General features: G+C 44.3%; 1 protein-coding gene across 2 annotated transcripts; it reads right to left on the bottom strand.

Annotated features, from left to right (window-relative positions):
- Positions 1-13,989: 13,989 nt before the first annotated feature.
- On the bottom strand, positions 13,990-71,500 carry ism2a (isthmin 2a). 2 transcript variants are annotated; one of them, XM_059961693.1, is made up of 6 exons: positions 70,844-71,500; positions 56,521-56,772; positions 42,077-42,392; positions 29,577-29,717; positions 22,245-22,322; positions 13,990-20,292 (listed from the first exon to the last, which is right to left on the bottom strand). In XM_059961693.1, exons 1-6 carry the CDS (start codon positions 70,997-70,999, stop codon positions 19,775-19,777), a joined length of 1,461 nt encoding a protein of 486 aa, XP_059817676.1. In that variant the 5' UTR covers positions 71,000-71,500; the 3' UTR covers positions 13,990-19,774. The 2 variants fall into 2 exon arrangements, with proteins under 2 accessions (XP_059817676.1, XP_059817679.1); XM_059961696.1 differs by lacking the exon at positions 29,577-29,717.
- Positions 71,501-72,089: the final 589 nt, after the last annotated feature.

Below are 72,089 nucleotides of genomic sequence, written 5' to 3'. Positions count from 1 at the left end.
GTCACAGAGTTGTCCGGAATCAAGGAAGGCTGTCATATATTGTCATTAGTCTCCTGTCGTTATTGGAATTAGACAGGAGTTATTTTATACACTGAGCACTCACAACTTGCTGGTTTGCCACGGACTCCGTGCATCTTAATCTTCTGGATTCGCCCCCCATGAGGGGTTTTGTCAAACATCTTACTAAAATCCACGTAGACAACATTCACTGCCCTATTCTCATCAACCTCTCACGTCACCTTGTCAAAAATCTCAACCAAGTTGCTAAAGCACGATTTGCCCTGCACAAATCCATGCTGACTTTCCCTAATTAGGCCACGGGATTCCAAATGCTCATATATCCTATCCCTAAGGATTTTCTCCAGCAATTTCCCGACAACAAATTTGAGTCTCACTGGTCTATAGTTCCCAGAATTTCCTCTTGTTCCATCTTAAAACGTGGTACAACGTTAACCCCTCACTAGTCCTCTAGGACCTCACCTAGGGAGTGGCTAGGGAGTGGCTAGGGAGGACACAAAGATACCGGTCAAGAGCCCAGCAATCTCGTCTCTTGCCTCCTTCAATGACCTGGGGTAAATCCCATCAGGCCCTTATCTATTGCTTTTCATCAATTGTATTCTATTTCTATATTTCTCTGTAGATGCCTGCAAGAAAATGAATCTCAAGGGGGTATATGATAACATACAGTATAATGCATCTGATAATAAATTTGACTTTGATGGGAAGGAGTGGGAGAGTGTATGGATGGATTGGATGGTCTCAGTTATGGGGAGATTGGGTGGGCAGGGCGGAAGGTTCAAAAGGTTGTATTGATAGAATTTCATGTGATCATGGGAGGCACAGAGATGGTGAAAGTCTTTTTTTCCCTCAAGGCTTCGGTACATTAAAAAGCAAGAAGTTCACGGTGAGAGGAAAGAGGATTTCAGAGCCTGAGGTGGTGAGTCATAGATTAGAAACAGGCCCTTTGGCCCACACAGAGTGCCTGCTTGCTGATCCAATTTTCCTGCATTAATTCCACATGCCTCAATGTGTCACTCTTTCAAGTATTCCTGAGGATACTCGTTGCTGTCTTGATGTCGCTGCCTCATTTGGCAGCTCATTCCAGATGCCATCTACTCTTTGTGTGAAAGAAGTATCCCTCAGATTCTCTTCAAATCTCAGTCCCCTCATCTTAAACCCACGTCCTCTAGCTTAAGACATCATTACCATGGGAACCAGACTCTGTCCACCAACCTCTCTAAGCCTCCCCTAATTTTGTGTGGCTCTATCAGGCCACACCTCAGACTCCTTCAGTCCAGGAAAAAAAGACTTCTTCCATGAGACATAGGAGCAGAATTAGGTGGTTTGGCACATTGAGTCCACCATTCCATCGTGGCTGATTTATGATCCCTCTCAACCCCATTCTCCTGCCTTCTCTCCGTAACCTTTCACACCATTACAAATCAAGAACCTATCAGTCACCACTTCAAATATGCCCAATGACCTGGCGTTCACAGCCCTCTGTGGCGATGATGCCCCCTTGTTCTTCGATTCTCCAGTGAGTACAAGCCAGAGACATCAAACGGGGCTCAAACGTTAACCCTTTCACTCCCAGGATCATTCTTCTGAACCTCATTTAGACCCTTTCCAATGCCAGCACATCCTTTCTCAGATGATGTCCCCTACACTGCTCACAATGCTCCCTGTGTGGTCTGACCAACACCTTATAAAGCCTTGGCATGACATCCTGGATTTTATCTTCCAGTCCTCTCGAATGAATGCTAACATTGGGAGATCTTGTGCAGGATCCGGTCCAGGTGACTTTTCTACCTTCAGACCTTTCAGCTTCCCAAGCACCTTCTCCCTACACTCACTTCTGGCCCCTGACACTCTGAAATTTCTGGCCTACCGTTAATGATGCAACATAAAGGTTGTCTGTCATCTCCTTGTCCCACATAATGACCTCTCCAGTGTTATTTTCCAGCAGTCTAATACCTACTCTCACCTCTCTTTTACTCTCTATATGTCTGAAAAACTTATGGTATTGAACCCCGGCATCGGCGTCCATAATGTTCTGATGTGCTCTTACTGCATGTAAATAGGATTAGTGAGGGCAAAGGGTTAGTATGGACGTGGTGGGCTGAAGGGCCTGTAAAAGAAGCTGAATCCTTGAAGGATGGATTACCCATTGAGGAGATTGGGACTGCAGAAGGCCACTCGGCAGGGGGCCGATGGGTGCCCCAGGAACAGGCTGACTGCATTACCCTTCGCTCGTTCTTGACAACAATAAGCTTTCTTCAGTAATATCTCTGTGGGAGGATAAGTGTTCCCAGCCCAGGTCCACGGGTAAGGCGCTGGTCATTGTGTGCTGTTTGCGTAACTGCATTCACGTGAAGGCAGCAGTGCGCTGCAAAGCCTTCAAAGGAATCTCAGGCTCTTGACATGTGCCAGCAATCTTGCTCACTGTGATGGTCAAATTAATTTACTGCAGCCTTCTTTGTTCCCTCACAAGTCTTTAGTGGAACCAGATGTTTTAGCATCAGCGGAGCCATTAGATTAAATTAACCTGTTTCATGTACTCAACAAAACGCAGAGCAAATGGCAGCTCAGATGTTTGGGGATCACTCGGTCCTTTTACTCGCTCTTTGTGCTGCCTGGTGTTTGGCAGGAGGGGGGAAAGATTAGCTGAATGACATTGCCTGGGTTCTAACAGCCTGTATCTGGCGGTTTGAAAGGTTCAGCTTATTATGATAACCGATCAGATCCCTCTGCTGCCCTGACTGAAAGGGGGGTCGGAACAGGGCTTAGCCACCGAAGAGCAGACTGTGGAATAATAGAGCATGGAATCAGGCCATTTGGCCCAACCCATCCATACTGACCAAGGTGGCATCAGCTTGCATTTGGCCCACGTCCCACTAAGCCTCTGCTATCCATGTACCTGTCCAAGTAACTTTCAAATATTGCTATCAAATGTAATTGTCTCCTCCAAGAAGTTTCAAACATGAACAGTCTGTTGAAAACACACAATTTAGGGTACCAGTCTTTCATCTCAGGGGGCCCTTACAGACCTGCAGTTAGTAGAGCTGCTGCCTCTCAGTTCTTGATACGCGGGTTCACTCCCAATCTCCATTGCTGTCTGTGTGGAGTTTGCGTGCTCTTACCGTGACCATGTGGGCTTTTCTACGTGTCTTCCAGTTTAAAATTTAAAATTTAAAAAATATATATCATTCTTAAAATACAGCTTGATAGGTTAATTCGCTGCTGTAAATTTCACCTAATGTAGGTGGGTGGTGGAACCTGGAGGGGGAGTGTGTGAGGAAATCGATGGTTTTGTAGGAATGATGTGGAAGCTTTAGAGAGAGTGTAGAAGAGATTTACCAGGATGTTAATACGAGGAAATCTGCAGATGCTGGAAATTAAACAACAACACACACAAAATGCTGGTGGAACACAGCAGGCCAGGCAGCATCGATAGGGAGAAGCACTGTCGACATTTTGCGTTCCACCAGCATTTTGTGTGTGTTGTTGTTACCAGTGTACAATGTCCTGTGTATGTGACTCAAAATGGCTTCTTTGATTTGTTAAGAGTAGGAATGCTTCTTTGTCTGATACGTTTTTCTCTTGCAGTTGTTTAGCTTTAGACTTGCTGATATGGGGATTGTATTCATTTGTTAACCAGTGGGGAATGCTATTTTGTCTGGTGAGGCTGATAGCTTGGGGGGTTTTCGTGGGTTTTCAGGGGAGTCGGGAAGGAGATGCTGAGGATGGTGGACGTGCACTGCACTGCTTGGTTGACCACCAGAGGTGGTCCCAGGTGCGAAGACGTGGAGGTCGGAGGAAAGTGACGAGGGGTCGAATGGTTCGATGGCTGAGCTCCAACGATGTGCACTAAACTGACTGAACTTTGACAAGTTGGTGCCTTTTGCTTTTTCTTTTCTTTCATCTATATTGTATTGCCTAGTATTCTTTTAGTTTTAGTAAAATCTTTAAAGTGTATTTCATAACGGTATCTGGTGTGAATTTGATACTGTGTGCGTGCGCGAGGCATAAACTTGATTCCCACAGCACCTGCGCGTACGGGGGTTGGGGGTGGTGTGTGGCTGGATCTCATTTTCCCCTAGACATATACCAGCCTGTTGTGTGAGTGTTACACCAGGATGCTGCCTGAGAGAATGTCTTATGAGGAAAGTTTAACTGAACTCTTTGCAGGGAAGGGGGATAAGAGCTAACTTGATAGAGGTGTACAAGATAAGGGGCATAGATAGAGTGGACAAGCAGAGACTTTTCCCAGAGCAGAAATGGCTGATATTAGAGGGCATAATTTTAAGTTGATTGGAGGGAGGTATGGGGAGGTTGTCAGAGGGAGGGTTTTTTTACACAGATGCCTGGAATGCACTGGTGGGTATGGTGGTAGAGTTCAAAGTTCAAGGTAGATTTTATTATCAAAGTACACATATGTCACCATATACAGTCCTGAGATTCATTTTCCTTTTGGGCATACTCAGCAAATCTGTAGAGTACTAACTATAACAGGATCATTGAAAGATCAACCAGAGTGCAGAAGACCAAACTGTGCAAATGCAAATATAAATAAATTGCAGTAAGAAATGAGAACATGAGATAATGAAAAAATAAGTCCCTGAAGTGAGATAATTGGTTGTAGGAACATTCCAAAAATGGGGAAAATGACAAGCAATGGGGTAGGCGCAGATACATTAGGACGTTTAAGAGATGTTTAGATGGGCACATGGATGAAAGAAAAATGGAGGGCTGTGTGGGAAGGAAGGGTTAGATTGATCCTGGAATAGATTAATGAGTTGTCACAACATCATGGGCTGAAGGGCATTCACGGTGCTGTAACTTTCAATGTCCAGGGGGAATACGATTGCTCTGTGAGCCAGCGTGGACTTGATGCATGGAATGGCCTCCACTGTCATGAGAAAATATGTAGAAAATGCAGCGAGTTACTCTTAAGAAAATCTCAGCCACAAATATCTTGTTCTGACTGTTCAATCCAGGTCTGTTCTCTATTCTTTCTGACCATATATCTACTTCGTCTATTCTATAGTTCAGCTTTTTGTCCTCTCACACACAGGAGGCAGGTGTCAACCAGCAGGCCCAATATTGACCGGCCACCCCTAATTGTCTTTGAGAAGGTAACTGTGAACTGCATCTTAAGATCTGGTAAAGGTGTTTGAACCGTGCAGTAATTTATGAATGAAATTTAAAATCTGATGATTTTCAAAATTTATTTATCACATGTATACCAAAACATACATTCAGTGGCCACTTTATAGGCATGCCTGTACATACCTATGCCTGCTCATTAATGCAAATATCTAATGAGCCAGTTACTCAATGCATAAAGCATGCAGACAGGGTCACAAGATTCAGTTCAAACCACATACTGTATCAGAATGGGGAAGAAATGTGAATTTCACCATCGAATGGTGCCTGATAGAATGGTTTGAGTATCTTACACACACACATCAGTCTCTAGAGTTTACAGAGAATGGTCCAATGAACAAATAAAAATCCAGTGAGCTGCAGTTCTTTGGGTGAAAATGCCTTGTTGAGGAGAGAAGTCAGAGGAGAATGGTCAGACTGGTGCAAGCTGAAGGGAAGCTACAGCCCTTCCTCCTTCACTTTCTCCCATGATCCATTCTCCCCTCCTATTAAATTTCTTCTTCTCCAGCCCTTTGCCTTTTCCACCTATCACCTGCCAGCTTCTTACTCCCCCATCCGCCTGGCTTCACCTATCACCTGCCAGCTTCTTACTCCCCTATCCGCCTGGCTTCACCTATCACCTGCCAGCTTCTTACTCCCCCATCCGCCTGGCTTCACCTATCACCTGCCAGCTTCTTACTCCCCCATCCACCTGGCTTCACCTATCACCTGCCAGCTTCTTACTCCCCCATCCGCCTGGCTTCACCTATCACCTGCCAGCTTCTTACTCCCCTATCCGCCTGGCTTCACCTATCACCTGCCAGCTTCTTACTCCCCCATCCACCTGGCTTCACCTATCACCTGCCAGCTTCTTACTCCCCCATCCGCCTGGCTTCACCTATCACCTGCCAGCTTCTTACTCCCCCATCCGCCTGGCTTCACCTATCACCTGCCAGCTTCTTACTCCCCCACTCGCCTGGCTTCACCTATCACCTGCCAGCTTCTTACTCCCCCACCCGCCTGGCTTCACCTATCACCTGCCAGCTTCTTACTCCCCCACCCGCCTGGCTTCACCTATCACCTGCCAGCTTCTTACTCCCCCACCCGCCTGGCTTCACCTATTGCCTTCTAGCTTGTCCCCCCTCCCCTCTCCCCACATTTTCACTCTGGCATCTTTCCCCTTCCTTTCCAGGTCTGATAAAGAGTCTTGGCCCAAAACATCAACAGTTTACTCTTCTCCACTGAGTTCCTCCAGCATTTTGTGTGAGTAACTCAAACAGCCGTGTGATACAGCAATGTTGTGCAGAAGAGCATCTCTAAATGCATGGGATGTTGAACTTTGAAGTGGATGGGCTACAGCAGCTGCAGGCCACGCTGTGTTCCTCTCCTGTCCTAATAGAGTGGCCACTGAGTGTACAATGAAATGTGTCGTCTACACTAAACTTGAAACTGTTTGAACGATGCTGTAAGCTGGAGCTTGTGGAGAAGTTCTGAGCGGAGCTCCCCCCGAGGAATTAGGTGGCTGACTGAGTAAGTTACAGCCAGAGTGTGGAAAGGCTAAAGAGAAGCTCTTTCCCTTTATGGCCTCATTTTGTCCGCTATTTGCTGAAAAACTGGCAATTCTGGATTTACAATTCCCACATTACTGATTGGAGGAAATATCACTTGCTCTGTTCCCCCCCCCCCACTCACTATTAACGGGAGTGTCACACCGAAGGCCAAGCTGGAGCAGATTGTTGGAATTAGTTTGGCTTTCCTTTCTCCAGCTGGTGAATGACCCCAGCGGCAGGAAAGGGCATAGGGCTGGAATGCCATCCCACATCCAGCCCTCCTTTGTATACACACAGCCCACCATAGTGTACCTCCATTCTTGCTCAGAGTGCTTAGAACAACGACTCATCCAATACCTACTGTGTTATTTGCTCTTTGCCAAAATAAAGAGGGGCCCCCTGTTACATCTGGTGAGTACAATATGTGGCTCAACAATCAGGTCCTCCCCAAATGAACACTCGACTTACTCAGCCTATCTTCTGTATTCTCTCTTCTTCCCATTTCCAGCATATAGATGAGCATTTGGGAGATCAGTTGGGTGAATTTGCCAGCTGCCGTGTGGATGCAGGCACCTTCTGACCTGTGGAAACACGCACAAAATGCTGGAGGAAATCAGCAGTTCAGGCAGAATCTGTGGTGAGGAATAAACAACAGCATCATACAGCCCAGGTGAAGGGTTTTGTCCTGAAACATTGACTGTTTATACCCCTGCATAGATGCTGCCTTACCTGCTGAGTTCCTCCAGCATTCTGTGTGTATTGCTTTGAATGTTCAGTGTCTGCAGAATCTCTCACATTTATGATTTTCTGCCCTGTGGGCACTTGATTTGTGATGCACCATCAATAACTCTCTGAGACGTGAGGCGAGATATCGGCTTTTATTGGCTGGAAGAAAGAACAAGCAGCAATTGACCACCACACTACATCCTGGAGACTGAGGGCAGGGCTCAGGCCTCAATCGCCTTTATACAGGGGTCCGTGGGAGGAGCCACAGGAGCAGTCAGCGGGGGGCGTGTCCAGACAGGTATATGTAGTTCACCACAATTTGCTCCAACCGTATCAAAGCCATGGCTAAAGAAACATATCAGCATCTCTCTTACCCCACCATTTCCAGTCCTGATAAGGGTCTTGGCCAGAAACTTTGAGCGTTAACTCCCCTCCGTAGATGCTTCTTGGCTTGCTGAGCTTCATCCAACATTTTGTACGCGTTGCTAAGGAAATTTATCATGTCCCTTCCACCCTCACCGGTGCTGACAGATGCACTACAGAAAGGATTCAATCTGGATGCATATAGTTTTGGTATGGCAACTGCTCTGCCCGAGACTGCAAGGAACATCACAGGAACCAGGCTCCCCTCTGTGGACTCTGTCTACCCTTTCCGCTCAGTAAAGCAGCCAGCATAAGCAAAGACCCCACCCAGCCCAGACATTCTCTCCTCTTCCTCTTTCTGTACCTTGCAGAAGATACAAAACACAAAGTACGCTGCAGATGCTGGAGTCAGAGCAACACGACAACACGCCGGAGGAGCTCAGCAGGTCGGGCAGCATCCTTGGAAACGAGCAGTCAATGTTTCGGGCCGAGACCTTTTGTCAGGACTCAAAAGCAGACACAAAAGCCTGAAAGCACAGACACCACAAGGCTCATAAACGCTTTATGTTCCACCTTGCACTAAAATGGAATTTGTTTTTATTTGTTCTGATTGTGTTCTTTCTTGTAAAATTGTTTGTTTCTTTCTCAGCAGTCCTGCTTATTTGATGCTATGTGCCTGTGATGCCAGCGCAGATGTTTTTCATTACACTTGCACAAACTTGTGCTTATGAAAATAAACTTGATTTTGGATAGAGGAGGTATAGAGGCATGTGGACCAAAATGGGACAAGTGAGGCAACACTTTGCCTGCGAATCTGCTGGAGTCGTCCATTGTACCTGGTGCTCCCGATGCAGCTCCCTCTACACTGGTACGAGCCATCATAATTTGGGGGACTGCTTCGTCGAGCTCCTCTGCTCCATGCGCCAAAAACAGAACTTCCTGGTGGCCAAAGATTTCTATTGTGATTCCCATTACCGTTCCAACTTGTGCCACGAAGGGGCCACCCCTCAGGGTGGAGGAGCAACACCTTATATTCTGTCAGAGTAACGTTCAACCTGATGGCATAAATATCAATTTTTCCTTCTGGTAAAAAAAACCTTTCCTCCCCCTCTCCTCTTCTATTCCCTACTCTGGCCTCCTACCTTTTTTCACCTGCCTATCACCCTATCCCCCGGGTTCCCTCCTCTTTCCCTTTCTCCTATGGCCACTCTTCTCTCCTATCAAATTCCTTCCTCTCTGACCTATTTTATCCACCTATCTAGCTCTATCCTCCCCCAACCTTCTTATTCTGGCATCCTCCCCCTTCCTTTCCCGTCACGATGATTGGTTTCGTCCTGAAACGCCAACTGTTTATTTATTTCATAGATGCTGCCTGACCTGCTGAGATCCCCCAGCATTTGTTGCTCTGGATTTCCAGCATCTGTTTAGATGGTATCTTGGTTAGAATGGGCCAACTGGGCCAAAGGGCCTGTATCCATGCTGTATGACTATACCGTCCTGCTGTCATATCCTACAGCACTCAGGAATGCAGGTTTGTCTGTCTGTGTAACTCCTTGTCTGCGGTGCCTTTCCTTCAGTTTGGCTAATGCGTCTGTGAATAATGACTGGCCCGGTGGCTGAAAGCCAGAGGCCTGGAGTCCTGTCTAGGTGTAGGAAGACTGCCTGTGTGTGTGAGTGGAATCGAGGAAAGGGGCTTTTTTAGTTGTTGTTTTGTTGCTTCTCGCGATTTGCTTTGTTGTGTCCTGTGTTGTTCTGTCAAGCAGCGTGGGCCTACTGTGCTGGTGCTGGGATGTGGGTGCTTGGGTGTGCTGGTTGTTAACGCAAACAGCGCTTTTCACTTCGACGCACGCGTGATAGATACATCTGACTCTGAGAGGGTACTCTCCAGGCAGACCCAACCCTGAGCAATTGGCAGGTTAGGGATATGGCCATGGAAGACCAGCTGAAGTTGGGAAAGGAAGACTGCAGAGTCAGTGGGAGTAGGGACCTGAGGAAGGACTTTGGTCACCCATTCCCATTCTTATATGTCTGTCCCCAGCCTCCTCTATTGACTCTGTAAGGCCACACTCAGGTTGGAGGAGCAATACCTTGTATTCCGTCTGGGTACCCTCTGACCTGATGGCATGAACATTGATTTGTCATCACTCTTCCTTTTTTTCCATTCCCCTTTCTGGTTCCCCTTTCATCCCTTCTCATCTCCTCTTTCCCCCTATTGGGTAGAAGATACAAACTTAAAGGAATTCTCTAACCTGATTTCTCTAACCTGGTAATTTCTTCCCTCTCCTCCTTCTCTATCTTTTCATTCCCAATTCTGGTTCCTCTTTCACCCCTTCTCTTCTCTTCACCTGCCCATCACTTCCCTGTGGTTTCCCTCCTTCTTCCTTTTCTTCCATAGTCCTCTTCTATCAGATTCCTTCTTCTTCAACCCTTTACCTTTTTCACCTATCATCTGCCAGCTTCCTACTTCATCTCTCCCTCTCCCACCTACCAGCTTTCCCCTCACCTGGTCTCACCTATCACCTGCCAGCTTGTACACCATCCCCTCCACCCCCACCTTCTTATTCTGCCTTTTGCCTCTTCCTCTCCAGTCCTGAAGAAGGTTCTCTGCTGGAAACTTTGACTATTTATTCCCCTCCATGGATGCTGCTTGACTTGGTGAGTCCATCTACCATTTTGTGAGTTGTGTGTGCTGAGAGATCCCTGGATCAGGTACTGAGAGGCATTGACAGGGATTAGCAAGAGCATGCACCTTCCTTCAACCAGTCATCATTAGTGATACCTACACTGAGGCGCTTAAACTGCCCCTATTTTCCACTGCCTTGGTAGAGCAGCCAACATAATCAATGTCCCTTCGCACACGGGTCAATCTCTTTTCTCCCCTGTTTCAATGACACAAAGTACTTGTAAACTCGCACTGATAGGCTGAAGGACACTTTCTATCCCACTGTTATAAGACCTTGAATGGATCTCTTCATTTCTCAATCTACCTCTCTGTGGCCCTTGCATTTTCATTGTTGGCCATCAGTGCACTTTATAACTGTAACACTAGAATCTGTCTTCCGATTTGTTACCCTTTGTACCACCTCAATGTATTAATATATGGAATGATTTGATTGGAAGGATCACAAACAAATGTTGTATCTTGGTACGTGACCAAAATAAGCCAGCTACCAAATTGCCAAAAGCAGTCATTAAAAACAAATTAAATTACTAGGAAAATCTCTGCTGAATGAAGATTGGGGATCGGGACCATTATAGAAAGGAAGTGGAAGCTTTAGAGAGGGTGCAGACGTGATTTACCAGGATGCTGCCTGGATTACAGAGATCATGTCTTATGAGAAAGGTTGAGTGAACCAGGGCTTTTTTTCTTTGGAGGTAAGCGGGATGAGAGACCCTCTATTGGTTGGGGTTGACCATGTGTGTTACGTCCTAGCTGTCTGTGTGATATGAAAGCCAGTACGCATGCCAGGACAGTGCGATATGGAGAGCGAATTGTTGCCCATGCCACAGGCTCCCCATCTCCAAGCGGTTGATGAATCCAGGAGTAGCAGAGACTGATACCGTTAGCACTAACAGCGCTGCAGGAGTTGTCAGTCAGTGTATAGGACTCAACACAGGACTGTCTTAAGGACTCCAGCTCCAGATTGTTCCTTGGGGTTTACACCCAAAGCCTTCCCCATGAGTGGGTGTAGTGGCAAAGCAGCAGAGGTTTGAGATCAGAGTTTTCCTTCTCCTAGGTGAGTTGCCAACCTCAGCTGACGAGCCCTATCTGCCCGAGGTGACTGGTTCTAAGGCACCAGTAACCTGCTTTTGCCACTTCTCCTGTCAGTAGAAATGGTTCCGCCGGGCTTGGTAATTAAGCCACGTGTGAAAGCCAGGAGCTAGACTTGGTTTTCAGAGGCTGTTTGAGATGTATGCCATAGGGAGCATTTAATAGGTAGCGGGAGGGGACTTGACAAAGGTGTATAAGATGAACAGAAGCAGTGATAGAGATTCATATTGCAGAGACAGCACCTTTTTCCCAGGGCGGCAATTACTAGAACAAGAGGGCATAATTTTAAAGAGATTTGGGGGAAGGTCAGGGGTAGTTTTTTTTTACACAGGGAATATACTAAGTGTGTGGAACAGACTACCAGGGGTCATGGTGGAGGCAGGTGCATTAGGGAGATTTAAAAGACTCCCAGACAGGCACATGAATGAAGAAAAAATGGAGGGCTATGTGGGCGGGAAGGTTCAGATCGACCCAGGGTTAAGAGTTTTGGAGAACCTCTTGGGATGAAAGGCCTGTACCATGCTGTAGGGTTCTATGTTGCAGTACTAGGACCCTCCCAGGATTCACGGTTGGCTTTTGAGAGGACTGCAGGACTTGGGCTATTTTTATTCATTAGTATCTCATTAACTGGATTATCTGAAGTGACATGATGTGGTAACATCCTCCGGTGCTGGAGGGCCCATCACTTCATTGGGGTTAACTCAGGTTGCAAGGCAATGGCTGCAGACATGGATCCAAGCTCCTAGTGAACTCCACCATCTGTCTAATAGAACACACCATCTTCAGCTCCTAATACACCATTCATTCAGGAACTGTTGGGTGTAATTTGAAAATTAGAGGCATCCTGTGTAGCATTTTCTGACTTACTGCAGTTCTCACTGCCTCAGTAAAGCAGCCAACATAATTAAATACCATAAGATACAGGAGAAGGTTTAGGACATTTGGCTGATCGAGGGCTGTATCCTCTGGTCTTAGACTCCCCCACCATAGGAAACATTCTCTCCATATCCACTCTATTGAGGCCTTTCAACATTCAATAGGTTTCAATCAGAACCTCATTCTTCTAAATTCCAGTAAGTACAGACCCAGAGCCATCAAATGCTCCTCATATGACATGCCTTTCAATTTGGAATTACTTTTGTGAACCTCCTTTGAACCATCTCCAATGTCAGCACATCCTTTCTCAGATACGGGGCCCAAAACTGTTCACAATATTCCAAGTGACCTCATCCACACCAAATATTTGCTCTTCTCTCCCCCTCCCACCAGGCACAAGATACAAAAGCCTGAAAGCAAGTAGTGGCAGGGTGAAGGGCAGCTTCTACCCTGCTGTAAGAGACCATTCCGTGTTCCCGTCGTATAATGAGATGGACTCCTGACCTCACAATCTGCCTCCTGAATTTCATGTCCACATCTGTGGAAAATGGTCACCCATTAATAGTCACATCTGCTGGGCAAATCCCACAAGTTTGTTATTACATACTCCAGGAGGCTTAATATGTGAGTAAATGCCCTGATTAAGACATACTGACACTCCCTTTGGGCTGCACTCCATTCCCTCCTCTTTTCTCTTTTTGAAAACTAGCTTGCAACTCTCTTTCCCATCTTTGACAAAAGGACACAGACTAGAAATGTTTCTCTTTCCAGAGCTGCTGCTTGACTCCCTGAGTTTTTTCCAGCATTTTCTGTTTTTAGAACACTGAACGTAGAACAGTATAGACCCTTCAGCCCATGACACAGGGTTGACCTGTTCACAACTCTCAGATCAATGTAAAACCCTCCCAGATAGCCCTCCATTGTTCTATCATCCATATGCTTATCAATGTCTCTTAATTGTCCCAAATGTATCTGCCTCCACCACCCTCATCTGCCCCCTAGAAATGCATTCCACACACCTACCACTCTCTGTAAAAACTTACCCCCGACATCCTTCCTATACTTTTCTCCAATCACCTTAAAATTATGCCCTCATGTATTGGCCATTTCTGGGTAAAAGTCTCTGGCTATATTCTTACTCTATGTTCCTTCTCATCTTGTACATCTCTATCAAGTTACCCCTCAGCCTCCTTTGTGCTAAAGAGGAAAGCCCTTACTCACTCAATCTATCCTCATATGTTCTCTAATCCAGGCAGCATCCTGGTAAGCCTCCTCTGCACCCTCTCTAAAGCTTCCACCTCCTTCCTATAATAAGGTGACCAGAACTGAACACAATATTCCAAGCGTGGTCTAACCAGAGTTTTATAGAGCTCTTGAACTCAGTCCCAGTTAATGAAGGCCAACACACCATGCACCTTCTTAACAATCCTATCAACTTGTACAGCAACTTTGAGGGATCAAATTTTACTTCAGAATTTCACCATCTGCCTAGTTATTATTTCATTATCATAACTAAAACTTAAACTGAGATAAGCAAAAAATATATACATTTGCCAGTTAATGATTTTATTGAAAGACAAAATAGATGATAAATGATGCTTTCTTTTCACATTGAACGTAAGTCCCTTAGAAACACATTGTCTCACAGTAGTGCACCTTCAATCATGTAAAACAATTTAGTCTTATTTCTTAAGCATTAAACACAGACAATAAATACTGTACAAGAAACTCACAATTACAGTAAGCTATTAAGTTCTTACATTATGCACAAGATTCCTTTATACAGAGAAATAATCTGCAGCAACTTGTTTGCAGGTAATCTTCTTGAGAACAGTGGGATCTCATTTTGAAATGTGACAAGAAAATATAATGGAAAAATCTCAGTAAAGTGCCTCAGATTTGGAGCAAGGATCTGTATCTTACTCCAAAATGTTAGACGAGCTAAACTTCTTAGTTTAGCTCCTAAACTTTGTTTCCAAGGTGTGGTGGACCTGTGTCAATGTACATAAGGTCCTTCGGATACATAAAGCGTTCTGCTATCACTCCATCACAAGTCAATGCATTTGTGTGTGATGTGATGCATTTTGGCTGAATGGATTGCCATCCTTTCAACTGTCCTCATTGCAGGGAAGGGGGTCAGCAGAGCAGGAAATCACTACTGATTTGTCCCTTTTCTCATCTGGTTGACACTGATAGTAGTGAACAGGGTGCCCTAGCCTTTACAATGAAGTCAACCTAAGGAAGTGGTAGAAATGTTAGGTGCAGGATCAGCAAAGATGTTCACTTCATGTCCATCCAAGGATTCTCAGTGAGCAAAGTCCCAGTGACTGTATCGGTCAGACAGCCCAAGAGATCACAAAGACATTGGAGAGAGAGAGTGTGTCAGGGAGGGATAGAGAGGGAGAGCAAGAGAGAGAGAGAGAGAGACAGATATAGAGAGGAAGGAGAGGGAAGAGGACAGAGAGAGAGAGATAGAGAGGCAGAAGAGGGAAGAGGAGGACAGAGAGAGAGAGAGACAGAGAGGGAAAGAGCTAGAGAGACAGAAAGAGGGAAGAAAGGGTGATAGAAGGGGGGGGTGAAACAGACAGATAGATTAACAGACCAACAGACTCTAGAGTGGTCCAGTGAGATCCTCGTTGCCTATGAAGTGAACCCAAATATTGCCCTGCGTATAACTGAACCAACAGGGCACAGAAGGCCTTCACCGATGGAAGGAAGTGCTCTTTACAATTCCACACGATGTTCCACAGCCTATTCAGATCAGGGACCTGAGGTAGGCCTGGGGTTCACCCACTTCCGTTCCACCCTCCCACCTTTCTCCTGCCACCTCTTCAACAATACAACAGCACCGAAGCTCAGAGAACAAATCATTAAAACACACAAAACTTAAATATTCAAAGATAACAGGAAGCCAGGGCTGAGTCTCATGGAGGTATTCAAGTTAAACCTTCACAAGTGGTGTTGCTGAATTCTTTAAACAGTAATTTCTTCCAGTCCTTTGTCAAATCGATCTTGCAATAACTGGAAGTCAAATCCAGTTACAATGCCTCCAATGCAGAGGCAATGTTACATCCTGTTCTGTGTGACAAAATGCCAGCAGCTGAGAGTGATGAACGATGTTTAAGATATACGTACAACACCGGCTCCTGTGACGCTTTGATCACATTCATTTAATACAACACCAGAGTTTATGGCAGTGGATGCGGAAGGAAATGCTGGAGGAAGGGTGTTCGACTTCTGCTAATGATTTGTAAATGATGAGTGCTCTAAGGTCCCATCTCCCGTTTCTGGAACCACAACAGGGCATGGGTTGCTCCTGTTCTACTGGGTATACTATGTTGACACTAGAGGCATAGCAACATTTGTGGGCTCTCCTCAGCACATCGCTGGACTGCGTTGGTAGTTAACACAAGTGACACATTTCACTATATGCATCGATGTACGTGTGACAAATAGCAGTAATCTTTTAAAAAATTAGCCCAGACCTTTCTGAATGCTCTGAAGGTATGGCCCTCTCTCCTCACCCCATCCTGTTAGACCCCTTACAACAACAGGGTGGGTATGTGGTGGTCAGATGTACTGATGCCATCACAGTGGTTTTGGTGGGCATTTGGTGTGAATATTGGAAAATGATGACCTACATCAGTTGAAATTACCTCACCTACCTTCAAATCCACTTGGCCTCCTTGGAACAACTTCCAGTCGCTTAAGCACTGATAGAACTCTAGTAACATTGTAAGTGTTACATGCAAGGAAGATTTTGGAAGATATACCCTTACTAATTCTTCCAGCACCTTGGGCAGAGTCACATGGACTCAAGAGATTTGAAATGTTGAATCTTGGTAGAAAGGTCTTTCTGAAGGGATTGGCAACATGGTCTTGAGGTGTTTCTCATGCTCTGGACAAGTCTACCAAGGATACGGTGCCAGGACACCACAATGAAGAGATTTACATGAAGATGAATATCCAACACCAAGGCATTTAAACACAAGAAACTCTCGACCCAGGATTCTGCCTTCTGCCCCTTTCCTTTCCAGTCCTGATGAAAGGTCCTGGCCATAAATGTCAAATGTCTATTCTTCTCCCTAGATACTGCCAACTTGCTGAGTGCCTCCAGTCCCCAGCAGAGTGAGTGAGTGTGTGTGTGTTTGTTTTTGCCCAGGATTTCTAGCATCTGCAGAATCTCATGTCATGGAATATAATTTAATATCCATTCTTGACAGAGTGATGGTGAGCCATTGCCCACATTATAGTGAAGGCACCTTCATAGTGTTAGGTGAGGAGATCCAGGACTTTGTTCCTGTGATGACCATGGAACCAGGAACCTGTGGCTAGTGAGATTCCTTGGGCTTTCTGTCTTTAACCTTCCAGCTGCAAGAGGCCAGGTTTCTGGGAGATGATGCTGTAACTGATAGAGGGTGTGTGTGGTTAATGGGGAACCAACCAGGCTTGTTACTCTGTCCTTGACCTGTTTCTGATCGATTAGATAGGCTGTGCAGTTTTCAAAATTATCAAGGGGATTATATTGGGTAACTAGAATCGTCTGTCGAAACTAAAAAGGTATAAGTTGAGCAACTCACAAAATGCTGGAGGAACTCAGGTGGTCAGGCATCATCTATGTTGAATAATCAACCTGAAATACTGACTGTTTATTCCCCTCCACTGATGCTGCCTCAAACTGCTGAGTTCCTCCATTTTGTGTCTGTCGCTCAAGGTTTCCAGTATCTGCACAATCTCTTATGGGAGCCTTAGAAAGGATCTGCTAGGTGATATTTTCCACACAGAGATCCAGTACGCTCTGCCTGAGTTGGTGTTGGAGGAAGGTGCCCTCATAATATTAAAGAAAGAGTGAGACAAGCACCTGACTTACCAAGGCATAGAGACTACATACCTAATGGGGTGAATGGGGCTAGTTCAGCAGTATGGGTGTGGTGGGCTGTGTGACCTGATTCTCTGCTGTACAACTCTCTGTGACTCTTTTTAACGGAAGGACTCCCGGACAACCTGCCAGCTCTTGCATGTTGAAGGTTGGTTGTGGGTGCAAGTAGGGATTCAGTGATGGGGAGGTGGGCCAATTATCCAAGAGGCAACTCCTCGAATAGCTCAGCACTCCCTCTGTACAGCTTGGATCACACACAGCCATCTAGAGTGGAGACTGAGCAATGGCCCTCTGACACAGTAAGGACCATCAAGTGAACTGTAATTTCCTGAATTACATTCCATGTCTCATTTTGTGCTCACCACAGTTCACATTTATACAAACTATAAAAACCAGCTTCATTTGACATTTGTACACCAAAGCATGCAGTGAAATACGTTGTCTTGTGTCAATTCAAATCATTGAGGAATGTGTGTACTTCTGGCACCAACATAGCATGCCCACAACTCACTAATCCTGGCCCGTATGTGTTAAAATGTGGGAGGAAACTGGAGCAGCCGGGGTGAACGTACAAACTCCTTACAGGCAGCAGAAGCAATCAAACCTGTGCTGTAAAGCATTGCACTAGCCACTACGCTAGTGCGTCCCCTTTGAATTTAGATAAAAAACAAAACCTCCTTTACTTTGGACCGATGCATTCTGAAATATACTTTCATGTTAGGAATGTATGAAATGAATAGTCCTTATAGGTGCTGGGAGGGTCGACACAGGGAGGCAGGAGGGTCAGGGTCTGAGGGCTGAGAGTTGAGGGCTATGAATGCATGGGGCTCTTCTACCAGGAGAATGGTGGCTGTTTGCACTTTATCACTGATACACCGTTGGATGGCCAGAGAGAGTGGCACAGGGGAAGTAGAACTGAGACTATGGGCGGTGTGGTAGTGTAGCGGTTACTATAACACTACTACCACAACAGTGACCTGGGTTCACTTCCTGCAGCTGTCTGTAAGGAGTTTGTATGTTCTCCCCGGGACCATGTGGGTTTCCTCTGGGTGCTCTGGTTTCCTCCCACATTGCAAAGATGTACGAGTGAAGTGAGCTAGGGCTTTCCTCTTTAGACATGCTCCCTAATCCAGGCGGCATCCTGGTAAATCTCCTCTGCGCCCTCTCTAAAGCTTCCACCTCCTTCCTATAATGGTCCTGATCCCCAGCATTCATTCAGCAGGGATTTTCTTAAGCTTTAAATTCTACCCTGTCTAATGATCCCACGTCCTTCCTACAATGAGGTGACCAGAACAGAACACAATACTCCAACCAGCGACCTAAGTAAGGATGATTATGTTAGTTCAGCAGGCCTCTGCTCGACCAGCTGAGCTACTGAATGAAAGCCAAAGGAACAATTAGATTCATGGATACTCAAGAGGCCAGAAAAAGGAGCAGCTACTCCCTTGATTTGTTCCCTGGAAACTGGGAATAAACAGAAAAACAAGTCGAAATTCTGGAAGTCAGATTTTCCTTTGACTTTTGGCCCTGGCTTGGCTGAGTTAGACTGTTTGCTGAACTGAGGTAAATGGCAATTGTGTGCAGAGGTTTATGGACATGGGCCTGTTGTTCCTCAGGCTTGGTTGCACAATTATGAGAATTATAGATAGTGAACTCTGCTTTGAAAGGACGACCATGCTGACTAGTCTGATTGAGCAAGCAGCCATTATGGCAAAAGGCAGCTGCAGCACCGAAACCAAGATGGATCCGTCACCATGTCAAATGTCCCAAAGCAGGTTACATTCAGTGAAATACTTCCAAAGCTGTAGTGGCAGCTGTAATGTAGGAATTTCAGCTGACATTGACGGATGTTTACAGAGCTATTGTGTAATAATGGGCTCCCTCAAGATCCTCCCCCATCGAGGCACATCCCGTGTCCTCAACCATCCACCCTCCAGTGAGATTCGCTTTAAATCCTGCTGGGGAAAGTCGCGGGTTTTGAGCGATGCTGAAGATCCCGCAGATTATTCCTCCAGAAGTCTGGTGTGAAGTGGGTCCGGGAAAGCCAAGGATGATGGAATCTCAGCGCAGATGAGATGGGCACCTTTCGGGTCTCGGAGCTGCTGGGAAAATGGGCGAGGAAATCCGACTGTGGGATCCCGACAATGTTACTGAGTGTGAAACAACCATGGAACTTCCCGCTGTACCACACAAGAGCTGCGAATAAAACACAGGGAAGTCACATCTGTGACAATATCTCAGTTTATCCTCTTGTGGTCAACACCTTGTTGTAGAAATGATCCCTTTCTTTGGATGAACACAGTTATATGCAAATATATATATATATATATTTTTTAATGTTAGCACCAGCCCGGTACTGTTTCTAATCAATACTGATGGCTGCCAGGTAAAAACTGACTGATATTACCAGATGTGAGGTGGTTTGTCATCAGTGAAAAACATCCATTTTTGAAATTATTTTTCTCAATACTCTTTTGCTTCCTTGAGCTGAGCCATAAAGTCATCTTCCAAGGGGTTTTCCGAACAGTTCAGGCCGTTATTGGGCGGGCGCACCGCATTATAACGGCTCCAGTCCCCTTTGCACAGAATCCACGGCAGCACGTCCACCTTGTAGTGCAGCTCGGGCGAGAACTCCGTGCTGATCAGGTTGGGGGCCCCCGCGCCCTTCCCCCGGGTTATCAGCCGCATCTGGTCGTCGTAGCAACAGTGCTGAGCGGCCAGGGTGGCGCTGTCGAAGGAGAGCATGGAGCGGATGCAGAACTTGGAGGTGGGCTTGTAGATGTCGAGGCGCTCCTTCGGGCCGCTGGCGTCGCGCCAGCGGAAGAACCTGCCCTTGCCATCTTCGCGGACGCTGACGATGCTGTACACGGCCTCGGTGGGGTAGGTGCAGGGGCAGCTGGGCAGGTCAGTCAGCGCCTTCGTCAGGTACTTCTTCAGGAACTCGCTCTTGCAGTTCAACCACTTCTCGCAGCTGTCCACCTCTGCAGGACGAAAGTCAATTGAATAAAAACACAACATTGGGTGAAGCAAAGAGCAGTCAGCATCCTTGGAGAGAGAAACAGCGTTAATATTTTAGGCCCGTCAGAAATGGGGAACATAGAGATAACACATGAAGCACAGAAGGAACTCCGTGCGTCAAGCAGCATGAACGTCTAAGTAAGATTTATTATCAAAGTATGTATATGTCACCATACACCTTGAGATTAGTTTTCTTGCAGGCATTTACAGGAACATAAAGGAATAAAATAGAATTTATGAAAAGTTATGTCTGAACAAGGACTAACATACAGCGAAAGTTATGAAGGGTTGATTTGTGGGTCAAAGGGACTAGGTAGTTCAGCATTGTCTAGATGGGACAATGGGGCAATTTCTGGGCTGAAATGCTCTATGACTCAAAAACAACCAAAAGAAGACAAATGGTAAGAATGATAAAAAAAATACGGAGAACATCAGCTGTAAAGAGTAATTGAAAGTGACTCTTTCCTTTCATTCGATGGCTGAATAGTTTTGGTCAGACAGGTTGGATTGTGGAGCTTGTTCCCACAATGTGAGGTTGAAATGATCAACAGGAGGCAACCTAGTACATGTGGGACAAAGCCCACCAGTACATGCTTTGGTGGGAAAGGTTGGGAGAAGTGACACCGGTTTAGGGCTATTGGGTTGCTGGTCCAGTCCTGTGTTAGATTTATAGAACTGATAACACTAGGCATCACTGACAGTGAAGAAGGCCAATTTAAATTGATCAGCTGCAAAAGTGGGCCAAGAAATGGCAAATGGAGTTTAATTCAGATCAGTGTAAGGTGTTGGGAAGTGAAACCACAGTAGAACAGAGGGGTGGACCTTGGTGTACCAATAGATTCCTGAAAACGTGTAGATAGTGGTGAAGAAGGCTGGCCTTCAGTCAAGGCATTGAGTCTAGGAGTTAAGATGCAATGATTTTGCAGTTGCACAAGTCATTGGGCGAGTTATGCTTGGTTTTGGTTAACCTACTAAAGGAAAGATACCACTAAACTGTAAAGAGTGCAGAAAAGATTTATAAGGACATTGCCAAGACAAGAGACTGGGCAGGCTAAGATTTTATACCTTGGAGCACAGGAGACTGATGGGTGACCTCATGGAGATGTATAACATAATGAAGGGCATCAATAGGGTACACTCATACAATCTTTTTTCCAGGATTGGGGATCAAGAGGTAGGGTGTGGTCCATATATGGAACAAACTGCCAGAGGAAGTGGTTGAGATAGGTAGATTAACAACATTTAAAAGATATTTGGACAGGTACATGGATAGGAAAGGTTTAGAGAGATATATGACAAGCACAAGTAAATGGGATTTGGTCGTCTTGGTTGGCATAGATGAGTTGGGCAAAAGGGCTTATTACCATGTTGAATGACTGTGATAACTCTGCCATGGATGGTCCCAAGTCCAACTGTAAAAGGAGGTAGGTTGTGAATGGGGCTAGCAACCCATCCCATAAAAGCCCAGAGGCTACAGAAACACCAACAGAAGTTCCAAAGACCGCATCCCTGGGAGAGGAAGGAGGAGATGGGCTGCACCTGGGATAACTTGAAATATTGGCCTGGGACAGAGGATTCTGGTGAGCTGCTGTCAGTGGACTATGCCCCATAAGAGATAATGGGCTTAACTCATGACTCTGACTCTACTTGAAGCCCCGAGATACTGGACAACCTTGGGGTTCAAATTACAGTTGCAGATTGACACTTTACCGGAACCCTCTCTTCTTACCAGCAAGAGAACTCAGACTTGCACTTTTCCTGTGCACAATCCCAGGCAGTCAATGAACCAATGAGTTCTGGGTGTCAGAGTATACAGACGTGCCTGGTGCTACCAGAGAGGACTGGCTGACCCAGTCTTCCGATTTCCCCCAGCCAGCGTATTCTCACCACGTTGACGTCGAGGCTCTGCACTCACCTGTGTCAAACAACTCTGTTCCATTTTCTTTCTCATCCAGAAGTTTTTCTGTGGCTGCGCTCACATCATCTTCCACCCCTGCAGGAAAAGAGCACTGTGAGTTTCAGGCTTGGCCCAACAAACCAGCCTGTCAGAGGTGTGATTTTCCCACGTGAACACTCAGTACCAACCTGAAAACCGCCCCAACAGCTACATGATACCTGGTTATTTGTTGGACCTGCCGCAGTGTTGTTCAATTGAGACAATCAAATTCTGGAATGGCCTTATCGCAACAATCCCTCATCCCAGAACCTCCATGGATCAGGAATAGAGTTTTACGTCCCAACTACTGAGCATTTAGTTGGTAAATATATTGGTTGCATATTATTCTCGAAATACCAAGGTGCAGTGGAAAACTGTCTTGCATAGTTTGTTTACGTACCTATGTTAGTAGATTCATTAATGCATTATAGTATTGTAGAAAACCACTTTTTTTAATAATACTTTTTATAAGATTTGTACTTTTTAACAAACATATTTTTCACACTCACTGGCAGAAGGTAGTATAGCAGCTCAACTAACAGTTTATCACCTTTATCATTTTTCATTGGTTAAGTACGAGAACATTACCCACATGATGTAATAGTTTCAATTATGTAGCCTGTTAACTAATTAATTTCTATCTGAAGAATTTCTTTATCTTATTTATAAAAGAGATGAATTTTTCAGAAGTGGCATCTTGGTTTCTTTATTCCTTTGTCTTTTCCCTTTTAGCATTGTCTCTTAGCTTTTAGTTTGCTTAGTATTTGAATATTTGTATTCTAAAATAAAATGAAATTTTTGAATTGAGATTACTCATCATTCTATTTTCCTGGAAGAAACCCAAGGATCAGAAATTAAACAGAGATCAAACAGAACTAAGATTGTTACATCCAATTTGTCCATTTTTTATATTTAGAGGTACAACATATGGGCCAAAGGGCCTGTATGGGTTAGTAGGTTAATTGGCCATATAGGTGTAATTGGGTGGCGTGGTCTTGTTGGGCCAGGACGGCTTGTGCTGTCGTGTTCTAAGTTCAATGTGGTAACAGGCCCTTCCGGCCCAACGAGTTTATGCTGCCCCAGGAAATCCACACAGTCATGCAGAGGACGTACGATCTCTACAGACAGTGGTGGAGTTGAACCTGGGTCGCTGCATGGTAATAGTGTTACGCTAACCACTGTGCCATTGTGCCATGGTGATGAAGGCTGGGAGGGAGAGATGAATGAAATGTATGCGAGGTTATTATAGATACAAGGGGAGAAAATGCAGAGGCTTTCCAATCATCACTGGCTGGAGGAGAGTGACTGGGGGACTTCTGAAGTAGTACTGTATTGTTGTGTAAAAGTAAAAGATAAACCAAACAATTAATCTTCCCTTTGACCGGAGCTTAGTGAGACCCTCTCTCACTGCTCTGTGGTCTCTGCTGCTCTCTGAACTTTTGTCTCCCATCTTGAACTCCTTCAGCTCACCCCACCTTCTCGTTCTGGCTTCTTCCCCCTTCCCTTCCTGTCCTGAAACATCTTCTCCATAGATGCCGCCTGACCTGCTGAGTTCCTCCAGCGTTTTGAGTGCATTGCTCTGGATTTCCAGCATCTGCAGAATCTCTTGTGCTTATAATTACTGGGCAGTTCATTTTAACTTCAGAAGTGGGCAAATTATGAGAAACATCCCTCATGGACAGTCAAAGCCTTGGTTTAGAAAGGCACAGATTAACCAGGGGTAGTCTGCATGAATTTATTCAAGGAAGGCCAGACTGGACTAATGACATAATTTTTGAGCAGGTGAAGGGTCTGTAAGGGCCTTGACTTTGATGTCATGTTCATGAAATTTTTTATTGTTCGACAGAGAGACATGGTAGTGTCGCAGTTAGCGCAGTTGCTTTACAGTGCCAGTTATCATCGTTTGGGGGTTCAATTCCTTTGCCGTCCTACAAGGAGTTTGTATGTTCTCCCCGTGGCTGCGTGTTCCGGTTTCTCCCACATCCCAAAGGTGTATGGGTTAGGGTTAGTGAGTTGTGAGTCTGCTATGTTGGTACCGGAAGCACTTACAGGCTGCTCCCAGAACAATTCCGACTGTGTTGCTCATTGACACAAAATGACATGTTTAGATGCACGCGTGACTAATAATACAGCTAACCTAGTTCTGCGGTACAACTGGCCAAAAACTACGTGGGAGATAGCAGCATGCCTGTAAAAGGTGCTCAACAGCAGGAAACAAAGGGTAGTGAGTTATCAGTGATTTTGCGACTGGAAGGCCGTGGAACGCTATGAGTTCAGAACCCAGTTCCTTCGTTTTGTAACATGGATGAATGTTTACGACCTAGATGTACAGAGTTTGCAGTTCATACAAAAATTGGCCTTGCAATTGATGGGGGTGGGGGGGTGGGGTGAGGCAAAGATTTATTTTTGACTTAGACCATGACAGGAATTGAACCCAGGTCACCTGTACTGCAAAGTGTTGTGCTAACCACTACACTACCATGGTACCCCAATGATGATCAGGTCATTTTGGTAGAAAGGTGTAAATTGGAAACTAGTGAAGGAATGATTTTGGGAACCAAAGTGAGACAGTGGAATAAATTGAAATGGGAGGACATTGAGAGGAGAGAGAGATTTTGGTGTGGATGTCCACAGTTCACTACAGGCAGCAGGATAGAAAGAGAAAGTGGTTAAAAAGAGAAAAAACTGATGATGATACATGCTATCGTAGGGACAGAAATGTGGGCAGAGGGGGTGGGGTGGCCCTGTTGGTGAGGAATGAGATTCAGTCCTTTGCAAGGGGGGGGACATAGGGTCAGGAAAAGTAGAGTCTGTGTGGATAGAACTAACAGTAAGGGCAAAAGGACCCAAATGGGTGTTGTCTACAGGCCACCAAATAGTAGCATGGATATTGGGTGCAAGTTGAATAGGGAGTTAACATTGGCATGTGGCAAAGGTAATGTCGCAGTAGTTATGGGGGATTTCAACATGCAGGTGAACTGGGAGAATCAGGTTGGTGCTGGACCACAGGGTAGGGAGTTTGTAGAGTGCCTACGGGATGCATTCTTGGAACAGCTTGTACGAGAGCCGACCAGGGACAAGACTATTCTGGATTTAATGTTATGTAATGAACAGGATTTGATAAACGATCTCGCAGTAAAGGAGCCATTAGGAGGTAGTGATCATAATATGATAAGTTTTTATCTGCAATTTGAGAAGGATAAGGGCAGCTCGGAGGTGTCAGTGTTGCAGTTGAACAGGGGAAACTATGGAGCCATGAGGGAGGAGCTGGCCACAGTTGACTGGATGGATATCCTAGCAGAAAAGACAGTGGAAAGCAATGGCAGGTATTCTTGGGAATAATGCACAAGGTGCAAAATCAGTTCATCCCCCAGAGAAGGAAGGATTCAAAGGGGGGAAAGGGGCCACAGTGGTTGACAAAGGAAGTCAGAGATTGCACAGCATTAAAAAAAAAGGAAGTATGACAGAGCTAAGGTGAGTGGGAGGACAGATGATTGGGAAGTTTTTAAGGAACAACAGAACTTAACTATAAAGACAATATGGGGTAGAAAAAATGAGGTATGAACGCAAGCTAGCCAGGAATATAAAGGAAGATAGCAAAAGCTTTTTTAGGTATGTGAAGAGAAAGAAGATAGTTAAGAACAATGTTGGGCCCTTGAAGAATGAATTGGGTGAAATTGTTATGGGAAACAGAGAAATGGCAGAAGAATTTACTGAGTACTTTAGATCTGTTTTCACCAAGGAAGACACAAGCAATCTCCCAGATGTATGGATGGGCCAAGGACATAGGGTAACAGAGGAAATGAGACAGATTGACATTAGGAAGGAAACGGTGATGAGAAGACTGAAGGCTGACAAATCCCCAGGTCCAGATGGTCTGCATCCTAGGGTACTAAAGGAGGTGGCCCTGGAAATTGCAGATGCATTGGTAATCATTTTCCAATGTTCCTTAGATTCAGGATCAGTTCCTGAGGATTGGAGAATCGCTAATGTTATCCCACTTTTTAAGAAAGGAGGGAGGGAGAAAACAGAGAACTATTGACCTGTCAGCCTGACATCGGTGGTGGGGAAGATGATAGAGTCCATTATTAAGGATGAAATAGTGGCATATCTAGATAGCAGTGATAGGATTGGGCCAAGCCAGCATGGATTTACCAATGGTAAATCATGCTTGACTAATCTGTTGGAGTTTTTCGAGGATGTAACCAGGAAGTTAGACGGGGGAGATCCAGTGGATGTAGCGTATCTTGATCTTCAGAAGGCATTTGATAAGGTCCCCATAGGAGATTGGTGGGTAAAATCAAAGCTCAGGGCATCGGGGGGTTGTCAGGACTGTCTTACGCAGAGAGGTTAGAGAGACTGGGCTTGTACACGCTGGAATTAAGGAGATTGAGAGGGGATCTGATTGCAACATATAAGGTTATTAAGGGATTGGACAAGATAGAGGCAGGAAATATGTTCCAGATGCTGGGAGAGTCCAGTACCAGAGGGCATGGTTTGAGAATAAGGGGTAGGTCATTTAGGACAGAGTTAAGGAAAAACTTCTTCTCCCAGAGAGTTGTGGGGGTCTGGAATGCACTGCCTCAGAAGGTAGTGGAGGCCAATTCTCTGGATGCTTTCAAGAAGGAGCTAGATAGATATCTTATGGATAGGGGAATCAAGGGATGTGTGGACAAGGCAGGAACTGGGTATTGATAGTAGTTGATCAGCCATGATCTCAAAATGGCGGTGCAGGCTCGAAGGGCCGAATGGTCTACTTCTGCACCTATTGTCTATTGATAAAGACCATATGACATAGGAGCAGAATTGGCCATTCAACCCATCAAGTCTGCCCCACTATTCTATCAAGGCTGATTTATTATCCATCCTTTTACCTGCCTTCTCCCTGTAACCTTTGATGCCCTAATCAAAAGGCTATCAACCTCCGCTTTAAATATACCTAGTGATTTGACCTCCAGAATACAGATCAGCTTTACTTGTTACATGTACAAAACAAAAATGCGTAATTTTGCATCAATGAATAATATAGTCTGAGGATTTGCTGGAAGCAGTCATAAATGGCACCAATATAGCATTACCAATAGTAATTGTACATCCTTGTAATATGGGAGGAAGCAGAAGCACCCAGATGAAATTCACACAGTCATGGGAAAACGTACAATTTCTTTACAGACTGTAGCAGGAATCGAACCCTGATTTGTGATAGCTGGCACTGTAATGCATTTGCGCTAATTGCTACTTTACTGTGCCAGCTCATATAGAATAGCTTTTTTCTTATAGGCTGTCAAAGAATTCTTAAAATACAGCTCGATACCAGACTTCAAGTGTGGATCCTAGTTACGTAGACTTGCAACTTAATTGGGAAAACACAGGTTATCCACAGGATCACAAAGCTTTAGCAACATACAGCCTTTTTAACGCTATATTCACAATTTTCTTCCACATAAGCCAAGTCATTGAATATACTGCAAGAACAGGAAAGTTAGTTTAGAGAATCCATGTGGATGTTGCCAACACTGGAACATTGTATCCATAAGGAAATATTTGATAGCTGGGGATGTTTTTCTTTGGAAAATAGGAGGCTAAGGGGAGAGTTAGTTTGAAAAGTAGATGGGAAGGGTCTTCAACACCCAAGGGACAGAGAGCTCAAAAACCAGGGGACAGGAATTTTAAATTTTAAAGTACTGTAATTGGTAGAAGGGTTAGAGGAGAGATGAAAGAAGATCTTTCCTTCAGTGGGTGAGAACCTGCTTCTTGAAAGGCCGGTGGAAACAAAAGCCCTTCTCATTAGGTGGTAGGTTAACTTGCCACTGTCAATCACTCTGAGTGTATAGGGGAAGGGAATTGATTGTAATTTGGGGAGAATAAAATAGGTTTGGGGTAGATGGGTGCTTTCTGGCTGCCCCACACTGGGCCTGTTGTATGCTTGTGACTGCAGTACAGTACTTGAAATTACACTGACGTGCACTTAAAGAGCCATGAACTCCAATTCAGTGATGGAAACCAGGATTAGGCTGGATGGACCTTTTTCAACTGGAACAGACACAATGGGCTGAGTGGCAGGCTATGGTGTAAATGTGCAAGGTTGAAGTTCGGGAAAATACATTTCAAAGCAGTGAATTGGAAAATGTTTCTCTGTTGAATATGAGATGTCTGTTAAGAGTTGCTCAATGCCTTTGAAGACAAGTTGATACATCTGTCATTCATATGTTGACTGGCATCCAAATCTTTACTTGGAGGGTGTTAATCACAGAACCCTAGAGATTTGTGTCCAGTCAGCACACTGTGACCATGCTGAACAAATAAAGAGCAAAAAATATGCTGTAGGAAAATGTATGATCATGCGTTTTGGTAGAAAGAATAAAGGTGTAGACTATTTTCTAAATGTGGAATGAATTCAGAAATCAAAGACACAAAGTGTCTTGGGAGCCCTTGTGCACGATTCCCTAAATGTTAACTTGCAGGTTGAGTCAGTGGTAAGGAAGGCAAGTGCAATGTTAGCATTCATTTTGAGAGAGCTAGAATTTAAAAGCAAGGATGTAATATTGTGGCTTTACCAGGCCACACTTGGAGCATTGTGAACAGTTTTGGCCCCTTATCTAAGAAACGATGTGCTGACATTGGGAAAGGGATCAGAAGGGCATCAGGATCAGAATGATCCTGAGAATGGAGGTGTTCATGAATCAGAAGCATTTGGTGGCTCTGGGCCTGTGCTTGCTGGAGTGTAGAATATAGGGAGGGGAGAATCATGTTGAAACCTACCAAATGTACGAAGTACTAGAAAGAGTGGACGTGGAGAGGATGTTGGGAGAGCCTAGGATCAGAGGGCACAGAGATGAGGAGGCATTTCTTTATCCAGAGGCTGGTGAATCTCTGGAATTCATTGCCACAGACGGCTGTAGAGGCTAAGTTACTTGACATATTCAAAGCAAAGTTTGATAGGTTCTTGATTAGTCAGGGCGTTAAAGGTAATGGAGAGAAGGCAGAGGAATTGAGAGGGGTAATATATCAGTCATGATGGAATGGTGGAGCAGACTTGATGGGCTGAATGGCCTAATTCTACTCCTATATATTAATGGTCTTATTGAGCCTGATCCCTCTCTCGGTCCCGAACACAACATACCAAGTGTTCACCTTGTATGTGGGGGTGACAGTTCTGGCTTCACTACTCATTTGGTGGATTCCCCATCTCCTATCACTGTCCTGGTGAGAACACCTCCCTAATGCCTGTTACCCAAACAGCAAGGCCTTGGGGCTTCCCTCCCTGCATCGTCCAGTCAAGTCTAACCTGAACGCCCCTCACCCACTCACCCGGGCATCGCATCAGGTCACAGGTCCGTGACTCGGTGGCGGTGCAGGCATAACCGCACGACCTGGTGCGCTTCTGGTTGCCAGAGCCGCATGTCACCGTGCAGGGGGACCAGGCGCTCCAGTCTTCATCGTCCTTGTAGTCTGTAAAGCAGAGGGTAATGCGTCAGAGTTGCCCGAGGCACAGAGGAGCCCAGGCAGTGTGCAGAGTGACATTGCAGGTAAATGCAGCTGCAGACAAGGCCGCAGCCACACCTGCCCACACTCAGTAAGGTGCCAGGGCTGGGAACAATTCAGAGTCTTTTCATGTGTTCAGTTTTGGTCGCCCCATTGTAGGAAGGATGTGGAAGCTTTAAAAAAAAAGGTGGAGAAGAGATTTACCAGGGTGCTGCCTGGGTAGGTTGAGTGAGCTAGGGATTCTCTCTTTGGATGAAGGAGGAAGAGAGCGGACGATAGAGCTGTGTAAGACAATAAGAGACAGAGATGGAGTGGACAGCCAGAGAACTTTTCCCAGGGTGGAAATGGCAAATACGAGGGGGCATAATTTTACCACCCTCGTGCTAAAGAAATACCTCCTCATCTAATTCCTAAAGGGACGTCCTTGTATTCTAAGGGTGTGTCCTCTGGTCCTGGATCCTTCCCAAGATAGGAAGCATCCCCTCCACGTCCACTCTATATAGGCTTTTCAATATTCAATAGGTTTCAAGGAGAACCGCCTTCATCCTTCTGAACTCAGTGACTACAGGCCTAGAACCTCCACAGATATTAACCCTTTCATTCCCAGAATTATTTGCATGAACCTCCTCTGGACCCTCACCAATGCCAGCTTATTTTTTCTCAGATAAGGGAGCCCAAAACTGCTCACAATACTCCAATTGCTGTTTGAGAAATGCCTTGTAAAGCCCCAATATTACATCCTGGCTTTTATATTCTAGTCCTCAAAATGAATGCTAAAGTTCTATTTGCCTTCCTTACCACCTTTGATTTTTGAATTTTCTCTGTTTAGATAATAGATAACACCTTTATTCCTTCTACCAAAGTGCATGATCATACACTTCCCAACACTGTGTTCCATCTGCCACTTCTTTGTCCATTCTCCTAATATGTCTAAGTCCTTCTGTCGACTTCTACTTCCTCAACCTACCTGTCCCTCCACTACCTTTGTATCATCTGCAAACTTGGCCGTCAATTCCACCACCTACAGCACTGTACAAATGTCTTAGGCACATGTATATAGTAGGGAGCCCAAGAGTTCTGCACAGTACTGTATTTGTCAACGTGGATCGGAGAGCGAGTCTGTAAATCTGGTGGGAGCAAGAGATGTTGGGAATGAGGAGGGTGGAGCGCTGTGGGAGGGGTGTGGGATGGGTAGCAGAGAAGGGGTGCCAGGGGCAGGGGCAGGGGCAGGAGCAGACAACCCAGCCCCGAGACACCAGGCAAGATAGTTTGATTCCGAACAATTGGTTTATTGATCATTACAGAATATCTCTCTGGTGCTTCCCATTCCTTTCACTCTCCCTTCCCCTTTCCCCCCTTGATTCCCCTCTTCCTGCCCCCTTCTCACTCTCTGTCCACAATAGAGACCCATATCAGAATCAGGTTTATTTTTTTTTAATGGCAGCAGTACAGTGCGATACATAAAATTAGTATAGTACTGTGCAAAAGTCTTAGGTACCCTAGCTAATATATGTGCCTGATAGTTTTGCACAGTACTGTAAATTATTGACATATAACTCAAAAAGAAGCAGTTCCAATACTGACCGCTAAGGAGTATGACTGGTTACCACTTGCCAAGCAAATAAGGCATCCTTCATTTCCACACTTTGCCTCCAGCCAATCTTCTATCCATGCCAGTAACTTTCCTGTCATACCATGGGCTCTTATCTTATTCAGCAGCCTTATGTGTGGCATCCTGTCAAGGGCCTTTTGAAAATCCAAGTAAACAACATCCATTGACTTTCCTTTGTCAATCCTGCTGTTATATTCTCAAAGAATTCTAACAGTTTTTTCAGGCAAGGACACCATGCTGACTTCGGCCTATTTCATCAGGGTGTATCTAAGTACCCCAAAACCTCATCCTGAATAACGGACTCCAACACCTTCCCAACCACTGACGTCAGGCTCGCTGGCCTGTAGTTTCCCTTCTTCTACTTCCCTCCCTTCTTAAAGAATTCTTAAAGAATTTGCAATTTTCCAGTTGTCCAGAACCATGATTCTTGAAATGATCATTACATATGCCTCACAATCTCTTCAATTACCTCTTTCAGTATATTCAGGAAGTCGGTATACTGGAGTGAGCACATTAAACACACACACACACACACACACGAGTCACGCTACAATGTTCAGACAGATTATGCCAATTTTAATCTTCAACCTGAAACTGCCAGCACATTGTAATCCACATTTTCCAGGAACAAACACTATGATTGACCTGACCTGAACACAACAAAGCACAGTAACAAGTTTGGCGTCCTAGCTTTCTAATGCAAGTTTCTGTCACCAAGTAGATCTGGAATTTCTCCACATCTGGCTTACTCACTAGGCTAATAAACAGGCTTCGTAAAGCAGGCCAGCGAATGGTTTCTGTGCACAGTAAACACTAACACCTGCACGTCACTGACAGTCCCCATATCATTAGCTCGTTGAGATGTTCCATCAAGTTTTTTGAAGTGAGAGTTAATTAACCTCTAGGTCTGCTGCAGAAATGTAAGTGGCACGTGTGTGAGTGTGTGTGTGTGTGTGTGTGTGTGTGTGTGTGTGTGTGTGTGTGTGTGTGTGTGTGTGTGTGTGTGTGTGTGTGTGTATGAGTGTGATTGTGTGAGTGTGTATGAGTGTGATTGTGTGAGTGTGTATGAGTGTGAGTGTGTGTGAGCCTGTGTATGTGCATTTATACCCCTTTCCTTCTCAACTGCCTATCACCTCTCCCTGGTTCCTCTCCTCCTTCCCTTTCTCCCATGGTCCACTGTCTTTTCCTATCAGATTGCTTCTTCTACAATTCTTTACCCCTCTCGCCTATCATCTCCCAGCTTCTCACTTCATCCCTCCTCCTGCACCCACCTACCTTCCCCCTTACCTTATCTCACCCATCACCTGCCAGCTTGTACTCCTTCCCCTTCCCCTCCTTATTACGGCTTCTTCCCCCTTCCTTTCCAATCCCAACAGAGGTCTCGGTCCGAAACGTCAACTGTTTATGCCCCACCACAGATGCTGCCTGACCTGCAGAGTTCCTGCAGCATTGTGTATGTTTTGATGTTCATCTATGTGTCTATGTATGTTTGCTCACGTACGTGTGTATGTATGTGCCTGTACATGTATGTGTGTGCATCTGTATATCTGTGTGTGCCCTATGTTAATAACATATAAGAGCATTGGTGAAGTGTCTTGCCCTGAAACGTTGACCATTCATTTCCTTAAATACATGCTGCCTGACCTGTTAATTAACTCCTGCATTTTATATGCATTAATGAAGATTTCCAGCATCTCTATGGGAGTTGGATGTTCTTTGAAAAGCTTCTGTGAAGCAGTACAGGCTCTTGACGAGTTAATGCTCCTTAAGCAACACACACTAAATGCTGGAAGTCAGGAAGCTGTTGTGTAGGGGAATAAACCGTCAATGGTTCAGACTGAGACTCTTATTCAAATAATCTTTTCTTCAAGGAATCTTATTGATCTTACGACATTCACTGATAATATTAATGAATACTACTAATAATCAGGACCTGACATCACAGAAAAAGCCCTCCCCACCAATGAGCATATTTACAAAGAGCATTGCCACAAGAGGGACACATCCATCAACAAGACCCCCACCATTAAAGCCACGCCCTGTTCTCGATGCTGCCATCGATAAGGAGGTTCAGGAGCTTTAAGTCTCATACCACCAAGTTCAGGAACAGTTAATACCCTTCAACCATCAGGCTCCTGAACCAGTGTGGATAATGTCACTCACTTCAGCACTCAACTGGTCACTGAACACAGTTTATGGACTCACTTTCAAGGTCTCTACTACTCATTGTCTCAGTTATTTTACTATTTATTTTATTTAGAGATTCAGCCTGGATTAAGCCCTTTTGGTCCAACAGGGAGGAACAACCTCTTCACAGATGATGTCGGAATTGAACTCTGAATTTCAATGCTGAGCTGTAGTGGAGTCACACTAACTGCTACACTATCATAGTGCCCTATTAATAATTTTTTTTGTATTTGCAATTTCTCTTCTTTTGCACATTGGTTGTTTATCTGTCTTCGTGTGCAGTTTTTCATTAATTCTACTGTATTTCTTTGTTCTACCGTGAATGCCTGCAAGAAAATGAATCTCAGGGCAGTATGCTGAGACATAATACGTATTTCAATAATAAATTTACTTTGAACATTGAACTGACTGAAGCAATTGAGAGATTGATTCATATGAGATTGTTCAGACAATTAAATGGAAATGCAGTTTGCAAAACAAGGTTGAGAAATGAAGGTGAAATGATTCTTTCTTTATTCAGCCTTTGCTTACAGCCCCAAACAAATTCAGTCCAATATCAGCACCAGCTGGCAGGGTCCAGCGATAATTATAATTGAATATGCCAAACTTAGAATCTGTGCAAATGCGAATAGGAAATAATTGACACAACAATCAGAAATCACTGAGTACAGTGAAAAGACAAAGAATCTATTCCCAGTTATCTCAGAGTACGATCTAGGTCAGCAAAATGTAAAGACGCAAGTTTGACATATGATGGTCAGGAACACCAGTGCCAGAGGACTCCGTTAACCCAGGAGACTCATCAATCACTGGGCTCTGTTGATGAGGAGGTAAACTCAGAACCCTAGGGAACACAAACCTTCCACGGGAGAGATTTGTTTTTGATTACTTGGTGCTAAATGCACAGAGTTTCAGCTGCTGCTTGTTCTCTTCACCTGGACATTGGCTTTAAATGTACCAAAGTTGCTGAATGAAGACAACCGGTGGATGGTAGCTACTCAGTGTCTGTGATCAAAGTCAAACCTCCCCCTCAAAAGCTCTGAGTCACTGGGCAAAGTGACTTTACCATTGATAAAAGTTCCAGGCCAGTCTGTGATACTCTAAACAGGAGTCCACAGTTCTGGTTGGGAATTGCCGGAGATTTGATCACATCATTCTCTCTGCCACCCCTGTGGCTGACCAAAATATTTATCCTCACTCTGTGCAAATTCCCAGGCCAACTGGATCATTTTGAATCAAAAAATAAACAAGTTGCTGGAGGAACTCAGTGAGTCAGGCATCATCTGTAGAAGGAAAGGGATGTCGGGTCATAACCCTGTATTAGATTCCAGCTTAGAGTCATAGAGTCATACCACATGGTAACAGGCCCTTTGGCCCATCTAGTCCATGCTAAAACCATTTAAACTGCCTACTCTCGACCCGCAGTGGGACCATAGCTCTCCCTATCCCTACTATCCATGTACCTATTCAAACTTCTCAAACATTGAAATCAGACTCACATGGACCACTTGTGCTGGCAGCTCATTCCACACTCTCATGACTCTCTCAGCAAAGAAGTTTCCTCTCATGTTCCCCTTAAACTTTTCACCTTTCACCCATATCACATGACCTCTGATTGTAGTCCCACCCAACCTCAGTGGAAAAAGCCTACACCTCACAATTTTGTATACCTCTATCAAATCTCTTCGTAATCTTCTATGTTCTAACGGAGTAAAGTCCTAACCTATTCAATCTTTCCTTATAACGCAGGTCTTCGAGACCTGGCAACATCCTTGCAAATCTTCTCTGAACTCTTTCAACCTTGTATACATCTGTCTTCAGGAAGGGTAAGATGAAGGAACACATACCAATCCTCATAGAGGGATCAGAAGTGCAGAGAGTGAGCAGCTTCAAGTTCCTGGGTGTCAAGATCTCTGAGGATCTAGTCGTTATAAAGAAGGCAAGACAGCGGCTATACTTTATTAGGACTTTGAAGAGATTTGGCATGTCAACAAATGGATTCAAAAACTTCTATACTTGTACTGTGGAAAGCATTCTGACAGGCTGCATCACTGTCTGGTATGGAGGGGCTACTGCACAAGACCAAAGGAAACTACAGAAGGTTGTAAATCTAGTCAGCTCCATCTTGGGCACTAGCCTACAAAATACCTAGGACATCTTTAGGGAACGGTGCCTCCGTTATTAAGGAGCTCCAGCGCCCAGGGCATGCTTTTTTCTCACTGTTACCATCAAGCAGGAGATACAGAAGCCTGAAGGTGCACACTCAGTGATTCAGGAACAGCTTCTTCCCCTCTGCCATCCAATTCCTAAATGGATACTGAAGCTTTGGACACCACCTCAATTTTTTTTATATACAGTATTTCTTTTTTTGCATGTTGTTTTTTAATCAATTCAATATACATAATTGATTTACTTGTTTATTTAGTTTTTTAATTTTTTTTCTCTCCTATATTATGTATTGCATTGGACTGCTGCTGCTCAGTTAACAAATTTCACGTCACATGCCGGTGATAATAAACCTGATTCTGATTCTGATTCCCGCAGGTAGGTGACCAAAACTGCACACAATACTCCAAATTTGGCCTCATCACTGTCTTATACAACTTCAACATAACATCCCATCTCCTCTACTCAATACATTGATTTATGAAGGTCAATGTGCCAAAAGCTTTCTTAACAACTCTGTCTACCTGTGACACCATTTTCAATGAATGATGGACCTGTATTGCCAGGCCTCTTTGTTCTACCAGACTCCTCAGTGTCCTACCGTTCACGGTGTAAGACTGAAACTGGTTGGTTCTACTGAAGTGCAAAAACTTCGCAACTGTCTGCATTAAACTCCTTCTGCCATTTTTTAGCCAATTTTTCCAGCTGGTCCAGATCCCTCTGTAAGCCATGATAACCTTCTTGCAGTCCACTACCCCCAAATTTTGGTGTCATTCACAAATTTGCTGATCCAGTTTACAACGTTATCATCTAGATCATTGATATATAGAACAAACAAGAAAGGACTCAATACCCATCCCTACAGCACTCGACTAGTCAGAGGCCTCCAGTCAGGGAGGCAAGCATCTACTACCACTCTCTGCCTTCTCCCACAAATCCAATGTCTAATCCAATTTACTACCTCATCTTGAAATGCTGAGCGACTGAACCTTTATGACCAACCTCCCATGCAGGACCTTGTCAAACGCCTTGCTAAAGTCCATGAAGACAACATCCACTGCCTTGCCTTTATCCACTTTCCTGGTAACTTCCTCGAAAAACTCTACAAGATTGGTTAGATGTGACCTACCACATACAAAGCCATGCTGACGATCCTTAATCGGTCCATGTCTATCCAAATATTTATATATCTGGTCCCTTAGAATATCTTCCAAACACTTTCCCATAACCAATGTCAGACTCATCGGTCTATAGTTTCCTGGTTAATGTTTAGAGCCTTTTTTAAACAGTAGAACATTAGCTATCCTCCAACCCTCTGTTACCTCTCCTGGCACAAAGGATGATTTAAATATCTCTGCTTGGGCCCAGCAATTTCTGCACTTGCCTTCCGTAGGGTCCAAGGAAACACCATGTCAGGCCCCGGGGATTTATTCACCCTGATTTGCCTCAGGACAGCACACACCTCCTCCTCCTCTGTAATCTGTACAGGGTCCGTGAAGTTGATGCAGCTTTGCCTCACATCTATAGACTCTGTCTCCATCTGAGTGAATACAGATGCAAACATTTATTTAAGATCTCTCCCACCTGTTTTAGCTCCACACATAGATTACCAATCTGGTCTTCCAGAGAATCAGGTTTGTCCCTTGCAATCCTGTTGCTCTTTACATTTCTGTAGAATCCCTTAGGATTGTCTTTCACATTGTCTGAAGAGCTTCTGCAGTCTCTTACATCTCTGAATAATCTTTGATTGCCAATCAGTCTTTTTATTTTTATAACAAACAAGGACCTGATTTATTTTTAATTGGCCTTTAGTTTTCCCATAATTTTCTCTTCTCCACCTGCTCCCTTTGTGCAAAAGATACAAAAGCTTGAGAAGATGGTCCAGCAGAGTCAAGGACAGCTTCTGTCCTGCTGTTATTAGTTTTTTGAACAGACTCTTATAACAGACACCACTCCCAGCCCTCTCTACATCGGTGGCACAGCATCACGGCTGTGAGCAGTTTCAAACAGCCGGGAGTGCACATTCACACAACCTCTCATGGTCCCAGAACGCATCACACACAATCAGGGAAGCTCATCAGTGCCTCTGCTTTCCGACGAGGCTGAAGAGAGCTGGACTCTGCACATCCATACTCACGTCTATCGACAGAGGCTCAGCAGAGAGCATCCGAACAAGCTGTATGACTGCATGGTACAGGGACGGCACTGCAGCGGTCAGGAAAGCACCACAACGGGTAGTCAAAACTGCCCAACGCATCACTGGCATCTGCTACCCATCGTCAAGGATGTATGTACAGAAAGGTGCCAGAAATGAGCCAGTAACATCATGGAGGATCCTATCCACCCTGCTCACAGATTGTTTGTCCCACTCCTATCAGGGAGGAGGCTGTACGGCATCCACACCTGGCCCACCACACTCAAAAACAGGTACTTTCCCCATGCAGTAAGGCTGATCAACCCCTCCACAGCCCCCCCACCACTACTTTATCATTTCCCATCAGTCACATTATGACCAGACACTCCTGTGCCTAGTGTCACGGCATGAACATACAATCAATGCATATCAGCTATTTAATTTTTATATTTATTGTAGGTCTTTTGTGCTGCATTGGATCTGGAGTAACAATTATTTTGTTCTCCTTTACACTTGTGTGCTAAAAATGACATTAAACAATCTTGAATCTAAAGCTGAAGTTTTGATCTCACACTCTACCTCATCATGGACCAAGCACATTATTTGTCAACTGCTCTGCACTTTCACTGTAAGTGAACACTATAATGTGCTTTCTGTTGTTCTTTATTTCTCTTGTACTTCTTCAGTGTGCTTATGTATGGAATGATCTTTATTCTATTTTAACTTTTTATCTAGAGATATGGCATGGTAGGGCCCTTCTAGCCCAATGAGCCCGCACTGCCCAATTACACCCATGCGACCAATTCACCTACTAACCCTACCGTATTAACTGTACATCTTTGGTATATGGGAGGAAACCAGAGCACCTGGAGGAAACTCGCGCAGTCATGGGGAGGACGCACGAACTTCTTACAGGTGGTAACAGAAGTTGAACCTAGTGTGTTGGCACCGTAATAGAGTTATGCTAGCCACTATGATACCTGTCTGGGTGGCAAAGAAAACAAAGCTTTTCACTGTATATTAGTACGTGTGGATAAAATAAACCAATTACCATTGGGCCCTCATGATTAATCCCCAGCTGGAGCACACTCTAGAGGAATCCTTGCATCTAGCCACCTTCTACACACAGTCAGTGCTGTGCCATTGTTCAGCTGTGGGATTTAGATATTGACATGATTTTATCAGTGATTGACTTCCTCTGTGTGTTTAGGGTGGAAAAAGAGGAGTTGCATTTATATAGCACCTTTCATGACTTCAGATCATCACAACTACTATTATCACTACTACAGAACTAAACTCATAGAACCATGGAGCACTACAGCACAGAAAAAGGCCCTTCAACCCATCTAGTCCATATCAATCTGTTACCAGATTGGTACCAGAGGTCTCCATATGTCTCCTATCCCTGTACCTACCCAAACATCTCTTAAATGTGGCAATCAGACCTGTATCCACCAGCACCATTGACAGTTCATTCCACACTTTCACTATCCTCTGAGTGAAGAAACTCCCTCTCGTGTTTCCCTTAGATATTTCACCTTTCACCCTTAACCTGTGACTACCACCACCAGGTTTAGGAACAGTTATTACCCCTCAACCATCAGGCTCTTGAACTAAAGGTGATAAACCTCACTCAACTTGCCCCATCACTGAAATGTTCCCACCACCAATGGAGTCACTTTCCAGGACTCTTTATGTCATGTTCTTGATATTTATTGCTTTTTTTTGTATTTTCACAGTTTGTTGTCTTTTGCATTCTGGCTGAACACCTTCATTGTGAGGTCTTTCGCTGATTCTGTTATGGTTATTATTCTTTAGATTTATTGAGTATGCCCACAAGAAAATGAATCTCAGGTGGGATGGTGACATATATGTACTTTGATAATAAAATTTACTTTGAGCTTTGACCTTTAATTCTAGTCTCACCAAACTGAAAAAAGCTATCTTTATTTTATATACCTCTGACAAACCTCTCCCCCACTACAGGGAATAAACTCCTAACCTGTTCAGCCTTTCTCTTTAACTCAGCTTCTCAAGTTTTGGCAATTAGAAACACAAGAGACTTTGTTGGTCAGTGCAGATTGGAATTGCGAAGTTTGGATGCTTGCTTGTGACTCTCTGCAGAACATGGCCAGCTGCTGAAAACACCTTACAAATGCACCCCCAGAGCTCTCACCAGTGGGTCAGCCTGAATCAGGAGCACTTCATCCTGACTAATCCAGAAGTGGTAATGGAATACAGAATGAATCCAAACCCGAGTCAGATGGGTTCGGGAAAAACTGACCCTCCTGAGAATAAGTCACCCTACCTCATTTGAAATGTTCCCTTTGATTTGTAATAACTAGTGTGTGTAAGAATCTTGTGCTGTGCAATTTTTTTGCTCAGTGACAACATATGTGCACTGAATAATTTCTTCAATAAAAATAGCATAAATAAGCCAGTTCTAAAATCTGCAGACAAATCATCGCAAACTCCTGCATCACAAACTGGAAGAGGTGTGATTTTGTGCAATTGTGACATATACTTAGCATGCCAGTGAGATAGAGGGTGACAACCTTTGTGTGCTAGTAGCAAAAGACGTGCATGCACGCACATGTGCACACCTTAGAGGGAACGTTACTAACTTGGGAAGATGGCAGGAGGACCGGGACAGAGAGACCTCAGCTATCTGGGTTTAAGCCCGCGCTCTGGTGCTGTCTCTGCGGAGTTTGCATATTCATCCTGTGACCACGTGGTACCCAGATCACCAAGACAACTGGCCACTCTAAATCATCTTATTATGTACGTACTGTAGATACGTAGGGCATGCAAGAGAGAAAAGGTATTGAGGTACTGAGGAAATTAGTGGGGAGAAATGATTTTTGGGACTCGGATCAATCAGATGGGTCCAGAGGTTGGAGGCCCAGTGATTGCATATCCATGGCCAATGCTCTGGAGGCTGGAGGGACGTCTATGTCTGTGCGTGGGTGGGGGTGGGAAAGGTGTTTGCTTTTGTTGGTGCTCGTTGCATGTTGTTCTGCCAAGCATTGTGGGTTGGCGATGTTGGTGCCAGAATGTGTGGTGACGCTTGCGGGCTGCCCCCGGCACTTCCTCAGATTGTGCTGTTTGTTAACACATGTACATGTGATTACTAAATAAATCTAATTATTTTATTATTATAAGGAGGCCATTGAGGAGTCACTGTAGTGTAGTGGTTAACATAACGCTTTACAGTGCCGGCAACCCAGGTTCAATTCCCGCCACTGCCTGGAAGGAATTTGTACTTTCTCCCTGTGACCAGGTTGCTTTCGTCCAGGTGTTCCAGTTTCCTCCCACAGTCCGAAGACATACTGTCTGGTAGGTAATTGGTCATTGTAAATCGTCCCATGATTAGACTAGGATTAAATTGGAGGATCGTTGTGCAGCCTGGCTCAAATGGCTGGAAGGGCTTATTCCATTCTTTACCTCAGTAAATAAATTAATAAGTAAATAAAAGGGAAAATGGAGAAAAGCAAATATGAGGACTGTATGCAATAGAAGTCTCCCAATCAGACCAAGATTCAGTTTATTTGTCTCGTGTACATCGAAACATACAGTGAAATGTGTCATTTGCGTTCTCAACCAACACACCTGCGGGTGCGCTGGGGGCAGCCCGCAAGTATTGCCACACATTCCAGTGCCAACGTGGCATGTCTAGAATGCTCATCAGAACAAAACAGAACACAACAAGTACAATACAACAACTGGAAGACAAGACTTGTTCTTCCCACCAACCCATTCAAAGGGTGATTTGAGTGAAAGAGGGAGCACTAAAAGTCCTTCCACCTGCTTCAGGATCTCTGGCTTAATTTGAAGATCAGAGCTGGCCTTTCAGAAGTGAAGTTAAGCAACACTTCCACACACTGAAAGTTGAAAAAAACCTGAAACCTCTTCCACAAACTCTAATTGATCCCGGATCTTGATATGCTATTAATTAAGACAGTCGTTTTTTAGCTAATTCCCCAATTTCTCCCTCTCAAGATATTCTACACATCCAGAATTGTAAATCTGAGACTTAGACCTTTGTTAAATTAATGCCTCAATGAAGATGAGACAGGATATACATGAATTTAGAGCACAGGTTGGCCACAATCCTACTGATGTTTGAGAAGCTAAATGAACCTTCTGTCACTTTGATTGACCTTGAATATGATTTGTGCAATGGGGCTCATTAGATGAAAGAATGAAGCTCAGAGTTAGTCAACTCACCGTAGTTAAACTTCTCCTTGGAGGACCAGCTCTTGTGTATTGGCCAGTTCCTATCCCAAACTCCATCCAATGTGCTGAGAAATGTATCCTCCCCCTCGTACTCCATTGCATAATCCTCCTCTTCGTCACCGTCCATCCCGTTGGCTGAGTCCAAGCTTCCCATCTCAGACGAGTCCGGATATTCCCAAAACAAGGGCCAGAAGATGTCCTTGTGAGACAGCCATTCAGCCGAGGAGATGGACCAGTCATTCCTGTTTCCCTTTAGCAGATCCATCTCGATTTCCGCCTGGGGGTCATCTACCACCTCAATGGTTACCTGTCGAACACAGAACATAAATACCATTTGCTCCCAATAACAATAACCCTTTTTTTGTGTTAAAATCCCAACTTATTTTAGAGTCATAGAATTCAGCAGGCCCACTGGCCCAACCTATCCACACCAACCACATTGTCTGCTGGAGCATTTGACCCATATCCCTCTCAACTTTTCCTATCCAGGAACCTTTTAAAATATCTTTTACACATTTGTTTTACCTCCAGGAAACTACAGTGCCTCTCTCAGTGAGACTGGATATCTCTCAATCCTTTAGAGTTCTATTGACTTATGATTGACCGTCTGCTCATCGGGTTTATTGACATTCAGCTATTGAAAGCTGTCGAGTTCAGTTTTGCTGCTTGCCAAGTCAGATTTTAACTTCATTCATCCAGGAACCTTCCTTGGAACTTCTATGTATCTTTCTATTTCTTGGTAATGCTTCTCTCCCCTCTCACACAACTCTCCTGAAGCCATTGCCTCACAAGACCATCAGACAGTGAAGCTAACAAATCTGCTCCATCATTCGATTGTGGCTGATTTAACAAGGAACAAAAGCAGAAGTTGTTCAGGCGATGCTTCAGTCCTGTTCCATCCACCCTATAAGATCCATTATATCATAAGACAATGGAGCAGAATTAGGCCATTCATGGCCTATCTTATGTATCTCCACCTTCCCAGATAATCCTTGCTTTGAAAACCATTCAACCCCAGCCCATTCTGTGACTGGGCATCCATAATCTCCTTGGACAGTGAACCTCAAAATATCACAGCTCTCTGTGTAAAGAACGTTCTCCCCACTCCTGTCCACTAAGGCTGGCCTCCTATTCTTATATGTGGTCTCAAGTTCTAAACTTTCCAACCAATGGAAGCAGTCCAATAGTATATACCTCCCCTTCCCCATCAGGATCTCGTGTGACTCAATCACTGCTCATTCTTCCAAACTCTAGTGAGAATGATCAATTTAGAACATAGAGCAGTACAGGCCCTTTGGCCCACACTGTAGTGCTGCCCTTTTAACCTACTCCAAGTACAGTCTAACCCTTTCCTCCCACAGAACAGTTCATTTTTCTATCGTCCATTTGCCTATCTTAAGAGTCTCTTAAATGTCCCTAATGTGTCTGCCTTTACCATCTGATTGCGCTTTTCACACACCACCACTCCGTGTAAGAATCTAGCTCTGACATCCCCCTTATACTTTCCTCCAATTACCTCAAAACTATGCCCTCTTGTATTAGTCATTTCCATCCTGGGAAAAAGTTTCTGTCTGTCCACTCCATCTGTGCCTCTCTCAATTCCCCTCTCATCTTCACCTCCAAAGAAAAAACCCTTAGCACACTCAACCTATTCTCATAAGACATGCTCTGTAATCCAGGCAACATCCTGGTAAATCTCCTCTGCACCCTCTCTGAAGCTTCCACATCCTTCCTATAATGAGGTGACCAGAACTGAATGCAATATTCCAAGTGTGGTCTGCCCAGAGTTTTATAGTGCTGCAACATTAAACTGCAGCTCTTGAACTCAATCCCATGACTAACGAAGGCCAAAATATGATATGCTTTCTTAACCAGCCTATCAACTTGTACGTCAACTTTGAGGGATCTATGGATGTGGACTCTGAGATCCCTCTATTCCTTCACACTGCTAAGAATCCAAACAATAACCCTGCACTCTGCCTTCAAGACTGACCTTCCAAAATGTTCTTCAACCTCTTATCCTGGAAGTAGATCTGGAACCTCTCTGCAACTCCAACTCTGTGGCAGGTGTATTTACTAGAAAGTCACCCAGTGCTCCAGGTTCATCTCCAGTCCTCTGCTAACTTTGTAGTGGTTGTTCACTCTGTCAGAGTGCCGAGACCCAGGACTTCAGTTCAGCATTTGTCTGGTTTTAGCTTTCTCAATTAACCCACTCGGATCTATGGGATACTGAGTGGTGCAGTGATAGTGTCACTTGCAGTGACGCCGAAGAGGCCATTCAGGCCATTGAGTCCATGCTGGCTCTCAGCAGCCCCCTTTATCTCAATTCCACTTTTCTTCTTTGCAAGCTTAACTTCATTTGTCACCCTCCAAGAGGGCTAGAACCTTGTCATTGGGTTTGGAGGCTTGCATGCCTCGGTGAACTAGAGAGCTATGTTGGCTGGAGTCAGGGCTTTATGCTTTGGCTCTTGGTCGGGTCACCCTTGTCAAACAGGTCAAAGGGTAGAGGCCACTCACTGGTCCTCCAGGTTCAGGAGATCAGCTCAGGGCTAATGACCCTGACTGATAAAACAAAATTGTTATGGAAACAGCAATGAAGAATCCTTCTACATTTGAATGTGACGGTATTCCTGAGTCACCACCCTGGACTTGCATGACTGACAATAGTGAAAGCTGGGAGGAAACTGGAGCATCTGGAGGAAACCCATGCAGTCACAGGGAGAACATACAGATTTCTTACAGGCAGTGTCGGGAATTGAACCCCAATTGGTGAACGTTGGCACTAACCACTACGCTACCATGCCATGTCTCTCTTAGACGTGTTCAAGAACTCCCCACTTACTTTGTCCTTTGCCACCTCCCTACACAAAGCCAGTCAATAGTTTCAATAGCCACTCAACCCATCAACACTTCTTTGGGATTGTGGGGTGGGGGAGGGTGGTAATGGAGAACCCTGGGAAACCCACATGGTTACAGGGGGAGCATACGGACTAGGGAGAACTTGCAGACTCCACTCTGTACACAAGAGTGGGGTTAAACCTGGCTGCTGGACTTGTGAGGCAGCAGCATAAATTCGACCAGTAACCCAGTGGTCACGACTTACAGTCTTGTGACCTGATACCAAATCCCTGAGGAAGTTAAAAACAAAATTTCTGAGCAATGATGGCCAGGAAAACCACAGGATTCTTGTAAAGAATACACTGAGGGAAGTCTGTCATTGTCACTCGTCTGGTATGTGAGCGAAAACCCACAGTAATGTGGTTATCTCTGAAGAATTGGTAATTAGTGTATTATTGTCACTTAGACTGAGATACAGTGGGAAAGGTTCTTGCTTGCATACATTTCAGATGAGCCATTTCCTTACAGGATTACATCAAGGTAGCAAAACGTGGAAAAAAAGACAGAATGGAGAATCTTGTGTTACAGTTACAGAGAAAATATAGTGCAGATAGAAAACAAGGTGCAAAGGTCACACAAGACAGAATGAGATATCAGAGATTCATCATCAGCAAATGAGGGATGTGTTTAAGAGTTTGATAACAGCGTGTTATAAGCTGTCCTTGAGCCTGATGATACGTGTTCTTAGGCTTCTGCATTGTCTGCCAGACTTGAGGGGGTAAAGAAAGACTGGGGTGAGAGGGGTCTTTGACTATAAGACCACTATACACAGAAGAAGAATTAGGCCATTCAGCCCATCAAGTGTGTTCTGCCATCCTAACATGGCTGACTTATTATCCCTCTCAACCCCGTTCTCCCTGTAACCTTTGATGTCCTGACTACTCAAGAAACTATCAATGACTTGGCCTCCATAGCCATCAAAGGCAATGAATTCCACAGATTCACTACCAGCTGGCAAATGAAATACTTCCTCATCTCTATTATAAATGGACAGCCCTCTATTCTGAGGCTGTGCCCTCTGGTCCTCAACTCCCCCAATGTAGGAAAGATCCTCTCCACATCCACTCTATCTAGGTCTTTCAATATTCCATAGATTTCAATGAAATCCCCCTCATTCTTCTAAACTGCAGTAACTACAGGCCCAGAACCATCAAACACTTCTCATATGTTAATCCCTTCACTCCAGCAATCATTGTCGTGAACCTTCTCTGGACCATTTCCAATGCCAGCACATCTCTCCTTAGATAAGGGGCCCAAATCTGCTCACAATACTCCCGAGTGTGGTCTACCTCATGCCTTACAGAGCCTCAGCATCACATCCTCGCTTTATATTTCAGTCCTCTCGAAATGAATGCTAACATTGCATTTGCCTTCCTTTCCACTGACTCATCTTGCAAGTTAACCTTTAGGGAATCCTGCACAAGGACACCCAAGTCCCTTTGCATCTCGGATTTTTGAATTTTCTTCCTGTTTAGAAAATATTTTATGTCTTTATTCCTTCTACCAAAGTGCATGACCATACACTTCCCTACGCTATATTCCTTTCTTTCTTTTTCAATCTTTTTATTAAGTTTCATATATATATATAAGAAAAAACATAACATAATAATGAATAAGTTATAAATTCAATAGACTTGAAATTACATTAGTAATAGGATAATAATATCCTATTAAACATCAACAAAAGGTACATTAATCAATCAAGTCTATATAAATATATATGAAAAAAGAACAAAAATAATCATCAAAAGAGAAAAAAAAATTTGAAAATATATAAAAGAAAATATATATTGAAAAAAAAATACTAAACTAAACTAACATGGGCAATAATAACAGTTTATAAGTATGTGATAGTGTCAAGAAAGAACTCCAGAACTCCATACCTGAACAAGAATAAGCAGAGAGAAGGTCTGAAAAAGGCCAAATTAATTCATAAGGAAATGTCGAATGAACGGTCCCCAGGTTTCTTCAAATTTAATTGAAGAATCAAAAATAGTGCTTCTAATTTTTTCCAAACTCAGATAAGAAATAGTTTGAGAAAACCACTGAGATGTGGTAGGAGGATTTACTTCTTTCCAGTTTTGTAATATAGACCTTCTGGCAATTAATGTTACAAAAGCAATCATTCGTCTGATTGGAGGGGAAAACTGATTACCATCTTCATTTGGCATACCGAAAATTGCAGTAATAAAATGAGGTGGTAAATCGATATTCCATACTGAGGAAATGACACCAAATATGTCCTTCCAATAGTTATGTAAAGTGGGACATGTGGGTCAATGAAGCCACTTCTAAGTGACATCTGTCACATTGAGGGTTAATATGAGAATAGAATCGAGCAAGCTTATCTTTAGACATATAAGCTCTATGTACAATTTTAAATTGTATTAAAGCATGTTTAGCACATATAGAAGAGGAATTAACCATTTGCAAAATTTTTTCCCATTTATCTGTTGATATATTGTATCGAAGTTCTTTTTCCCATTCTTGTTTAATTCTATCTGATATTTCTGGTTGTATCTTCATAATCATGTTATAAATAAAAGCTACTAATCCCTTCTGACAAGGATTAAAGGTGAAAATCAAATCTGAAAAATCCAATGGAGTTGAATTGGGAAAAGATGGAAGAACTTTATGTAAGAAATTTCTAATTTGTAAGTATCTAAAAAAATTAGATTTAGGTAATTTAAATTTGTTAGAAAGTTGATCAAAAGACATCAAAGTACCTTCAAAAAAAAGATCACGAAAACATTTTATACCTTTCCTTTTCCATATGCTAAAAGCTTGATCTGTCAATGAAGGTTTGAAAAAAAAATTAAGTAAAATAGGGCTATCAAGAACAAAGTTTTTCAGATTAAAAAATTTACGAAATTGAAACCAAATTCGTAGTGTATGTTTGATAACAGGATTAGATATCTGTTTATTGAATTTAACTAAATCAGCAGGAAGAAAAGAGCCAAGAACGGAGAATATAGAATATCCCTTTACCTCACTACATTCCAAATTTACCCACTGTGGACACAATGGTGAGTCCAAATCTAGTTTCCAATACTTTAGGTTACGAATATTATTCGCCCAATAGTAAAATCTAAAGTTAGGTAAAGCTAGACCACCATCTTTTTTAGATTTTTGTAATTGCCTTTTGCTTAACCTGGGGTTTTTATTTTGCCACACAAATGAGGAAATTTTTGAATCAATGTTGTCAAAAAAAGATTTAGGAATAAAAATTGGTAAGGCTTGAAATAAATATAAAAATTTCGGTAAAATCCTAATGATAAGAGTAAGGGAGACCATCTTGTAGTAAATTGTTGAATTTGATGAAGCATAGGTAAAAAATTCAGTCTAAATAAATCTTTATATTTCTTGGTGATTTTTATACCTAAATAGATAAAGTTATCAGTAATAACTTTAAATGGTATCCTGTCATTCAATAAGGTTTGCGCGTTTAAGGGGAATAATTCACTCTTATCTAAGTTTAATTTATAACCAGAAAAACTACCAAATTGAGCCAACAAGGATAAAATAGCGGGAATAGACCTATTAGGATCAGAAATATATAACAGCAAGTCATCAGCATAAAGTGATAATTTGTATAACTTCTCATTACGGGTGATACCAAAAATATTAGGAGATTCACGAATAGCAATGGCTAAAGGTTCTAATGCAATATTAAATAATAAAGGACTTAAAGGACAACCTTGTCTCGTACCACGAGATAATTGAAAAAAAGAGGATCTATAATTATTTGTAAGAACAGAAGCAACAGGTTTATAATATATTAATTTAATCCATGATATAAAATTAGGACTAAAATTAAAGTTTCTCAATGCATTAAATAAGTATGTCCATTCAACTCTATCAAAAGCTTTTTCAGCATCTAATGAGATAACACATTCTGGGGTTGTAGGTGATGAAGTATAAATTATGTTAATCAATTTTCTAATATTAAAAAAGGAATACCGATTCCTAATAAAACCAGTTTGATCTTCTGAAATAATCTGTGATAGTACCTTTTCTAATCTAATGGCTAAAATTTTTGTAAGAATCTTAGAGTCTACATTTAATAGCGATATAGGGCGATAAGATGCACATAAAGTAGGATCTTTATCTTTTTTAAGAATTAGAGAGATAGTAGCTTCATAAAAAGATTGAGGTAATCTCTTCTTAACAAACGCATCATTAAAGATTTCACATAGCCAAGGAGAAAGCAACAAAGAAAAAGTTTTAAAAAATTCTACAATAAAACCATCAGGACCAGGAGCTTTCCCTGAATTCATTGATGAGATAGCCTCTCTTATTTCGGCCATAGAGATAGGAGCATCAAACAAGCTACGATCTTCATCTATCAGTTTAGGAATATTCAAATTGTTAAAAAAATTATCCATCATGGACAGGTCACCATCAAATTCTGATTGATATAAAGATTTATAAAAATCTTGAAAAGTGTTATTGATTTCTTTATGATCAGTAGTTAAATTACCGTCTTGTTTACGAATTTTAATAATTTGTCGCTTAGTCGAAATAGCTTTTAATTGATTAGCTAACAATTTACCAGTTCGATCACTATGAATATAAAATTGAGCCCTGGCGCTATATTCCATCTGCCGTTTCTAAGTCCATTCTCATCTGCCTACGTCCTTCTGCAGACTCCCTGCTTCCTGAACACTACCTGATCCTCCCCCTATCTTCATACCATCTGCAAACCTGACCACAAAGCCATCAATTCCGTCATCCAAATCATTGACATACAGCATGAAAAGAAGTGGTCCCAACTCCAATCCCTGCGGAACACCGCTAGTCACCGGCAACCAACCGGAAAAGTCCCACCTTCATTCTCACTCTTCGCCTCTTGCCTGTCAGCCAATTTTCTATTCATGCTAGTATCTTTCCCCTAATACCAGGGGCTCTTATAGGGGTTGCTTTGCTGGGACAGAGGATAGGTATTCCATTGGAAGGGAGGCCGGCTTGTGTGATGAATTGAACTGCAGTTTCTTGCAGTTGTTGCCAGACCAAACTGTAATGCATCTCGATAGTATAAGTTCTCTGGTGCATCAGTAGAACTTGGGGAAGGCCATCTGGGACTAGTAAAAGTGGCACAGGGTAACTAGGAGCAGGTATTCATTCATTTATTTAGAGATACAGCATGGTAGCATGCCTTTCCAGCTTGAATGAGCCAAGATCGCCCAATTACACCAATGTGATCAATTGACCTCTAACTTGTGCATCTTTGGAAACCTGAACACCAAGAGGGAACCCACACAGTCAAGGGGGGGGGGGGGAATGTACAAATTCCTCACAGGCAGCGGTGGGAATTGAACCCAGTAATAATGTTACACTAACTGCTCCGCGACCCTGCCTCCCCAGTGTAGAGGGACACGAGCCAGGAAAGTGTATGTAGAGCTGTCGGGGCAGGCTATGCATCAACTAGGCAAAGGTGGTAACTTTGCCAATAGTGTAGACATCATCCCTAAATAGGACTAACAAGAAAGGTGGAGGTCTTTGAAATCCTCATCATTGCTATTTAAGTGAGCCTAGACGTTCTGTCTCAGCTCAGAACACACTGGGAATCCAGTGTATTCCCAAAACTGGCAAGGCCTGCCAAGTGTAGTGTACATTCAAGATACCGAACAGACAGAATCAGAATCAGGTTTAGTATCGCTGGCATATGTCATGAAATTTGTTGTTTTGCAGCAACACTACAGTGCAATATACAATAAAAACACTATAAATTGCAGTTTGATACAAAAAATTAAGTAAGGGAGGGGAAAAATAGTGTGGAAGTATACATTGGCTCATTGTCTATTCAGAAATCTGAAAGTGGAGGGAAAAAAAGCTGTTCCTAAAACGCTGAGTGTGTGTCTTCAGGCTCCTGCAGATCATTCTTGATGGTAGCAATGAGAAGAGGGCATGTTCTAAGTGATGGGGTCCTTAATGGCATTGGTGGACAGCAACATAATGCCCATTATCAGTTGTGATGATACAAAAATTGGCGGAGCTCTGGATGGAGAGAAAGGTTACCAAAGAATTCAGCAGGGATGTAGGCCATTGGGAAATCTGGGCAGAGAAATGGGAGATGGAGTTTAATCTGGAGAGCGAGGTGCTACAGTTTGGGAGGTCATTTGTAAGAGGGAAGTATACAGTAAATGGTAGAGCCCTTAGGAACACTGAGGTACAGAGGGATCTCGGGGTTTAATCCATTGCTCCCTGAAATTGGCACAGTTAGGGTGGTTTAAAAGGTGTACAGCTGGGGCATTGAGTGGCAAAGTCCAAGTTGTAGCTGTATATGACTTTGGTTAGGGCACATCCAGAGAACCACCATCTCTTTATGTTCCTACCATTAGGCAGGAGGCACCGAAGCCTTAGGCCCCACACCACCAGGTTCAGGAAACCACACTGTAGGAAGAGGATGAGAGAGGGGAAGTTTAAAGGAGATTGACGAGGCAAGATTTTTTACATAGAGAGAGGTAGGCACCTGGAAGGTAAGTGATGAAAGCAGATATGATAGTGAGGTTTAAGAGCTATTTAGACAGACACATGAACAGGCAGGGAATGGAAGGATAGAGATCTCATGCAGGCCTTTGTGCTGCTTAGACTGATCTCATGGTTGGCACAGGCATCGTAAGCTGAGGGCCTGTTTCGTTTCGATGTTCAGTGAACAATGTAGATTCCATAACCATGGCCTGCGGTGGATAATGTTTCAGATCCCCAGGCAGCATTCAGAATGTAGAGGGACATGAATCAGCGGGCTGTTGTGGGGGGGGTCACAAGGTTATCAGGTGGAGGGTCAACAGGTCAAAAGTTATCAGTTTAGCTCTGAAAACAGCAGAGTGGCCCATTCTCTTATCAGTCCTGATCATGCCTCTGCTGAACTGCTCAAAACCTTCAGCCTCAAGCTGTGAGAATTGTTTTGAACCGGTCAGTGAACAAGTAGCTATGCCAGCTCTCTCTACCACCAAGTCGGTGAAGTGTTTAATGAGCCTTTCTGTCCAAGGTTTGAGCTTGTACCTCAGGCACTGGTAAGGAGACACTTCACTGCCTGAAGCTTTAAACTGTGTCAGAGGTTTGATGGGGTTACACAGGTCAGGCCAGCCTGTACAGCACAGACACTGGAAATGGATACTGGCTGTCCAGCTGTGGGACCCAAACCCCAGAGAAACTGGGAAACTGACACTAAAGAACTTTTAAAATATTTTAAATGATAGAATGGGATGGCATATGTGTTCAAAATTTTAGATAAAAAATAGAGAATGAGCAGCATGTGACAGAGATTGAGAGAGACATGGAGAAGATTTTCATGTATATTGTACTCGGACCTTACTAGAACCAGGTTAAAATTAAACCTGCATTAATCTCAACGGCTCTTGAAACTTCAAAGCTGCTGGTTTCAAATCGTGTCAAAAAAACCTAAAATTCCCCATAACAAATTAACAGTCTGGGATTTAACATTCTGTGGAAAAGTCTTAGACCATATAACAATTACAGCACGGAAACAGGCCATCTCGGCCCTTCTAGTCCATGCCAAACGCTTACTCTCACCTAGTCCCACCTACCTGTTCCTATACCTATCCAATTTTTTTTAAATGACAAAATCGAGCCCTACCTCTACTGGAAGCTCGTTCCACACAGCTACCACTCTCTGAGTAAAGAAGTTCCCCTTTGTGTTACCCCTAAACATTTGCCCCCTAACTCTCAACTCGTCCTTTTGTTTGAATCTCCCCTACTCTCAATGGAAAAAGTCTATCCATGTCAACTCTATCTATCCCTCTCATAATTTTAAACACCTCTATCAAGTCCCCCCTCAATCTTCTACACTCCAAAGAATAAAGACCTAACTTGTTCAACCTTTCTCTGTAACTTAGGTGCTGAAACCCAGGTAACATTCTAGTGAATCTCCTCTGTACTCTCTCTATTTTGTTGACATCTTTCCTATAATTCGGTGACCAGAACTGTACATAATACTCCAAATTCAGCCTCACCAATGCCTTGTACAATTTTAACATTACATCCCAACTCCTATACTCAATGCTCTGATTTATAAAGGCCAGCATACCAGACACCTAAGCTTTTGCACAATACTGTAGTAATTTTAATTATTATACCGTATTGCTGCAAAAAAAAACCAAATTTCATGACATACATGAGAGACGATAAACCTGATTCTGATATGGGTCTCTGTTGTTGACTGAGAGTGGGAAGGGGAATAGCGAGAGGGGAATCATGGTTGGGAAAAGGGGAAGGGGGAGGGAAATACCAGAGACATTCTGTAATAACGAATAAACTAATTATTTGGAACCAAATGACCTTGCCTGGTGTCTCAGGGCTAGATGTGTCTGCAACTCCGCCACTCCCTGCTCCGGGCACTCCTTCTCTGACACCTCATCCCACATCCCTCCCGCAACACTCCACCTTCACCATTCCTAACATCCTTTGCTCCCCCCAGACTTACAAACTTGCGGAGGTCTCCGCTCCTTGCTGACGATTACGCTATTGTGCAAAAGTCTTATGCATCCTAGCTATGTATATATGCCTAGGACCTTTGCACGGTCCTGTAGATGTAACACAGTCTTCAGCATTCCTCTGCAGGTTTTTTTCTTGTAACAAGTTAACAGTCTAGGAATTAGATGTAAAACACAATATGAGCAATATCTTGGGATTCATCTACAGATTTTTGAGGAGTTTTCTATGAATGCAATGTAAAAGATTTTATTAGGCTACTCCGCAGTGTACTTTAACTCATTCTGACAAGGGTTTTCTTCATTGTCAGTAACAAGCACTTATACCTACTTATAAGTGGAGAGAAGCATTCCAAAGTGCTGCATGGCCAGTGGACCAAACAAGATGAAAGGGTGAACACTACACAAACTGCTGGAGGAACTCAGCAGGTCAGGCAGCATCAACGGAGAGGAATAAACAGTCGACATTTCGGGCAAATGCTCTTCATCAAAGTTCTAAAGTTCAAAATCAAAGTAAATTTATTATTAAAGTACATGTATGTCACCATATACAACCCCGAGATTCATCAGGATCTTAATAAATGTTTCACGGTTTCCATGGCCTCCTCTTGTGCCAAAATGAGGCAACCCTCAGAGTGGAGGAGTAACACTATATATTCCGTCTGGGTAGCCTCCAACCTGATGGCATGAATATCGATTTCTCCTTCTGGTTAACAAATTTCCCCCTCCCCCTTCCTCTATTTCCCACTGACCTTTTATCTCTTCTCACTTGTTGATTACTTCCACTTGGGTCCCCTTCTCCTTCTCTTTCTCCTATGGTCCACTCTCCTCTCCAATCAGATTCCTTCTTCTCCAGCCCTTGACCTTTCCCACCCACCTGGCTTCACCTATCACCTTCCAGCCAGCCTCTTTACCCTCCCCCAACCTTTTTATTCTGACATCTCCCCTTCCTTCTCAGTCCTGAAGAAAACTCTCAGCACAAAATCTACTCATTTCCATAGATGCTGCCTGACCAGCTGAGTTTCTCCAGGGTTCTCTGTGTGTTGCTTTGGATTTCCAGCATCTGCAGAATCTCGTGTGTTTAAGGTAAACTCTATTCTTGGTTGGAGAGTGGAGTGTATCAGTTAGTACTACTGCCTCACCACTCCAGGGGCCTGGGTTCGATCCTGACCTAACGTGTTGCTGGGTGCATTGCTTTCCTCCCGAATCCCAAAGACGTGCTGGCAGGGTAACTGACCACTGTAAATAGCCCTAAGTGACCCTCAGTGTCGGTTAATGGCAAAGGAATCAACGGGGATTTTGATGAGATGGGAGGGAGACTGGGTATTGGGAAATAAGGAAAGAGTTCCGACAAAGAGTCGCATCAGGGAAGAGGTACACAATCCTGAAAACCCAAACACTGTTTTAGGAACAGCTTTTCCCCCACTGCCATCCGATTTCTGAATGTCCTATGAACTATGAACACCGGCTCTCTTTTTCAAGGTTCAAATTAAATTTAATATCAAAGTGTGTGTACGTCACCATGTACTACCCTGAGATTCATTCTCTTGTCGGCATTTCTGCACTATTTATTTTTAAAGATTTATTTCTAATTTTAACTAATAGTAATGCTTCTTGTTTAACACCGTATTGCTGCCACAAAATAATAAATTTCACGACATTTGTCAGTGACAATAAACCTGATTCTGATTCTCCTTCCACAGATTCTGCCTGACCTGCTGAACGTTTCCAGTTCTATTTCTATATTTCATTATGATCGTTCACTTTATAGTTGACCCGCACTGCACTCGGTCTGTAACTGTAACACTTTATTCTGTATTCTGTTATTGTTTTCCCTCGTTCTAGCTCAATACATTGTGCAATGAGTTGGTCTGTATGAACAAGCTTTTCACTATCTCAGTACAGGTGACAATAATAAACCAATTCCAAGAAGGTTTCAGGTCAGGGATCTCTCATCAGAATTTCTATCGTTGCTTTTTTAATCTTTCCTACATTCTCTCCAGTACGACCACATCCTTCCTATAGTGTGGCAATATTTTAAGGGTGGTGTAATGACGTCAGCAATTTTGTACTCAGGTGGGTCCCATCAATGATGTGAGTGGCCAGTAATTCTGAGGAAAGGTTTTGTCCTGAAACGTTGACTGTTTATTCCCCTTCGTAGGTGCTGCCTGACCTGCTGAATTCACAATTTTTTTTCTGTTGCTCGTACTTTTATTTCAGATTATCAGCAGCTGCAAGATTTTGGATTTTCATTGAAAACAAAGTTTTGTTTGGGGACCAGGGGATGCTTTTGTTTTTGTTCAAGAAGGTGAAAAGCGATGGGGAGGCAACAAATTCACAGGGAAAATCGACTGAGTGGGCTGCACCGTTGCTGGAGCTGCTACCTCATTAATCCTGTTTGGGAGTGCTGTCTGTGTGGAGTTTACACGTTCTCCCTGTGACCGCATTGGTCTCCTCCCAGGTGCTCCGGTTTCTTCCCATGTCCCAAAGACGAGCACGTCGGTTGGTTAGGTTGCTGCTGTAAGCTACCGCTACTCTGTAAGTGAGTGGTACAATCTGGGGGTGGGGGGGAGCTGATGGGAATGTGGGGAGAATCAACTGTAGGGAATATTGGTTGGGAATGGAATTCTCCTTCAACCCATGGGACAGTGTTGTCCAGGATGACCTCATAGAAATTTATAAAATAAGGTGGATGGTCACAGCCTTTTCCTCAGGGTTGGGCAGTCCAGAATGGAGGGTATATATAAGAAAAGAGGTGAAAATTTTAAAACAGACCCCAGAGGTAACTTCTTTGCACAGAGGCTGTTGGATGTGTGGAATGAACTACCACAGGAAGTAGTTGAGGCATTGGAATGGGTACAGGGAAGGGAAGGGTTTGGGCTGAACCCTGGCAAGTGGGTCTATCAGGGATGCTGCGGTCAGCTAGAACCAGATGGTCCGAATGGCCTGTTTCCGTGCTGTATTACTTCATATGACTCTATATGGAAATGTATGATGGAATGAGCTTGAGGAACCTCCTCCTGTGACCAAGTTTTCCTGTCAGAGGACAGATATATATATGATAAATCTCTCTCTCTCTCTCACCTGAATGTTGGGATTCTGTGCGTTGATGTCTGCATTGGTTAGGTCGGGGAAGTTCTTCAGGTCCAGGACAAAAGGATTGGTCTCCTCCAGGCCAGACCCGTATTTTGTTTGTGCCGGGATGTCTGGTGGTCCTGGGGGTGACCAACGCCGCTTGTGACGGGCTTGGCTGTTAGTCTTCCAGGACTTCAGCTTGTTATCTTCAGCCGTCTCCTCTGGATCCCGGGCCAGCCTTGAAATCGAATGGCTCTTCACCTTGCAAGGAATGGAGAAAGTCATCAGGGGGAGGAGTCACAGGCAACACTCGAGAAACAATACCGAGTGATCTTATGGAAGGACAGCTTCTTCCTCCATCCCCACCCCTCCCATCTGCTGCCATCAGATTTCTGAATGGTCCATCAACCCACTAACAGCATCTCATTATCCCATCTTTGCACTACTGGAGCATAGAATATTACAGTACAGGTCCTTCACTACAGAACGTTTAACCTACTTTGAGATCAATCTAACCCTTCCCTCCTACATAGCCCTTCATTTTTCTATCATCCACGTGCCTATCTAAGAGTTTCTTAAGTGTCTCTAATGTATCTGCCTCTACCACCACTCTCTGTGTAAAAAACCCACCTCTGACATCTCTCCATTTACTTCTGTCCAGTCACCTCAATATTGTGCCCCCTGGTATTGGCCATTTTCACCATTGATAAGTCTCTGCTTATCAATGTTCCTTCACCAGTGTGCGCAAAAATCTTGAGCCATGTAATTTTTTGTTGAGTGACAACAACATGTACTCACTGAGTTTTTAAGTGGAAGTAAACCTGAAGCTGTTCTAAGGATAATAAGCCATTCTGCTTCAAATGAACTACAAGTCTTTCGTGCTTCACGCTCTTTGTTACTTTGTAGTGAATCATTAATTTCTTCAATAAAAACAGCACAAGTATGCCAGTTCTAAAATCTTCAGTCAAATTATCACAATCTCCACGTTGTCAACACCGTCTGCATCAGAAAGTGGAAAAGGAAATGTGATGGTGTACGATCGTGAAATATGCTTAACGTGCCAGTGAGGTAGAGGTTGACAACCTTCTGTGCGCAGTTCAAATTCCTTTGTGTGCTAGTAGCAAAAGATGTGCGTGCTCACCCAAGCACACAACTTAGAGAACTCTGCTGTCCATCCACATAGTCTATGCCTCTTAGCTTTACAACTCTGCCAAGTCACCTCTCGTTCTCCTAAGAGAAAACCCCTTGCTTGTTCAACCTGTCCTCAAAAAACATGCTCTCTCTCTAATCCAGGCAGCATATTGGTAAATCTCACCTGCACCCTCTTTAAAGCTTCCACATACTACCTATAAATAGGTGACTTTTTTTAAAATGGAACTGTATTGCTGCTGCAAAATGACACATTTCAAGAGACACACTCAGTGGCCACTTTATTAGGTACACCTGCTCCTTAGTGCAAATTTCTAATCAGCCAGTCTAATGTGGCAGAAAGCAAATGCATAAATCAGTCATGATCGAATGGCAGAGCAGACTGGATGGGCCAAATGGCCTAATTCTGTTCCTATGTCTTGAGGTCACATCTTCTACACTTTCAATGAAAGGCCCAGACTGCTCAACCTTTCTTCCTAAAACAGACTTGCCATCCCAGGAACCAGCCTTGAGAATTTTGCTTCACTCTTTCTATACATGTATAGGAATTGGACACGATATTCCCGGTGTGATTTCATCATGCCCCTACATTACTGTACTAAGACATCTTTACTCCTGCACTAAAAACCTTCAATAACAGACAACCTACAATTTGGCTTTCTAATTTACATATTAGAACACTGAGGATATCTGCTCTTAAATTCCCAAAGTGAAAAAGGAATGCAACAACATTAATAGCTCCAGATGTGACTCAGCTGAGAATATTCTCACTAAATTGGAGAAGATTGTGGGCCCACAGACTTGTGCATAAAAATTGTTCAGTACAACATTGGTGTCATGAGGTGGGTTAATGTAATTCTTCATTGCTGGTGTTGGTTAATTTTGCATGGGAGATTTTTCAGATAGAGGCAAAAGCTCTCCTGGTAACAGTTGAAGAAGCAATTTGCTCCAATGCACTGGCCAATACTTGCCCTTCAAACAGCATCACTTAAAATTCTGGTAATCACATTGCTGTTTCTGGGGCTTTGGCTGGCTTGAAAAATATACACTCAGTGGCCACTTTATTAGGTACAGCTGCACACATGCTCGTCAAAGCAAATATCTTATCAACCAATCATATGGCAGCAAATTAATGTACAAAAGCATGTAGACATGGTCAAGAGGTTCAGATGACCAGACCAAACATCAGAATGGGGGAGAAATGTGATCTGAATGACTTGGACTGCGGAATGATTGTTGGTGCCAGACGGGGTGGTTTGAGTATCTCAGAAACTGCTGATCTCCTGGGATTTTCATGCACATCAGCCTCTAGAGTTTACAGAGAATGATGGGAACAACAAGAAACAAGCTGCAGTTCTGGGGGCGAAAACACCTTGTTAATGAGAGTGGGCAGAAGAGCATCTCTGGACTGGCCTGTCCAGATGAAAGGTCTCGACCTGAAATGAGGATCATTCCCATTACCTCTTTAATATTGCCTGGATCAGCTCCCCAATATTTTAAACGGTGGCTGACTTAGAGAGCATCCCACACATCCTTGGGACGTGGGAGAAAAGCAAGGCACCGAGAGGGATCTCGCACGGTCACTGGAAGAAGCAACACAGACTGCACCAAAGGCCAGGAATGAACCCAAGTTGCGGATACCATGAGACACTGGAAGACTAGTGGGAATAAGCCATTTGGCCCCTCAAGCCTGCCCCAGCCATCCTACATGATCATGGCTAACTTATCTGAAATCTCATCTGCTCTTCTGTACTAGTTCCCCACAGCCCTCAAGTCCCTGACCCTGAAGCTTTTATCTATTTATTCTATCAATACCCCAAGCGATATCACATCGACAATCCTCCACTACACATCTGGTATTTTAACTATCCCAGATTCCAGGTTCTCCAACTATGATAAAGGACACTTTTCCCCTTGCTTTCCTATTTACTTGTGATTTATCTGTTTGCCTCTAGTCCCATGAGCTTTTCTACCACCTTGTCCCTCATGATCACTAATATTACAAACCCCTCTTCATCTCCTGAACCTGGCCCATCTCAAACCTCTAGGATGTTTGCTTTTCAAAAAGTCTTAAGTAGATTTAGTATCGAAGTACGTATATGTCACCATAGACTATCCTGAGATTCATTTGTTTGTGGGAATTCACAGAAGAACAAAGAATTACAATAGAATCAATGATAAACTACACACACTAACAAGCAACCAATGTGTAAAAGACCAAGTGTAAGTACAGAAAAAATACTGAGAGCATGAGTTGTAGAGTCCTTGAAAGTGAGTCCGTAGGCTGTGTACAGCGATCAATTCAGTGTTGATGTGAGTGAAGTCATTCAGACTGGTTCAGGAGCCTGATGGTTGTAGGGTAATAACCGTTCCTGAACCTGGTGATGTGAGACCCAAGGCTACTGTACCTCTGTCCCGAGCAGCAGTGAGAAGAAGGAATGGCCCATGTTCTTCACCATTAAAATTAATGCAAAGTATTGATTTCACTTATTAGCCCGTTTCGTGTTTCCTGTCTTCAATCCCCAGTCTCACTGTCTAAGGAACTCACAGTTTCCCTGGACTCCTCTTTCTCTAAATCTGTGGAAGTCCTTGCTGGTACATTTCTCATCTCTCTCTGGTGACTTGCCATTAGCTGACGGCACCAACCCTGACTGCTGTTATAATTCAACAGACCTCTCTCAGAACCCCCTGGATGAGGCTGGGAATCCATTCAGAGCCTTTCAGCGTTGCTCCCCTAACTGGACCCAACCCTTTCTTTGAAGAAGTGGTTAAACCAGCCACATGCAGTGAAGGGTGAAGGCCTGGGATGAAGTGTTGAGCCAATTACATCAGAGTAGTGGAATACTGATTGCGGTAGGAAGGCAACACATCAAACAATCCCAAGAATGAAAGGGTTATGATAACTCTGGGCTTGTACTCGCTGGAGTTTAAACAGAACGAGGGGGGATCTCATCAAACCCACTGAACATTGAGAGGCCTAGACAGAGTGGCAGGGTGGAGATACATCACTACAAAAAGAGGTATATTCCTTCCCTCCAATGGGCTGCGGTCAATCCTGCTTAACCTGCAAACACTCCTCCCATCCCGATTAAGGTCATGGGAGCAGGCGGTGGACGATCGTATGAACAGCTGGTGCAGATCACAGGTCCTGGTAATGCCACGACTGACATCAGACAGAGTATTGACAGTAGCTGGGGTCACCCATCTTGTAAACTCACCACCCAAAATAAAGGCAAACCACTTCTGCAGAAAAATTTGGCAAGAACAATCATGGTCGTGGATAGAGCAACAAAGTGGCTCAGTAGACAGATAGACGACCATGATTGTCTGCATCGTACTACATGGCACATAATGATGATGATGATGAGATAGAGTGGACATGGACAGGATGTTTCCAACTATAGGAGAGTCTAGGACTAGAGGGCACAGCATCAGAACAGAAGGATGCCCCATCAGAAAGAGATGAGGAGGAATTTCTTTAGCCAGAGGATGGCTAATCTGTGGAATACATTGCCATAAACGGCTGTGGAGGCCAAATCACTGAGTATATTTAAAGCTGAGGTTGATAGGTTCTTGATTAGTAAGGGTATCAAAAGTTACAGGGCAAGGGGGTTACAGGGAAAGGTATGATATATCAGCCATAATGATGTCAGAGCAGATTCGATGGGCCGAATGACATAATTCTGCTCCTTTGTCTTACGATCAAATGTCAGCGATAGTAAATCTGGTTCTGATTCCGATTCCTTATGTTCTCACAATATCCTAAAGCATTCAAATCGGAGTTAACAAAGCCATACATAATTTAAACCAAAACTGACAAGCCTCTGAAACAGGAAAACTGTCTTTTGCTAATAAAAATTGTATAAACATATCCATCTTCCCAAAAACAAATCTTAGAGTGTTCGCCGTGCAGAAATATCCCAGGGCACTTTACAAGCTTCAGAGGTTTAATTACGAGGACGGATTGAACAGACTAGTGCCGTATCCCCTAGAGCAGAGATCAAGGGATGATCTAATTGAGGTGTTTAATATGATTAGAGGTTCTGGCGGGTGAGTATAGAATAACGGAGCATTGCATTAACATTCAAGCCAGGCAGGGCACTTGGGGTGAAGCCATGGAGCATTTCGTCACATGGGCAGAGGGGGAAGGGGGTTGGAAATTTCGAACTCTCCAAAACAGGAACGGAACAGGAGTAGGTCACTTGGGTCCTCAAGCCTGCCCCACCATTTAGTAAAATCAAAAAGATTAAAAAGATCTGCGTTAGTTGCCACATGTACATCGAAACATGCAGTGAAATGTGCCATTTGTGTCAAATCAAATCAGCGAGAATTGTGCTGGAGGGAGCCTGCAAGTGTTGCCAACATACTTGCCCATAACCTACTAAAACTAACCCTAACCTGCAGGTCTTTGGGATGCGGGCGGAAACTGGAACACCCGGTACAAACTCTTTAGAGACAGCAGGAGGAATAGAACTCTGTTCAGTTATCGCTGACGCTGTGAAGCATTTGTTCCAACTGCAACACTGCCTTGCCATCCCATCAGGGCCGATCCATTACCTCGGTAACACATTCCTTCTCTAAAACAGGCCACTTTTCATTTCCCTTAAAGTCTGAAAGTCCTTCCTTGACCAAGTTATTTAAACAGCGTCAGCTGATTAACAGACTTCTGTAGAGCATGGGCATTAATGTTTGGATGCAGGACTAGGGGACACACGTGACTGATAGGACAGGATCGAAGGGCTCAATTGCCTTCTCCTGGACCAACAAAACAATATGCCCGAGGAAATCTACAGGTCGAGCAACATCTGTGGGAGGAAAGGAATTGTCAACGTTTCAGGTCAAAACCCTGCCTCGCAGCACAGCCGCGAAGTTCCTCCAGCAGAATGTATGTTGCTCTAGGTTCTAGTACCCGCTGTCTCCTGTGCCTCCTTGCCTCTTCCTGTAGCCTACTTCAAAGCAGAGTCAAGGTTTAGAATGGTCCACATAGAGTGGATGAGCAGAAGATGTTTCCAATAGTGGGGGTGTCTAAAGTCGGAGGGCACAGCCTCAGAAAAGAAGAACTTGTCCCTTTAGATCAGAGTTGAGGAGGAATTTCTTTAGCCAAAGAGGGGTGAATTTGTGGAATTCATTGCCACAGACAGCTGTGGAGGTCAAGTCATTGGGTATGCTTAAAGTAGAGTCTGATAGGTCCTTTTTATTTTATTTATTGAGATAAAACATGGAATCAGCCCTTTGAGCCATACCACTCAGCCAACCACCTACCTAACTCTAGCCAAATCATAAAAACAATTTACAATTTCCTGTTGTGCCTTTGGACTGTGGGAGGAAACTGGAACACCCGAGGAAACCCACATGCACATGGGAAAAACGTACAAACTTTCTTAGAGAAGACCACAACCTTGTCACGGTTTGGAGACCTGCGTGCCTTTATGACCTAGAGAGCTACGTTGGCTGGAGTCAGGGCTTTGAGCATTGGCTCTTGGAAGGGTCACCCATGCCAATCAGGTCAAAGGGTAGAGGTCAGAATAAGAGTGATCCACCACTTCTCCAGGTTCAGGGTTCAGCTCAGGGCTAACAACTCTGACTGGTAAAACAACTGTTCCGGAATCAACAATGAAGCATCCTTCTGCATCTGAATGGCCAAGGACAGACAGGGATGGAGCTCTTCATTGATGCCCTAAACTTCAGAGGCATAACTGGCAGTATTTTTTCCTTATAGAAGATGCCGGAATTGATCTCTGATCTCCAATGCCTAGAGCTGTAACAGTGCGCTAACCGCTAGGTTACCCAATATTACTAATTACTTAATTTGTAAGGGTGTCAAAGGTTATGGGGAGAAGGCAGCAGGATGGGGTTGAGAGGGAAAATAAATCAGCCATGATCAAATGGCAGAAGAGACTCGATGGGCTGAATGGCCTAATTCTGATCCTATAGGTGTGTAGCTGTTGGATGGAAGATGGTGGAGCTATCAGCATTCAAGTTGGGTGTGAAAGGTAATGCATCTGTTGGTAGCAGTTGGGTGGGGGTGGGTGTTAGGGAATCGGTGGGAGGTGGGGGTGAGTGAGAATGTTGTTGACCTTTGGGGGGTGGTGTAACCACTGGTAGATGGGATGGTGGAGTGAGAGTTGGGGCATGAACTGTTAGGGGGAGGGTTGGGGATGGAGGTGATAGGCGGCTGATTGAAGGACTGGGGGATGGTGTGAGAGCTGGGAAGTGGGTGTGAAGGCTGTGGGGTGTATAAGGATTGGATATGTTGGGTAGTGTGAGAGCTGAGTGATACGTGTGCTTGGTAGTTGGTTGGAGGATTGGTGTGGGTCTGAGGGCTGGGGGTAGGCAGGCTAAGGGTGACGGAGGGGAAGAATTGTGGAACCTGTTGGGGAAGGAGAGAGGGCAATGAGATGGACGAGAGAGACAGTTGGGCAGATGGTCATGGGGAGGGAGTGTGCTGTCATCTGGAATGGAGCGGACAAAAACCCTTGGGCATCCAACGTTACTTCTGAAAATTAGCGGGAAGATGGAATATTGGGAAGCTTTTAAAAACCTACAGAGAACAACTAAAAGAATCATCGGGGGGAAAAGATGAAATAATAAAGCAAGCTAGCAAACAATATCAAGGTGGATATTAAAGGGTTTTTGCAAGTATGTAAAAAATAAAAGAGAGATGAGAGTGAATATTGGACCACTAGAAAATGAGGCCGGAAAAATAATAATGGAGATAAGGAGATGGCAGATGGATCAAATGAGTATTTTACATCTGCCTTCACAGTGGAAGACACTAGCAGTGTGCCAGATGTTGAAGGATGTGAGGGAAGAGAAGTGGGTGCAGTTACTGTTACAAGGGAGAAGATGCTCAAAAAGCTGAAAGACCTAAGGGAACATAAGTCACCCAGATCAGATGAACTGCACCCTAGGGCTCTGACTGAGAAAGTGGTAGAGATTGTGGAGGCATTAGAAATGATCTTTCAAAAATCATTGGACTCTGGCATGGTGCCAGAGGACTGGAAAACTGTAAACATCACTCCACTCTTTAAGAAAGGAGAAAGGCAGCAAAAAGAAATTTTAGACCAGTTAGCCTGACCTCAGTGGTTGGGAAGATATTGGATCATCCTCAGTCGTTAAGGATGACATTATACAACCATAGAACATTACAGCACAGAAACAGGCCTTTTGGCCCTTCTTGGCTGTGCTGAACTGTTTTTCTGCCTAGTCCCACTGACCTGCACCTGACCCAATTCTCTCCATACACCTCTCATCCATGTACCTGTCCAAGTTTTTCTTAAATGTTAAAAGTGAACCCGCATTTACAACTTCATCTGGCAGCTCATTCCACACTCCCACCACTCTCTGTGTGAAGAAGCCCACAATGTTCCCTTTAAACTTTTCCCCCTTAACCCATGTCCTCTGGGGTTTTTCTCCCCTAGCCTCAGTGGAAAAAGCCTGCTTGCATTCACTCTATCTATACCCATCATAATTTTATATACCTCTATCAAGTCTCCCCTCATTCTTCTACACTCCAGGGAATAAAGTACTAAGTTATGGAGTAGTTGATGACACAGGACAAGATAGGACAAAGTCAGCATGGTTTCAAAGGGAAAATCTTGCCTGCCAAACCAGTTGGAATTTTTTGAGGAAATTACAACTAGGATAGATAAAGGAGATGCAGTGGATGTTGTATATTTGGACTTTCAGGAGGCCTTTGACAAGGTGCCACACATGAGGCTGCTTAACAAGAGCCCATGGTATAACAGGAAAGTTACTGGCACGGTTAGAGCATTGGCTGATTGGTAGGAGGCAGCAAGTGGGAATAAAAAGATCCTTGTCCGGTTGGCTGCCAGTGACTAGTGGTGTTCCGCAGGGGTTGGTATTGGGACCACTTCTTTTTATGCTCTATATCAATTACTTAGCTTGGCAACATGACTTTGTTGCCAAGTTTGCAGATAATATAAAGATTGGTGGTGGGGCAGATAGTGTTGAGGAAACGAGTAGCCTGCAGAAGGACATGGATAAATTAGGAGAATGGTTAAAAAAAATGGCAAATGAAAAGCAATGTTGGAAAATGCATCGTCATGCACTTTGATAGAAGAAATAAATGTGCAGACTATATTCTAAATGGGGAGAAAATCCAAAAACCTGAGATGCAAAAGGGCTTGGGAGTCCTTGTGCAAATTCCCCTCATTCTAAAGGTTAACTTTAGAGTCAGTGGTGAGGAAGGCAAAAGCAATGTTAGCATTCATTTTAAGAGGTCTAGAATACAAGAGCAGGGATGTGAAACTAAGGCTTTACAAGGTATTTGGTGAGGTCTCACCTTGAGTATTGTGAACAGGTTTGGACTCCTCATCAAAGAAAGGATGTGCTGGCATTGGAGAGAGTTCAAAGGAGGTTCACAAGGTTGATTCTGGAAATGAAAGGGTTATCATATGAGGAACATTTAATGGCTCTGGACCTGTACTCACTGGAATTTAGAAGGATGGCGGGGGGCGGGGGGGAATCTCATTGAAACTTTTCAAATGTTGAAAGGCCTAGACTGAGTAGATGTAAACAGGATGTATCCCATGGTGGGGGAGTCTAGGACAAGAGGGCACAGCCTCAGGATAGAGGGGCATCCATTTAAAACAGAGAGAATGAGAAATTTCTTTAGCCAGAGGGTAGAGAATTTGTGGAATTCGTCACCACAGACAGCTGTGGAGGCCAGTACATCGGGTGTATTTAAGGCAGAGATTGATAGGTTCTTGATTGGACACAGCATCAAAGGGTATGGGGAGAAGACCGGGAGGGGGCTGAGGAGGGAAAAAAGAAACAAAAAAGAATCAGTCATGATTGAATGGCTGAGCAGACTCGATGGCCATCTGACCTAATTCTGCTGCTATGTCTTGTGGTGTTAGGCTGGGATAGTATTCCCTGGATCCTTGAAGAATGAGGAGAGATTTGATAAAGGTCATAAATAATGAGGGGTATAGATAGAATAAGTGCAAGCAGGCTTTTTGCACTAAGGTTGGGTGATGCTAGAACTAGAGGTCATAGGTTAAGAGTGAAAGGTGAAATGTTTAAGGGTTCATGATGAGAAACGTCTTCACTCAGAGGATGGTGCAAGTGTGGAAGGAGATAACAGCAGAACCGATGGATGTGGGTTCGGTTTCAACATTTGGATATGTACATGGATTGGAGGTTATGGAGGAATATTTTCTGGGTGCAGATCGATGGGACTGGGCAGATTAATAGTACGACATGAACTAGATGGACCAAAGGGCCTGTTTCTCTGCTGTAGTGATCAATGTGTCTATGACTCTATGGCGCTGGGTGGCTGAAGATATGATGCAGCAGTGCACCAGCTGCGCTCTCACCTCCAGCAGAGCAACAAAGTCATTCAATAAATGCAAGTTAATATTGCTAAGCAGAAATTACACAGAAATCAGCAGACAGCTTGGTCCGGGAATCCCATGATTCTTGCTGAAGGAGAGTGTCAGATTTCTTTCCATTGCCTTAATCCCTCCTGTACCTAATAAAGTAGCCACCAAGTCTACATTTGTGGTCCTTAGTCCATCCACTTTAAGTTTTGATGTGTTATCCATTCAGAGATGCTCTTCTGCATACCACTGTTGTAACACGTGCTTATCTGAGTTACCGTCACCTTCCCGTCAGCTTGAGCCAGTCCGACCATTCTTCTCTAACCTCTCTCATTAATAAATCATTTTCTCCCACAGAACTGCAACTCACTGGATGTTTTTTTTTTGCACCATTCTCTGTAAACTCTAGTAAACTGCTGTATGTGAAAATCCTGGGAGATCAGCAGTTTCTGCGATACTCAAACCTCCCTGTCTGCTACCAACAATTATTCAACCGTCAAGGTCATTGCTTCCCCATCCTGATGTTTGTGAACAACAACTGAACCTCTTGACCATGTCTGCTTGCCTTTATGCCTTGAGTTGTTGCCACATGATTGGCTGATTAGGTATTGGTGTTATCATTGAGCACCACAATCACGTAGCAATTAACACAACGCTATTGCAGTTCAGGATGTTCTGGAGGTCAGAGTTCAACTCTGGCAGTCTGTGAGACATCCCCGTGGAATGTGTGGGTTTTTCCTATGTGCTCCCGTTTCCTCCCACAGTCTAAAGATGTACCAAATAGGTTGATTGGTCTTTGTAAATTGTCCCATTATTAAGTTAGGATTAAATTGGGGATGTCAGGGGCTCCTGGGGCGGTGTTATCGAAGGGCTGCAAGGGCCTACTCGTGCTGCTTCACTAAATAATTGACAGAATAAATTAGTGAGCAGGTGTACACCGCAAGTATCTACTCAAAGGCGGCTTTGTTTTTGGTCATTTATTTCATTGTCTGTCAAATCTTTCTGTGCACAACTGAGCTCTTGTAGTTATAACGCTGGTAATTCTGTGACAGTGACATGCTTAAGGGGCATCATGAGGTCAGAATGGGTGCTGTAGGTCTAAATGTCCAGTGGCAGGATGTCTGGACACAAGTAGGTTTAACCTTGAACACTGTCTGGTTGAATGATATAGCAACAACAACTCTGCACTCAATGTCAAGGCCAAGGAACTGATAGCGGACTTCAGGAAGGGGAAGTCTGGAGAAGACACACCAGTCCTCATTCAGGGGTCTGGAGGTGCCAAGTTCCTGCATGCCAACATATTGTTGCAAACATGAAGAAGCTACCTTGGCACCCATACTTCATTAGAAGTTTGAAGAGATTTGGTGCGTCAAATCTCCAGCAACTTTCTACAGATGGACCGAGGAGAGCATTTTGACTGGTTGCATCACAGCCTGGTGTAGAGGCTCCAATGAACAATGTCAAAGGAGACTGCAGGAGGTTGTAGACAGCCAGCCCCATGATAGCCACAACCCTCTCTACTATTAAGGACATCTTCAAAAGATGATGCCTCAAAAAGGCGGCGCCTATCATTAAGGACCATCATAATCTGGGACACGGCCTCTTCTACATGAAACTTTGCTGCAGAAAAGCACCATCCATTATCAGAGGCCCTCACCACCCAGGCCGTGCTCTTGTCATATTGCTGCCATCAGGCAGAAGGTACAAGTACCTCAGGACTCGCACCACTGTTCAAGAACAGTTACTACCCCTCAACCCTCATGCTCCAGAAGAAAAGAGGGTAACTGTACTCTTTGTGCTTCTGGTGTTCCCACAACTGATGGTCTTATTTTAAGGACTTTTTATCTTGTTTTTTTTATACTCGCTATTTATATTTAAATTCACACAGTTTGTTGTTCATTGATTCTGTTTACAGTCACTGTTCTATAGATTTGCTAAGTATGCCCACAAGAAAAAGAATCTCTGGGTTGTATGTGGTGACTCTGGTAATAAATCTTACCTTTGACCTTTTCTATTATTACCATTGGGGAAGAGGTACAAGAGCCTGAAGATATTTTAGAAACAGCCTTTCCCCCTCCATCTTCAGATTTCTTAATGGTCCGTAAACCCATGAACAATAATTTATTGTTGATCTTTTGCACCATATGTCTGTCTATGTATCCATTTATCTAGCCTTCTATTTATTTGTTTTTCTGTTTACTTCTAACTTATAAAACATTTTGTATTGCTGTGTACAGCTGCTGCAAAGCAAATTTTACAGCAATGTTGGTGATAATAAACCTGATTCTGATTCAAACAGAAGCTTCCTCAGGTTTGTTACCTTAAGCCCAACAGCAAGAATTGCCAGGGTAAATACTGTGGGTGCTAGGATCTGAAGGTAATATGATAACCTCCATCCTTGCCTCCTCCCCCCTCCCCACCCACTGTAAATCACTTGGCTATCAAAACACCAGCAATTATAAGCAGATTCCCCAAGCTCAGAGTACGGAGTGCTGAGCAGAGAGCTGGAATAGCTCCAGAGCTACAACTATTGTGGACCTGGGACGGATATCACACATCCACACTTAGATCTAATATTTAACCTGTTTTCAAAACCAGTGAGGCATGGAGAGAGAGGAGATGGGACACCCTTGGAACCATTAAAGACTCCCTTGTACACCAGCAGGAACACCTTCATGAACCCCATTAAACTCTATCCAAGACTCCATTAAATTACCATCAGAAACCCTGTTGAACACCATCAGAGATGACATTAGATACCATCAGAGACCCTACTGAACACCATCAGAGATCACATTAAATACCATCAGAGACCCTACTGAACACCATCAGAGATCACATTAAATACCATCAGAGACCCTACTGAACACCATCAGAGATCACAAACTCCATAGAAACCCTGTTGAACAACACGAAACCCCATAAAATACCATCGAAGACCTACCAAACATTACAAGAAACTCCATTAAACACCAACAGAGACACATCAAACGCCATCAATGACCCCGCTAAACACCATCGGGGATTCCAGTAAATCCCACCAGAGATCCCATTAAACACTAGTCCGACTCTCTGCACTGCCCGTGAAGGAGGGCCCGCCGAAATGGAAATGGCTTTCTCCTGTAACTGTGACACAGAGTTCCACAAGCATGCCACGCACAATATCCTTCAAAGTTCAGTTCGCCGCAAAGAGGCGCCGGACACCTCGCCGCCTGAAACGGCACTTGGCGCTGCGCGGTGCCCCAAACCCGACTGTGCGAAGCCCGGACCCTTGACCCTGACGGCGGTGTGAGTGTACCCGGGAAAGGCGCAGCAGCCCAGCGTGAGGAAGACACTGGACCCATGGGGAGACACACACCCACGGGCCCGGTGACTTTATGAGGTTAACCTCCCCGGAAAAAAATGGATGTAAACGGCCGCTCGCTGACAGTACAAGTCCGCTCCCCATCCCCGCAGGTCTGTACCCGGCTCCGAAAGCGGACTCCCACAGATGCTGCGGGATCCGCTGAGTTCCTCCAGCAGTTGGGTTGTGATTCCGGATCCCAGCAGCTGTAGCCCCTCGTGTCTTTGCTGGAGGAACTCAGCTGGGTCCCGCAGCATCCGTGGAGGCGTGGTGGGTTAGAGGAACCGCAGACATTTCGGGTCGAGACCCTGCATCAGGAGTTTGTGGCTTCGAGTGTCTCGCGTCCCGGGACAGTGTTTAGCGTGTGTAACGCGACTGGACGGAACCTCCAGTAAAACACACCGAACGCCCACTCGGCGTAGACTTTCTACGGAGCTTCATTTAAAAGAACTTATTTTCAAGACTGAATGGGTTGCATTGCGTTAAAGGCACATACCTGCTTACCCGTAGCCCCGGCGTCCCGCGTGGCGCTCTCTCCCTTCTGCTGTCGTCGGTCGCCGTATTTACCCGTCGGGACACCTCTGAGAAGCGCGAACAGGGCGGCGAGGGAGACGAGGAAGAGAAGCGGGACCGACTCTCTGACGAGCCGCATCGCCTCGCCCCGGAGTGTGAGGGTCTGCGCGGCGGATTTTTTGGTGTCGGATTAAATTCGGGGAGGGGCGGAGGGAGGGGGGAGTCCCTCGACGGTAGGTTTTCAACGCCGAGTTCGCTTTTGGGAAATCCTCTTTGGCTCAGCCTGGCTTCCTCCTCCACCGCACGGTTCAGTGGCGGTCCGGTAATTGACAAGACACCGCGTGTCGGTGTGCGGGGACAGAAGGTGATTCGGTCTGCGCCCTGCCACTAATATCCGCTACCCAAACCTCCTGGAGTACTTTCGCTGCCCGGGACAGGCGCTTGACTCTCGCTCCTACTCCCTCCTTCTCCGCTCGGCGCACGGATATTCTCTCCCCGGCCGTCCGTCTTCGCTCTGCCTCCGACCCGCTGATAAATAGAAGTCCAGATCAGACAGACGTCAAAGGTTTTAGTGACGTGTGGGCGGGGGAAGAAAGACTTAAATGCTTTAAGGAGCAAGAGGCGAGAGGAGAAAGGTCAATGGGGGTTAGGGAGAGTGAAGAGGCGATTATCCCTGGGGCAAGGGGAGGGCTGAGACGAGAAATGATGGTAAGATTTAAGATAAATCGGAGGAAGTCAGTCCCACCAGCAGCGTGGGAAGCGGGTGAACATATGGGACGTGGAATCAGAGACAGGGCGAAACAAAAAGAGTAGCACAAAGCAAGTGGTGAGTCGGGAGTGCGAGCGAGAGTTGGTTCAGGTGGGGTCCACAGGCGGGAGGAAGCGACGGTAGAGCGGAGCCGGTGGGGTAGAGTTCGGGCAGGAGTCGGGTGATGTGAAGCTGGTGCAGCGGGGAGGAAAAGGAGGCGGTAGTAAGGAGGGTAGGGAGAGTCAGGGACACATGTTCCCGGAATTAAAGAACAAAGGAAACCGCGGAGCGAAACGGAAATGCGATGTACAGATACGAGATGGTACAGGGGTGCAAACGGGAGGGGTAAGACCGCAGCGCAGCAGAGGGAGACGGGGTGGGGGGGGGGATGGATACGGAAGCACAGGAGTTTAACAAGAAAGTCGGATGAACAAACGGGGGACGGAGAGGCAAGAGCGATAGAGGTGAAGATGCCCAACTC

The sequence above is a fragment of the Hypanus sabinus genome, chromosome 2 (genome assembly GCF_030144855.1).
Source record: "Hypanus sabinus isolate sHypSab1 chromosome 2, sHypSab1.hap1, whole genome shotgun sequence".
NCBI classification, from domain to species: Eukaryota; Metazoa; Chordata; class Chondrichthyes; order Myliobatiformes; family Dasyatidae; genus Hypanus; species Hypanus sabinus.
Note: the sequence above shows the minus strand (reverse complement) of the source record. Positions and strands in the feature narration are given on the sequence as shown.

Excerpts from the sequence above, each read along its gene's own strand:
- ism2a (XM_059961693.1), bottom strand. The coding sequence starts at position 70,999 with ATGCGGCTCGTCAGAGAGTCGGTCCCGCTTCTCTTCCTCGTCTCCCTC. Across the intron at positions 22,323-29,576 it reads TGACCTGATGCGATGCCCGG|GGGTGGAAGATGATGTGAGC; the intron begins GTGAGTGGGTGA and ends CTTTTCCTGCAG. Across the intron at positions 20,293-22,244 it reads AACAGAGTTGTTTGACACAG|AGGTGGACAGCTGCGAGAAG; the intron begins GTGAGTGCAGAG and ends TTCGTCCTGCAG.